This window comes from Brassica napus, chromosome C6, assembly GCF_020379485.1.
Source record: "Brassica napus cultivar Da-Ae chromosome C6, Da-Ae, whole genome shotgun sequence".
Lineage (NCBI taxonomy): Eukaryota > Viridiplantae > Streptophyta > Magnoliopsida > Brassicales > Brassicaceae > Brassica > Brassica napus.
The window spans coordinates 30,637,026-30,701,682 of NC_063449.1; the positions used below are offsets into that span (position 1 = coordinate 30,637,026).

The 64,657-nt window shown below is 35.6% G+C and overlaps 5 protein-coding genes, 1 non-coding gene and 1 pseudogene across 7 annotated transcripts; 4 read left to right on the top strand and 3 right to left on the bottom strand.

Annotated features, from left to right (window-relative positions):
- The first annotated feature begins 612 nt into the window (after nt 1-612).
- Nucleotides 613-2,679, top strand: LOC106347022 (pentatricopeptide repeat-containing protein At1g80150, mitochondrial-like). The gene has a single exon (XM_013786509.3). It carries the CDS (start codon nt 1,043-1,045, stop codon nt 2,216-2,218), a length of 1,176 nt encoding a protein of 391 aa, XP_013641963.1. The 5' UTR covers nt 613-1,042; the 3' UTR covers nt 2,219-2,679.
- A 1,243-nt stretch (nt 2,680-3,922) lies between these two features.
- LOC106351472 (probable polygalacturonase At1g80170) lies at nt 3,923-6,210 on the bottom strand. Its single transcript, XM_013791268.3, has 9 exons — nt 5,886-6,210; nt 5,617-5,748; nt 5,352-5,522; nt 5,254-5,274; nt 4,963-5,170; nt 4,810-4,891; nt 4,620-4,728; nt 4,427-4,543; nt 3,923-4,360 (listed from the first exon to the last, which is right to left on the bottom strand). Exons 1-9 carry the CDS (start codon nt 6,090-6,092, stop codon nt 4,073-4,075), a joined length of 1,335 nt encoding a protein of 444 aa, XP_013646722.1. The 5' UTR covers nt 6,093-6,210; the 3' UTR covers nt 3,923-4,072.
- Nucleotides 6,211-12,412: 6,202 nt separating this feature from the next.
- LOC106347024 lies at nt 12,413-14,436 on the top strand (annotated as a pseudogene).
- A 24-nt stretch (nt 14,437-14,460) lies between these two features.
- Nucleotides 14,461-17,193, bottom strand: LOC106347023 (26S proteasome non-ATPase regulatory subunit 14). The gene is made up of 10 exons (XM_013786510.3): nt 16,563-17,193; nt 16,345-16,470; nt 16,149-16,236; nt 15,986-16,071; nt 15,678-15,893; nt 15,441-15,601; nt 15,200-15,358; nt 15,032-15,112; nt 14,897-14,951; nt 14,461-14,807 (listed from the first exon to the last, which is right to left on the bottom strand). The coding sequence occupies exons 1-10, from the start codon at nt 16,671-16,673 to the stop codon at nt 14,685-14,687; spliced, it is 1,206 nt and encodes a 401-aa protein (XP_013641964.1). The 5' UTR covers nt 16,674-17,193; the 3' UTR covers nt 14,461-14,684.
- A 1,888-nt stretch (nt 17,194-19,081) lies between these two features.
- On the top strand, nt 19,082-20,558 carry BNAC06G43130D. 2 transcript variants are annotated; one of them, XM_013791270.3, is made up of 2 exons: nt 19,082-19,247; nt 19,622-20,558. In XM_013791270.3, the coding sequence occupies exons 1-2, from the start codon at nt 19,097-19,099 to the stop codon at nt 20,398-20,400; spliced, it is 930 nt and encodes a 309-aa protein (XP_013646724.2). In that variant the 5' UTR covers nt 19,082-19,096; the 3' UTR covers nt 20,401-20,558. The 2 variants fall into 2 exon arrangements, with proteins under 2 accessions (XP_013646724.2, XP_013646725.2); XM_013791271.3 differs by having other exon boundaries at nt 19,625-20,558.
- Nucleotides 20,559-23,778: 3,220 nt separating this feature from the next.
- Nucleotides 23,779-25,233, bottom strand: LOC106351476. The gene is made up of 3 exons (XM_013791273.3): nt 25,092-25,233; nt 24,500-24,997; nt 23,779-24,339 (listed from the first exon to the last, which is right to left on the bottom strand). The coding sequence occupies exons 1-3, from the start codon at nt 25,168-25,170 to the stop codon at nt 23,807-23,809; spliced, it is 1,110 nt and encodes a 369-aa protein (XP_013646727.1). The 5' UTR covers nt 25,171-25,233; the 3' UTR covers nt 23,779-23,806.
- A 13,165-nt stretch (nt 25,234-38,398) lies between these two features.
- LOC125589338 lies at nt 38,399-38,505 on the top strand. The gene has a single exon (XR_007325526.1). It is a non-coding gene; the product is annotated as a small nucleolar RNA R71 (small nucleolar RNA).
- Nucleotides 38,506-64,657: the final 26,152 nt, after the last annotated feature.

Here is a 64,657-nt window from a genome sequence, read left to right on the forward strand (position 1 = left end):
TAAAAAAAGGTATTTACAGTTATAAATGTTTTGTGCCAGTGAAGTAATGGTTGAAAAATCTCTATACATATGTCATTTTAAAATAACACTCAATTTCTATATATAGTCAATACATATGTCCATGTTATATTCTAGACTAAATATTTTCTCTTTTAAAAATATAGAAAACAATTTTTTTAGTCTACAAGGAAATGTTGTAGAGCAAGTATGCTTTATACAAAATAATATATATTTAAAATCAATACACAAAAACATAAAAATTGTTATATGTCTCTTTCTGACACATGCACACTCCACTATGAATAAGAATTAAAAAAAGACAGTATTGTCATCAAACTTTATCACAAATCCACATTTATACATCTATAATTATGAGTTGGACAATTAGTTAATTTGATACAATACCAAAGCAAGAATAATCGAAAACAACTATACCACCGTATACTAATAAGTAAGACATAACAGATAACCAAATTCTTGAATCTTAAAACAAATTTCAACTCGAGCATTTAGTGAATATCAAATTAACTAATATGCCGCGGTCCGACCCTAGTTCTGTATTTAATAACACCCTAGCGAGACATGTGTGACTTCATGGCCCAATAAAAGAAGAGTATTAAGTTAACAGGCCCAATTAAAGAATCAAAACCCAAAAACCTTAAACCTCCGTCCTCTCTCGAACCAGTTCCGTCGATAGCCTCCTGCTAATCTCCGGTCTCAGGGATCCTCCTCAGATCGAAATATTTCTCCTTTTTCCGATCACCTCTCCGTCTTACGATCATATCCAGCTGGGTTGAAGCTCGTCTCTGTTAGTTTATCATTTCATCTGTCGGCGCGATTTTCTTGGAGATGGTTGTTGCCGTTGAATCGCATTGCGTTTTAGATAATTTCGATTGAAGTAGATAGATGTCTAGGCTTTGATCAAATCTTCGCTCCTCTCCCTTAAGCGAGATTTCCATTTGAATCTGAGGGAATAATTGGTTTGTAGATCTTGTCTGGTTCACTATAAGGGCATGTTTAGCCTCGAGGAAGGCCCTGGAACATGCTATCTCTGCCACCCACTCGCAGATTCTTCTTCCGTTCTTGTTCCTCTATAGCCACTACTGTTGCATCCATCCCAGCTAGACCGAATCAAAAGGAGCCTGCCCCTGCCCTTGTCAAGCTTAAATCTGAGCGAGACCCTGAGAAGCTATTCAACCTCTTCAAATCCAACGCCACTAACCCCTTGGTCATCGAAAACCGTTTTGCTTTCCAAGACACTGTCTCTAGATTAGCCGGAGCGCGTCGGTTTGATTACATCGAGGCACTTCTCGAGCATCAGAAGACGCTTCCGCAAGGTCGCCGCGAGGGCTTCGTCGTCAGGATTATAATGTTATACGGAAAGGCTGGAATGACCAAGCACGCGCTGGATACTTTCCACAATATGGATTCGTCCAAGAGGACTGTTAAATCCTTCAACGCCGCGCTTAAAGTCTTGTCTTTGAAACCTGAACTCCACACCATCCAGGACTTCCTTGGCCATGTCCCCTTCAAGTATGGGGTTGAAATGGATGCGGTTTCTTTCAACATTGCCATTAAATCTCTCTGCGAGATGGGGTTTCTTGACAAGGCTTCTCTGGCGATGAAGGGGATGGAGAAGTTTGGGTTGAAACCAGACGTAGTTACGTATACTACGCTTATATCGGCTTTTTACAAGCAGGACAGGTATGTGGTTGGCAATGGACTGTGGAACCATATGGTCCTCAAGGGATGTAGGCCTAATCTCACTACCTTTAATGTTAGGATTCAGTTTTTAGTTAATAGGGGACGAGCTTGGGACGCCAATGATCTGTTGCTGCTGATGCCAAAGCTCCAGATGGAACCGGACAGCTTGACGTATAACATGGTTATCAAAGGTTTTTTCGTAGCGGGGTTCCCTGAAATGGCTGAAAGAGTTTATACAGCGATGCATGGTAAAGGTTGCAAACCCAACGTGAAGATCTACCAGACGATGATCCATTATTTGTGTAAGGCGGGGAAGTTTGATTTGGGTTATACGATGTGTAAGGATTGTATGAGAAAGAAGTGGTATCCGAACTTGGACACGGTTGGTGTTTTGCTGGATGGGCTTGTGAAAAAGGGGCAGCTTGATCAGGCTAAGTTGATTATGGGGTTAGTTCGGAAACGAGTCCCTCCTTATAGCTCAAAACAGTTGCACTCTCTGGAGTCCATTTTTTAATGTGTTTACATGAAGTTGGTTTCGTTTTACACGACTATGGGGGGGGGGGGGACAAAAGGGTTATCTTTCTTTCTCCAAAGTCCAGAGCTTCTCTTTTGTATAGTTGTGGTGGAACTGGAAAATTGATCTGGTCCTATATTAGGAGGCACACTAGCGTGACCAATGTTTCGCACATGTGCTGGAGGAAGACATGGATATGAAATTTGTTTGGTGATGCACAATTGCACTCAAACAATGAAAAAGCCATGGAAAAAGGTAAGAATCTTTAAACAAGTGAAAAAAAGAAGAACTGAGAAGGCAAGAAGAAGTTTTAGTTTGTTAATTTAGAAGATGATCCACAATCTGAGTGTACTGTTGGATCAACAATATTCTTTTGATTACCAAAATATAAATGCATACTATTATGTCAAATTTTTTATCCCATTAATGAGAAAGCAAACAAAATTTTATATGGTGTAACCTTTTAGATTTGTTTTGAAACTCCAGAGAATTGTTGCTTTCATTGGATATGATAACAGGGACATGACTTTGAAACGTTAAGGACACTACTTTTGACTCGTGGTAACATTATGATATTAAGAGATGTTACAGTATAATTAAAAGCGCATAAGCAAGCAAATCTAGGTCAAATATAGATAGTGTTATGGTGGAATCACACATGGGATCCTTTGCAAGTACATGTTTATATCAAAGACCTCCTCTATAGGGAGAGGATGTTATCACACTGAAGACGAAGCTGTCGACGGAAGTTTTGAATGAAAGCTTCTGCGCATTTGTCCACGTCATGATAAATCGTTGGTTTGCTGCTCTCAAGCGTATTGCCGTTTGAAGGTGTTGTCACCAATCTTCTCTTCTCTGTAATAACCTTGGCTGAGTTGGTACCATTAGGAGGACACTGCACAGCATATGAACTCATCTTCCTCGTCTTTTGTGTGTGTTGTGGGGCTAATCTGATAATTGGATAGTGTGGTGTGATGAGTGTTTTTTTTTCATTATGAGGATGTATTTATACTATAGGATTATTTGTTATCCTATCGATCCCCTTAGTCTTTTTGGTCATTACGGAAGGAATAAACTTGAACAAGAGTTGGAATCTTGAATTTGACGCTTGCCGCTAATGGATAACTGAAAATCATAAAATCACTTATCCACTTCAGTGTATTGCCGTTTGAAGGTAAAAATATCTTATAGTATATTCGTTAGATCATATATTAGTATACGTTTCTATATTAAACAGGAAGTTAACACATCTAAGAAAAAAGGAAATTAGGCATGCAATAAAATCTAATCGAACAACTGGATTAGATTATTCAGATATGCTATAAGAGATAAGCCACCGAAAGGCTTCGCCCATGACGGTCGTTTTCACCGCCCCGATAGGCTTTTACAAAACGTTTCCTCAAACTTTGTTTTATTGCAGATATTCCTCCCTATCGTCTGTTTTACTACATAAATGTCTAGCAGTTATAGTTATTACATACGTTACCCTGTATACTATTTTGGACCTTTGGTTCATTACATATGAGATACTCATTGTTTTGCTTATTACATCTTGCATTTTTTTTTTTTTTTTTTTTTTTTTTAACATCTTGCATTTTATTGTTCGGTTATTTGCAAATTTCGTCTATAGTTTTTGGTTACCCTACTGATCCCGAAGATTTGACCTTGTTTTTCATGTGAAAGGTCTCTCTTATCAATAAACTATGATCTCCCCAACAACTGTGAGCTATATTATAATTTGCTTACAACTCGATGATAATGGGATAGAATTGATGAACTGAATTTTCTAAAACGTGAATATTCAAAACGTTTGGGCGTATGCGTGGCAAGTTTTACAATCTAAAAAACATGTTTTCAAAGGTATGATACAGATGTAATCCCAGACTGAACCGACTGTTCCAAGAAGCTTTCGTCACCTGAAAGGCATGAAGGAGGGTATACTTGACCCGAACTCGAACCATAAGCTTCCCAACAGAAGGACTCTGTGTAACCATCACCCTTTGATGGTTCAAGATCAATGTCTTGTAGAACTATGTTGCGACACGGTGAAGCATCGCTGCAAGAGATCTTGATCGCTTGTTTTGTTGCTGAAGTTCCATGCACATTAACAAATGATATTTTCTCGATGCTAACAGCTGATGTCTGCACGTTTTTGGTTGAGTTCAATATCTGAGCTACTGAATAAAGAAAATGGCACAAGTTCTTTACCTGATTCGCACAGGGTTTCTTTGAATCGCAGTAATACTGGTCGATGATGATGGGGTTAGACACATTGTTCATATTGATGTTCCTAAAGATGATTTTTGAGACCAAACCACTTCCTCCCTGGTAAAAAAGACAACAAAGGTTTAAGTAAGTTGTTTCATTAAAATCTCAGAAGGTGAAGTGAAACTTTGATCACCTGCCATGTTTTGATCCGAACACCATTCGCAGTGTCAGAGATGAAGGCCGTATCAACCGTCACGTCTTTCACTTCTTCCCAGGATTTCGATTTTCCTATGCTTCCAATGCTACAAAAAAACAAGTCTAACAAACTTAGATTATGCTCTTTGTGTGCAACCACTGTTTTGTTGTCTAGCTTTAGTCAGTACCTTATGCCATGGCCAGGACCACATATAATGTTGCTGATGGAGATCTGTGATGAGTTTTTCACTATGGAAACACAATCATCTCCTGCACACACACACACAAAAACAGATCTCAATAATCTAAAATTGAGAGGATACTAGAGAGAGGACACGGACCTGTACTGACTGTTGAGTTGTCTACAACTATACCACGAGAGGCGCTTATGTGGATTCCATCTGTGTTGGGACTACTGCCAGGAGCTATGACCTTAAGAGCAGAGATGGTGACACGGCGACAGCTGGTGAAGGCAATGTGCATTTGCTGACTATCGATCACACTGAGGTTTTCAACTCTCATGTTCTTGCATTTGTGGAATGTTAAGGCCTACGAAGGAACAGAGTTTTCACTTGTACCAATGCTAACCACACCCACCAAATATGAAAGAAACTAATAGGATGATTGCTTACCGTTGGAGCACCTCGACAAGGCTGCAAAAAAGAACAAGATGGTGAGAATCACTTTAGATATCTGAAGACAAGAAAGAAAAAAGAGAGGCAAACTTTACATTGGAATGATTGTGTTTGCAAGATCTTCTCCACCATTCTTGGCCCATTCCATTGACAGTGCCGCCTCCTTCAACCGTAAAGCGGCTCACGCTGTGGAAGTATAGCCATTTCCGAGGGTTTAGACCTTCCCAAGCATCAGGGTCATCAGGAGCAATGATTGTACCAGAGATCTATATTTGGGCAAAACAGAACACACAAAATGATCAATATGAAGGAACAACGTACAGAGAGGTATTGCTTTAAAAAAAAAAGAAGCTGGAAGACCTGGAGAGTGAGTCTAGCTTTACAAGGACCAGAGAGATCAATGGGACGAACAAGAGAAGTGTAGTTTTCTGGGACCAAGACTCTGGTTTTGCCTTTAGACGAACACGCTGTCTTCCAGGCATCTTCGAACGCCTGCATACATATCATGTAATATTTTCACAATTTAATTATCCGACAAAAGCTTGTCTGAGTTCCTACTTGTCTAAATATCATCATGTAAGGATTCAAATTCAAATTCAAGAGTGCGTTTTCAGCGATTCGTGACTTACTTTAGTGTCGTCGGTGAAGCCATTGCCTTTTGCTCCGAAATGACCGACGTGAAGGAGCCGTTCGGATCTGGGTCGGGTTCGGGTTGAACGCGGCGGTCTTCTCGGGAGCTGGAGGAACGATTCGAAAGAATTGGCGTTTGAGGCGGTCAGAGAGAGTGAGAATAGGACTAGTATAAACAAAACAACAATATTGCATAAATAACTCATTGATTTCGCGTGATCTTTGGAACTCGAGTGTAGTTTTATAAACTCTTTTTTTTTTCTTTAACCCAACAAGATTTTACATAGGACGATGAGGTGTGCACGTTGTAGTTGGAACATACCCAAAGTAAACATATATACATTCTATTTATAATCGAATTGAAATGAGAATTAAGGATCTATCTAATCTAGATACCTTCAAAGTTAATTTTTCGCGATTGTAGTGATGGTGAAATGACTTTCATGTTTAGCCACAAAGAAAAGAAAACCATGCAAGAAACCTTCTCATTTTTCAAGGTTTTTAGTAATGATGCCCTTTTGAATTTCCCCACATCTATTATTTTCTCTTGATTAATGTTAGGTAATCAATCATAAAATTCGAAATCTGCAATCTTTTTGTGACCAAGAAGAAGACTTATCTTTATAGTTCGCTATTAATTATGGGCTAAAGCCCAAACGAATAATCTATAAGTAATGATTCATTTCAAGAAAACGAACCAAATACTCTTATCATCATATGAAATCTTACAAATTATTACGTATCACGCAATAAAAGATAAGTTTTGTTGAGTATGACGTTTAGATTAATTCCGTGTGCTACTATTATCCTTTGTGTTATCACTCATGTTCAACTTACTCCCGCATAATTTACGTTATTGTAATATAACACTAGATTTTGATTTTAGCGTGGGATAATATTTTGGTAAAAACTTTATATAATCGTATTTTTTTATTGAAAATAGGTCTAAGCATAATATCCGTAACCCAAAGTCCGTACCGAACTTAAACCAAAAAACCCGATCCATACCCAATACGAAATGTAAGAGATCTCAGAATTGGTCTTGTGGGATGGTACATCATATATCTGAACCCGAAGTGTTATTAGCCGAACCCGAACGGGTAACCCGAAAAAACAAAAAAAAACCATAAAAAATCCAAAAAACGATATGAAAGTCCAAATTAATCACAAATATAAATACTTAAAACATAAATATATACTTCAAATATTCAGTTCTATATTTATTACGAAATTATATAAAAAAATAAGTATTTAAATTTTCAATAAGTACCTTAAATATCCAATTCTATATAAATAAGTTTATTTCTTATGTTTTGCTTTAAAATTTTGGAATTAATTTCGGATATATCTGAACCGAACTAATATAAACTGAATTGGAACAATATCTGATTACTTTATGAATTTTATGATGTGATACAAATTAGAAGCAAAACCAGTGTGTTATATCCAAACCCGATCCGTACTTATAAATTTACCAGAATGAGACATAGGATGTGATATAAGTTTGAACCGAAATTTCAAATACCCAACCCGTACCCAACGGGTACATGAAGACCCAAGCCTAACATAAAGTATGCTTTATGTTTTGTTCAGTTAGTTTTATATTTGATAAATATTGTTTATGTTTGTTGGAACAACCCGTAAAACTATGCTCATAAAAAATATCAATAATAACATCTTCCACCATATCATTAAATATTAATAAATATTATTATTTATTTTATCATATATATATCTAATTTTAATACTCTATCTATAAGAATTATATTATTATGTATTTGGTCTGAGTTTTAAATAATTTGTTTCTTACATTTGAATTAAAGTACAGTTGTATATATGAATTAGTAGGCATATATAATTCTTTTTATATTAATAAATAAAATATAATTGATTATTTACTTAAAAGTAGTGTTAATATAAATTGAGTTCGTTATTTAAAAACAATAGATTAGTTATTTCGTTCCTTAATTTTAGGTTAGGGTATACATATATTCAATAATAATTAAATTAGATATAAGTAAAAATAATAGTAAAGCTAGTTAAATGTAATTGTCCAACCTAGATTATTTGTAAGTAGATAAGAAAAATAAAACCCTAAATTAATAGATTAGATTTTAAAATAAATAGAACTTATAGTATTGTTTTGATTATGTAAATATTTCTTTTTTAAACTTTCATTATCGACACTTTTATATCTTGAAAAAGTGAAAGTATCTTACTAACATAGTATAGATAAATAATTTGTAAAGATGTTTCGTGATGTTATATTCCTTTATGATATAAATACAGTTTAGTGTATATAAATATTTTTAAACATATTAATCATTCTTCGTAAATATAAGATCATTAGTATATATAGTATATCAATAAAGTTTAGAAAATAGCTCTCGATCTTGCATATTCCTAGATACACAAGTGCAGTTTTGTTATAAATATCTTTTATACATATATCAATTGTAGTTACTATATTTAATTAGTATACTAATAAACTTCAGCAGATATAGGGTAGTTACGAACAAAAAAATTGGAAATAAAAATAGGTCCAAAAGTTAAGGGATGTTACATTTATTTTTAGTGAGATATGAATAGGTCTAAAAGTTAATGACAATATTTTTAAGTACATAAAAATTAGGACTTTATTTTAATAGATTAGATATTAAGATGTTGGTTATATGTATTGGACGCAAAGCTTAGTAATTTTTTCTTAGATTTCTGCCAACCATCTCCTTATTTCGTGTCATTAGCTATTTTATTGTGTTTTCTTTTCTTCTGATGGTTTTACGTATACGAGAGGAGCCAACAACTGTAAGGAAACTGGACACCATTTTTTGGGTGAAATTGTGTCAACCTTTTTTTTTTAGAACACATGTGAAATTGTGTCAACCTATACTCTTCTTGTTCCTGTTTTTTTTTACGTCGACAACAAAGAATAAAAGATACCTAAATAAGGTGTAATGTCAAGTTCACTATCGCTACAACCTTTTGTTTGACGATCGTTTGTTTAATCGATAACCAATTTTTATAATTATTTAACGGACTAAAACTTTATTAAAATATCAATACAGTCTATAACTATATGAATAATAAAACACTAGATGATAGTCCGCGCGCATGCGCGTAATGAATTTTTTATACTAACGTTTTTTATTAAATGATTTTAACATTTTGAAACATTACAATCTTTATCGATTGTACAATGACGAATACAAATATTGGTCTCTTAAATGTATCATCGTTGTTGAAGAGTTAAGTTAACGTATTATAACTCATTTTAATTAATACTTCATAGCACAAAAGAAAATTAAGTTATGCGGCTGACACAAATCACAAAAATCAGATAGGCAACATCGATTGTAAAATGTCGAAAGGAGATTAGGTTTTCTGCTCTCGATTTGTTACTATTGACTCTGCATAAATGATTTGTTTCACTGATATGAGTTTTTTTTAAACTTCTTCAGTAAATTCAGTGAATTACATGAGTGTCAAATTAAAAGATAGACATCTATAAAAATTAGTTTCACTCCATATACATATCTAGGAATCAAAATTTTGAAGAAAATCACCGGCAAATTCTATTTACAGGTTAGTGTTCAAATCTAAATATCAATATGTTATAGAATATAAGTATAAACTCGAAATATAAATGTATGTCTAGTATATATTCACCAATTCATTTTAAAAAATCATCTAATTCTAGAACAACAAAACAAATTACTTATTTTATTAACCTACGCTTTTGAGGTTTAGTTACTTAAGAGTATACCGATAAAAACATATATATATATATATATATATATATATATAATATTTTACCATTCTAGTATATATGTAAACTATGTATAAAGTAAGAATTGTTTGATTTATTAAATGATAAACCCGAAAACTTATAATAAAAATTTCAAATCTCTCTTTCTTACAATTATAATAGCTAGATAAAGTATTCGAAAGAAGAAAATATTAGACGAATGATCAAATTTCTCATTCTTCGAACAAACTTAAAAGGAGGAGATTGTAATCTTGTCATGATATTTCATTAAAAGATTTTTAAGAATAAAAATCAAGACTAAATATTTAATCTGAATGAAATAATATATATATAGTGCTTCTAATATTAAAAATCACTTCGATTTGAAGAAATATATTTCTAGCATTGTCAGGATCAAATAACATATTAGAAACCACATATTTAAAAAATAATTTATATAGATAAAAGTATATATATTAGAGTAAGCACATAAATCAAAACAATATATTTTGTTTATTTACAATCATGTTTTTGGTAAATAAATCAAAACAATTGTTTTATTTACTTATGTGAGATTTATCAATAAAATTTTCAAAAGTAAAATATTAAGATCTTAACAATTTTTCAATACATATTTTGAAATTAACATATTTTTATATTTTTATATAGTATATAATTTAATTTAAATGATATGTATATATTTTATGAATATCTATTAATGAGACTTCATAGTTATATGATTTATGATCATTTGTATCTTGTTTAAACAAAAAAATTGATCATAAAATTTTCAATGTGGAATTTTTACTATTTTTAATAATTTATAGTTGTTTTAAAAAAATTCAAAATATAACATATAAGAAAAAAATGTAATTTTGTTTATTATTCGCTTAAAGTGATTGTTTAATTTATTTTAACAATATAAAATTAAACAAAAATGAGAGAGGATACAAAATTGTTTTTATCAAATATATATTATTCATAATCATTAATTGTCATATATATGTTAATCATATTAGATAATTTGTAGCTTTTATTTAAGTAAAGAATTGGAAATATTATTTTTTACCCTGCTAATCAATTGGATAGTTAGTTTAATAAAAAAAATATAATATATATTTGTATGCGCCAACTTATTTTTTTTTAAATTCTAAGAATCATTATAGCGATGACACGTGGTTACGAAAACATGTCGTAATGCTTCATGATTAATATATAGGGGATTTAACAAAAACAATTTTAAGAATTTGAAAGCGGGAAAGTAATAATACGATGTTAATTGCTAACTAAAAGCACATCACCCTCAATAGGGGGTTCTAGATATTTTTGGTTGAGTTTTTCGTAGTTTTTAGAAATTCGCAATTAAAATTATATATATATATACCAAGAATCTTTTGATGAGAACTATTGTAGATGATCTAACGTAATCAGAGGTCCGTCTCATTTTTTATATGGACCATGTACAATAACTACTTTTGTAACCTATATTTTTTAAAAAAATTACAAAAAATATATTAAAAACTAAGAGAGGGGACTATATTAATTTTATTTTCACAAATTAATAGTTAGGTTAATTAAAAAATTAGTACAGTAGAATTAAAACAATGTTTAATTTTTTAAAATTATATGAGGATACATTTAGAACTTTGTAAATATTTTTCAATAACTAAAGTGTAAATATTTGTAGCTTTTATTTAAGTAAAGAATTGGAAATATTATTTTTTACCCTGCTAATCAATTGGATAGTTAGTTTAATAAAAAAAATATAATATATATTTGTATGCGCCAACTTATTTTTTTTTAAATTCTAAGAATCATTATAGCGATGACACGTGGTTACGAAAACATGTCGTAATGCTTCATGATTAATATATAGAGGATTTAACAAAAACAATTTTAAGAATTTGAAAGCGGAAAAGTAATAATACGATGCTAATTGCTAACTAAAAGCACATCACCCTCAATAGGGGGTTCTAGATATTTTTGGTTGAGTTTTTCGTAGTTTTTAGAAATTCGCAATTAAAATTATATATATATATACCAAGAATCTTTTGATGAGAACTATTGTAGATGATCTAACGTAATCAGAGGTCCGTCTCATTTTTTATATGGACCATGTACAATAACTACTTTTGTAACCTATATTTTTAAAAAAAATTACAAAAAATATATTAAAAACTAAGAGAGGGGACTATATGAATTTTATTTTCACAAATTAATAGTTAGGTTAATTAAAAAATTAGTACAGTAGAATTAAAACAATGTTTAATTTTTTAAAATTATATGAGGATACATTTAGAACTTTGTAAATATTTTTCAACATCTAATTATATTTTTAAAACATAAACAATCAACAAAACTATAACCATATTAGATAATCAAATATTAAAATACATACTCTTATAACTAAAAAAATTGTAATTTTAAAATAATATTTTTTAGTTAATTATTCCCTCTGTATCACTTTAAGTGATGTTTAAAGTTTTTGTACAAATATTAAGAAAATACAAAATCTTATGTAATTTATCTTGATCACATAAAATAACATTAAATACAACTAACCAATATGTAGTACTCCCTCCGTATCAGTTTAATTAGTGTTTAAAGATTTTGATTTTATTTAAAAAAATGAGTGATGTTCTCATAATTTTAGGTGAAATTTAATGTTATTTGAAATTTTTGACCAATTATAAAATACTGCATTTTTTTCTTATTGGTTGAATTAATTTTATTTAATGTTATTTTATGTAATAAAAGTCAATTACATAAAAATTTATATTTTTTTAATATTTGTACAAAAACTTTAAACATCTATTATCTTAAAATGATACAGAATGACTAGTTTTCTATAACCGGTCATAAGTTTCAAATAACATTAAATTTTATTTAGAATTACTAGAAGAACACTCGGCTTATCAGGAAACAAAATAAAATTTTTTTAAACATCACCTGATAAGGATGGAGTATTAAATAAGGAGAATCAATAAATAGTTTCCCTTTCCGTCTCTTTTCTGGCGCTACATCTTGGATCCCGCCAAAAAAATCCGACCAGTTAGAAATAATTAAATTATTCGAGAAATTGATCGCCGCCGCGAGGGCTGTTCCGGTGAATCGGTGATATGAGTAACGATTCCAACTTCGTCAAGATTCGACATGTTTGAGGAATTGCTCGAATTGATGATTATGTACGGTCTCAGAGAGTGAACAAAAAGAGAAGAGATAGAATCGGGCATGTACGGGAGAAAAAGGTATCAGCTGGTTAAAGATTTTGCGAGCGGGGAGAAGGGCCACCCCAAACCTTTCAATGTAAGGGAGCAGATAAGAAAATGGTAGGTGTTTGTTTAGTCACTAACTAATTGTTTTTCAATCAAAGCAGAGCAAGCTCTTTGACGAGACTATCAAAGAATGCGACCAGAATCACCATCTCATCCAGTCTCTCATAAGGCATCTCTCTCTCTATATATATACTTTACAAACAAAGTCTTCTGATCAGCTGAGGTTGATGATGTACAGGAAAATGGAACAAGAAGGGTTGGATGTACAGCAACAGAAACGCTGATCACTATGGAGCACTTGTTCATCACCTTTCTTTGATCCGCAATAAGCGCTGCCTCATGGCCTATGTGTATATCACTTTTTGCTTTCAAAGACAGCACAATTCCAGATACTCTTTAACGGTTTGTAAAGTATTGATGTCGGTGTGTGCAGGCACAATAGAGCAGACATTGTTCGTGATCTGGCATGGAGAGTTGGCCTTGAACTTCTCGACCTTCCACCTGAAATCCAAGATAAGCTCACCACACTCGAGAAAGAGTACTTCAAGAACCATTCTGTAGCTATCAAATCCTACATGGGAAAAGTAGGAATCGAGTTGAATGTCGTAAGCAATTTGGATTTAATTTTGCTTGGTGGGGGCTATACTACAACACAAGAGTAATTAATTCATTCTTTTTTTTTTGGGATTAATTTGATTCTTTTTTGAAGGATATGGTGCCGCCAAAAGATCCTTACATCAAGATCAGAGTTGTGGGAGAAATCGACCAAGGAATAGTGATAAGTGACAAGACAACAAATTTCACCCGTCACTCTATGCATTTCCTCAAACGAACCGATGCTGAACCCTACATTGCTCGAGTCACTTCGTTTACTTGTTGTCCCTCCCCCAAAACCAATAAACTTATCCGCCCCTTATGAGAAGATTAAAAAAATACTGTAAGCAAGCAATAGCTTATTCAAACTGGTAGAAACAATGTGGATTATGGCCTCCAAAAGATGAAAATCATATCTAACGAAATGGGGGTACTAGAGTTTTCTGATGCAAGTAGGAAGTCTAGAGTAGGGTTTAGAATCGATATAAAGATGAGTTTAATGTGACGAATTGACCCTTGTCGCATTTCCTCAAGATCAAGAATACATATATCCCACTAGCTTCGATGCGTTTTTTATAATATGCAACTAGTCGTTAGATTAAATGCACCTATGCGAAATTCTTAGATACATCATGCATTCCTTTGGATGAAGTGGAGTTTTTTTTGTGATGATTGACAATGTTGTCTAACACTTGGATTTGTGAATATATTTTTTTCGGATAACAGGGGCAAATGGAGGAACTGGCTGGTTGATTCATCTAACAGAAGCTCTGGTGATCTCAGATTAATTACACGCTCTTGCTGGTCTGTGATCAAAAAAGTTTTAAGATTATTTGTATAATTGTAAGATATCATGTGACCAATGAAAAAAACCTCATACCATCAAATCATGTACAATGTATCATGATGAATCAAGACTCGTCCCCCTTCCCCCTATCTCATCTTCAGTAAGAAAGCATATATCCAATAATAATACTAACATCTGTTAATCGGCATATCTTGGAATAAAAGTTAAATCTTCCAGGGCACAAAAAAAAAAAACTAATAATGTTACAGATGGGTAAACTAAGAAGAGATAGATGCGTTAATATGATACAAATGAAAGAAAACACAATGTCCAAATAACACAATACACAAAGAGAAAATAAGGCAGTTTGATAGTCTATTGCCTTCCCTCCTAGTAGCTAGGATCCTCTTCTGCTTCGGCTGCCAGAACCATGAACCAAACGAGATGTCCCTCCACTCGTTTCCGGTCCTTTAAGTTTCTGTGCTTCCAGAGCCTCAGCTTCACTCACCAGCATTGCTAACTGCTCAACACACAACAGTTTTTTATCAAAATAAAAACACAATCAATATCCATGAGAGTTGGTTTACTTGTAAGGAGAATCATTCATACCCGGATCTTGTTTTCCCTCAGCCTATCTTGAAGTGCGTTAACCGCAGGACTCAAGCTGCAAACAAAAAAAATGAAGCATCTAAGTATGTTAATCCCAACAAATAACAAAACCCAATATCAAATGTTTTCACTAACCAGTATTCGATCAGCTTGCACATGGAAGCCTGATACGTCGACGTGTTGTGAATGAAAGCAAGGGGATGAACTTTCCCATTTCTATACAAGAATCAAGAAGGAGCTTTTGCAATTAATCTCCATGACTAAGTTAGGTATAAACAATAGATGATGAATCTTTAAAAAAACCTCATGCTTTGCAGGACTGATTGGTGGTACGCTGCTCGTTCCTCCTCGTAGAGCACTCGTTGCAGATCTTTATAAGAGGCTAAAGGTGAATTGAGCTGAAGAAGTGATGAAGTCGGCAAAACATGAAGCGGAACTTCTTTCTTAACGTACCCCACACCACTGCATGTAAAAAAAAAAAAGAGTCTTTAAGCATGACTCATTGCCTAGTATATGAATGGAGCGCATGTCAAAAAAAAAGTACCTAGTTTCCAAGTTGGAACGGAGCATGGCTTCTTGCATGCTTTCAGACATGTCCATTGAATCAATTTCCACAGCTGAGCTGTAGTTTCCACTCGTCCCGGTGGCTTTGGCCTCAGCATTGTTAACAAAGAAATCCCCAAAATCTGAAACTCGTCCCCCACCCTATTCAGGCATATAAATAAACATCAATAAGTATATTAACCAATGGTTCAGCCAGTCAGAGAGAGGGATTTGAGACCTTAGGTCCGGAAGATGAAGCTGTATCAGTTGCGTCTTGGTCAGGATTGCCTCCACGAGCAGAAGAGGAACTCTGGTATACTGAATCTGAAGAGCTTAAAGAGGACTCTAGGTCGATGACAGAGTCTTTATTAGAAAGAACCAGGCTCGTTGATTTAGGAGGAGTGTTGGGGTTCCCATCAGAGGACTGGAAAGCGATAACTTGAATTCTACCAATCTAATCAAAATATCCAAAAGCTGTATTTTTTTCTTCTGAAAAGATTCAACTTTACTAATCTGTTTATAGAGAGAGAGAGATCAAATACTAACCTTGTTAGCATCTTCACTAAAACAGGAGAAAATGAGACCAATAAAACCAGAATCAAGAAGCTGATACATTGCTTGTGTCCGAACATCTGCCAGCAATAATCATATATGCACACTATTTAATTAATCCTCATAAAGTAGCTGTCTTAAGATGGGGGGAACATACCGACATGGGAAGGAAGGACGGTGATATGAGGATGGGAGTGATACCATCCAATCACACGCGTTGTTCTGCCCGTTGATATGCTCATTCTGTGTCGATTTTGAGGTCAAGGAACTCTCTATCTATCTAAGCATCCACACACGAAATAGAGATGATAGAATATGGTAATAATAGCAAAAAAAAAAAAAAAAAAGGATATCTCAGCCTGAGCAGAAGCAGCAGCCAGCTGTTCAGGGTTGGTCTCGACTCGATCCTTCTGCCTATCAGACCTTGACTGCGGCGATGCTCCCCATATCATAGCCGTAGCGCTTCCGTTCTTCGAGTACTAATCAATTATCCCCCAAAAAATACACAGTGAATCATTACTGATCGAATTGAGAAAGACACAAGGCAGAAGAGATTCGAAATAAATTGAACCTGGATGTCGCCGAGGAGGAGCCCCATGATCTCTTCGGTCTCGGTGGACAATGCGTGAGTCAGGCAAGTTAACCACACATCCTCCGACATATTCACGCATGTCAGAGCCATTATTATTCCCACCGGACAGATCTCTTTCGATTATTTTTCCCAACTACTTCGATCTTCTCGGGGGCGGAACAAGAAGAAGTTGATGTGTTTGGAACTTGCAACTAAGGAATTTCGCAGTGTTCGCGAGTGTATCGTACGCGCGGTGGGTGCACGGTGTTCCTCCCATTCATCATCTGGAATTCTGGACTGTACAATATTTTCCGAGTGTTTTTCACTTTTCTAGGCTTGTCTTAATTGGGCCTAGCCCTACCATAATAGAACGCATGATAACAATATATATTAGGCCTCTTAATGGGCTGTTTAGTCATCTGATTATATTATTTCTTTCTACTTTACCACCCCTGATTACTCCCAAGTCCCAACTCGTAATGGCAATGTAGGAAATCGCTATACGGTCAAAATTTACTACATTTGGGAAGCTATACTTCCTTATAACTAGATTTCTCACAAATTATAACTATGTAAAAATTTTAAGTGGTCAACTTTCCAAAAGACGAAGATTTGTTACCTAGTTTGACTAATGTCCACCTCTTACTATGCCAGTTAAAATATATTATAGTTTTTCTTTACTAGTATCATTACTGTATTGCCCCAACTAAAAAGTAGGTAGAATGCGTCTATTATAAGTATATTTAATATTTTATCCGCTTTATATTAAGTGTCGTTGTTGTATAGTAAATTTTTTGTTACAAAATAAATGTTGGTTTAGAATTTATATACAAAATTTATTAACATTATTTGTTCTGTTTATTTTTCCATCGATTGAAATATAGTTAGAACTATATGTAATGATGTTTTTATTTAGAAAATATACAAAACTAAATGTTTTTTTAATCTATGCACAAATCTTAAACAACACTTAAAATAAAACAAAAAGGCATAATTTTAATTAGTCCTAGTGTTATATTCTCTAAATTAAGTATAAATAAAATATGTAAGTGATATATTTTACTTTCCAATTTTTACTAGTTTATGTAAATGTCGTGTCACTCAAATAATAATAAAGTAAAATATACTTTATCTGAACAAAAAAAATTGTTCTCTTATCTTATTTAGGATATGAGTAATGAGCATCAATATATTTTCAATGAATTTCTTAACTGTGGATCAAAATAAAATTATTGTTTACATATCTTATTTAGAGTATGAGCATTGAAAATTTTCAATGGTTTTTCTAAACGTTAATCAAAAGAAAATAGATAAAATAGAAAAAAATGGAAAATAGTCTCAAATGAAAACTATGAAATGTTTATGAGAAAATTGCATGTTATGTGTTCTTATATAAATGATCTAGACTTCTTATAGATATTAAAATTTAGTTAGATAATTCAATTCTGTTCAAATTATATTTTTCTGAAATTGGATACTTACATAAAAAAACTCTATAAATGTTGATGTTTTAGTGTAGAGCGTACTGTATCGTTATTGTTTAAAATTTGTTTATTTTATTAAATAACTAGTGTTGGTGATATATTATCTGAGCGAAATGCAAATAAAACATGATTATAAATAATAATTTTTTTTCTTAATTTTCTAATAATGCTGAGTAATTTTTCATTTATAAATTTTTGACTAGTGTCAATGCAATCATCTAAATAGAAAAATAAAACATATGTGTAAGTAACAAATTGTCTATGACCAAAAAGTAATAAATTGTCATTTAATAATATTAGGTATTATCGGTGCCGTATTAAAACAAATTAAAACCATTTAGAGTATATATATATATATATAATATTTTTAAATTTTAATTTTGAGATATTATGATTGGATATTTTTCTTCAAAATAATTATAAAAGTGAGATTTGCAAACTGTTGGATTTAATTATCCAGAACAATTATAAAAGTGAGATTTGCATACTTACTTTTTAGTCATTTGTTTTTACATAAAATTATGTGACTATTTTGGATGATTATTTATTTAAGTGATGAGTGAGTTAAATATAATATGTAAGTAATAATGTTTGTTTTCGAGATTTAACTAGTGTTGGTACATAATGATCTAATTTAAAAAGAAAGAAAAAAATATTGAGTAATGAATTGTTATTTAGCAGCTTTAACTTTGTGGGTGCTATATTAAAATAATTTAAACCAATTAAAGTATATGTTAAGTAGTTTAAAAGATCCAAACTTAAATTACAATAACTACAATTGGATTTATCTATCAAATTTATTAAAAATTAAAAACTGAGATTTGTATAGTTCCTGTTTCTTTATGAGTTGTTGTCAGATTGTGTTGTAAAATTTCTGGAACTATACTATTTTTTGTTAAAAAAAAAAAAAAACTTTTCAACTTGTTTGGAAACAAGAAAAAATGATTTCTTTGCCTTTTTATCTCACTGAATCCATAATTGTCAAGAAAATAAACTTTGGTTTCCTTAACAAAGGAAAGGCGAAACGGTTTAAAAAGAGAGAGGGATACAATGGTAAAAGTGACGGACGGGCACAAGAGAATAATAGCTTATAAAACGATCACACAAACAGGCACTCGCTTGATATCTCTCCCCATCCTCACCGCTTCAGACGAAACTCTCTTCTCTGAAAAAAAAAACATAAGAATTTATCCGACCAAAGGTAATCTTCCTTTCTCACTCTCGTCTCTGGGTTTATCCAATTTCTCTCATTATCAATAAAGCTTTTTTTCTGGGTCTCTGATCAAAATGGCCATGACGAAATCAGATTGAACAATAAATCCAATAGTATTATTCTGTATTGGTCTGATTCTGAATTAGAACGCAAGATTCACGTAACCTCGTTAATGAATAATGATCATCGAATCAATCTGTTTTATGCATCTCTCTGCACTTGTGAATGGTCTCTTTTGTACTTGTAGTGTCAGTTACATCCCCAAGTATCAATCAATGTCGTGTCTAAGATTGATTCTGAGCCTTTTTTTGAGATTTATTCAGTAATAAAACTTTTTTGAATTTTGATTTTCATCGTTTTAGCAGGAGAGATGGCTAAGCAGAGACGTGTATTGTCAGTTTCAAGCAACAGGACCAGAGTATCACCGTACCCACTTCGCTCTTCAAGGACCAAGAAAGAGAAAGAACCTGAGCTGCCTATCCAGACAGAAGGTCCAAGCCAATGGGAAGATGTCCGGTGCGTAATCTGCCAGGAACCGCCGCACAACGCCGTCCTCCTGCGCTGCTCTTCCTCCTCAACCGGATGCCGTGCCTACATGTGCGACACGAGCGCTCGCCACTCCAACTGTTTCAAGCAGTACCGCGCAAAAAACAGGAACCGCTTGACCAAGGCCTTCAACTGTCCTTACTGCAGAGGAGAGGTCCAGGAGACGATGAAGGTGTCTGGCGCGATGAGATATCTGAACGCTAAACCGAGAGGCTGCGCTTTCGAGGGCTGTGTCTTCTCAGGGAGCTATTCGCAGCTTAAGAACCACTTGAAAGCTGAGCACCCTGGCTTCACCGGACCCGTGGTGGACCAGAGGAGACATTTGGCGTGGGAGCAGATGCAGAGAGCTGCGGAGTACACTGAAGTGATGACTGCAGCTGGTATGCCCCGTAATACTCTTGCTGCTTATCCGTTGATTGAGGTGAATGGAGTAGCGCATGACCGTATGCCATTTAATCTTCCTCCAAATCCGGTGATTCGTCTCAACATCAATGGAGTGGAGCATGATCAGTTTCCGCACAATCTTCCTCCTAATCCGATGATTCGTATTAGTATCAGTGGAGTGGTGCGTAACCTTTCTTTGGGGGTCAGGTAAAAAGGAGCAGCAAACTGGCTATGACCATAGTTCACAATTGAAGAATCCTAATTTGTTTAGGGAACCTAAAGATTTTGATTATTGTTCAAAGTTTTTGATGTCTCATAGCTTTTTTCTTCATGTTTCAATAGCATCAGTAATGTTTTAAATCGTCATTATCATTCGTTAGGTTATATACATATATATGCAGCGGTTTCAACCCAAAAACAAAGTTGTGTATACAGAAATATTTTATAGCTGCTAAGCTCATTTCCTCCCTGAGCTTTGATCTTTGAACAGCACATCAAATGGATGTGATTCGGTCTCTGTGACTGGAATAAGTAAAACACCAGTTGAATTAACTGAAATGAATTTAGAATGGAGAGTCCCTGGAGAGATTACGTCGCCACTAGACAGTGCCATCCAGAGATGGGCTTAAGAGGGAGTGGTTATCAGCCACAAAATACAAAGGTGGTGGTAAAACATAACCCTGAAATGTTCCAAACCTAATAATAAGTAAAGTACAAACTCAAGATGGTTAACCAGACAGGGAACCAAAGAACGCCTAAGCATGATATATATAACACAGTTCTTTAAGACTTTGCTGCGTGCCTTGACTTTGTTATCATCAGCCAGACCCAGTTGTCAAATACTGCGAATAACATAACAGTTGTGTAGGCCACAGAGTTGACATGGAAAAAGTGTCCTTGTTGCTTCAGTTATAGCTTTCTGATCACCATTCCCAGACTAATAGCTGCCCCAACCAAAGTTCAACAACCAGGTACCATGATCGCTTAAAGACAGTTATAGCTTCAGATCACCATTCCCTGACTACTAGCTTCCCCAACCAAAGTTCAACAACCAGGTACCATGATCGTTTAAAGACAGTTATAGCTTCAGATCACCATTCCCTGACTACTAGCTTCCCCAACCAAAGTTCAACAACCAGGTACCATGATCGCTAGAGACAGTTACTGTCATCTTATCCTTAGAAATAGACATGATCGTTTATTCTATTAAAACCAAATTACAAAACAATTTTTACTTATTTTTAAGTGATTTATTATATCTTTTCTTTCCTTTTTAACTAATTTAAACCACTTTGACTATTAATGAAAGTATTTTCCGTGAAAAAATCACTTTATTTATCGTCTTTCCCAAATAATCCGACTTCATTTATTACAGAGTACAAAATAGAACTTACCAATTTTTAATAGTTTTTTTTTACATTTTTCACTCTTTCTAGTTACTTCTTTTAATTTACTAATTATATTTACCATAATATTTGACAACATTTATTTACGTGTTTACCAAAATAATTTCACAAATTTGAATGAAATTGATTCATTCATGACAAGAATTCAACTGGTTAATGATTTTTTTATTTGTTTATAGAATCAGTTAGACATGGACATCCATGTACTCGTTCGAGTTTGAATCGTGTTTTTGGGTATCAGATTTTTGGGTTTACAATTAAATTTGTTAGGATATTATAAATTTTCAGACAGGTTCGGACTCGGAACCTTCCGATATGGATAGATTCTTAAAAACCTAAAAATATCCAAATAACTTATGTGTTTATAAATTTCATTAAATAATTTATAAAAAAATGAAAATTAACACCTGCACGGGCGTGTGGGTCAAACTCTAGTGTTTATTATGTTCATTGTATATCCAGTTGGTAACTTGTTCATCTCCTACATATTAAAGGAGAAGCACTTTTAAAACTTACCTTAGAAGTTTATTGGCAAGGAATGTGACATGGTGACGTGGCTTGACGAGAAACTTTTATTTAGTAAACCGCTTAGGTGTCACGTAGAGAACGTTTCTCACCAAAACTGTGAATTTAATGCATTCACACTAACATTTCTTTAAAAGAACTTCATACCATCTATATTTTTCTCGACGAACACGTTTCTTCAGCTTCAAGTTCGATTAGTTGATTTATCAATCCTCTCGATATAATCATAACATCAATAAAGATTCCTTATTCCTCTATACATTTTTGTTAAAAATGGTAACCCATCTGATCTATCGCCATTAAGTCGACAGATCCGTAGAGACGACAAAGCGATGAAACTTTAGTACGATGCCAAGTGTTAATGAAAGAACATTTTTCTCCATATATGCTTTTATGCATTTAGCAGAGCACTCACGTTCTTGAGAACCGCCTCTCATTGCTGAAAGAGGACGTTGAAAATCTATTTCTAGATATATGTGTCATACTCGGTTTTGTTACTGCTCGATGAGGTGATCTCTGTTTCGAGGAGACCGAATCACTGTAAATCGTCTCGGCTTAGTGTATTAGTCTTCTCGAGCAAGCAATATAAGCATGCGAGTGTCACCACCTTCGCCGCCATGAGAGCTCTGCATTATACGACTTTGAAGATGAGAAGAAACTTCCAGGAACAAACGACCAGCAAGTCTTACGTGCTGGTCGCATCTGGAACAACCTTTACAATTTAGAGGATCAAATAACCTTCAATTTATTTTATTATGCAACTATGTTTTCTGAATTTAAATGAGCTATACTTTTTTTATTTCACATAGTTATTGTTTTTCTTATAATATGTTATTGATCCACCTTTTTCGATTTTATTTGTTAAACCCTTAAATCCATAACTACTACAACGTGATAGACGAAATATAAAAAAAAATCATTTTCCAAAGTTACTTCTCAAACTTGCAAACATCATATATTAAATTTTAATATTAGTGAACCCATTATAAATAGTGTCTGGCTTCGCCTCTGATAACAATCATACCTTTCGTTCTATCTAACTATCACTTGTATATCTTATGTTATACATAATCATAATATATAATTCCAACATAATATAAACATCTTACCCTGGGCAAAGGGCAGGTTACTACCTTGTAAACTTTGTAAAGATAGATAGAAAGTAACATTACATTTATTATATAAATCTTGAAACATAAATTACAATCAACCATTAATTGTACTATAAATATATTGTAAAAGGTGGCCACTTTGACTTTAATTTAAAGCAAAAGCTAAGACCATGATTAACCCGGGTTCTTTGGCTGTGGTTCTTAGCTTTGGTCAAGAACCTTTTCTTAACTTTTAACTAAGAAAAGCTAAGAACCGGCTCTTGAATAAGAGATATAAAAGCCGGTTCTTAGTCGAAAAGTGTAAAAAAAAAATAACAAAAAGCGTCAAATCATGAGTTAAGAACCCCACCCTAAGAGCATCATTAACGCAGGGTTCTTAGCACAAGGTTCTTACCAGAATATAAGAACCCGACTCTTAACTTTTAACTGAAAAAGTTAAGAACCCGACTCTTAACTTTTAACTGAAAAAGTTAAGAGTCGGGTTCTTATATTCTGCTAAGAACCTTGTACTAAGAACCCTGCGTTAATGATGCTCTAAGAACTCGGGTTAATCATGCTATAAGAAACTCCGGTCTCAACCTCGGAGTGTCTTAACCGCCACCAGCCTTACGTCGTCGACGACCGGACCACATAGCGAGCCAGAGTGATCATTCTTCATATGGTAAAACGTGCTGAGGAAAGTGACTCGAGTCCTGGCCGACACCGCCTTGAACACAAGCCTTCCCTGTTTAAACCCGCCTTTCCCCTTAGACATGTAGTCCACCAGGGTCTTTCCCCGTCCAGCGAACGCCTCCACTGCCATGGGTCCCTCGCAAGCGTCCCTGGCGTCTCCAACGTTGAAAGTGAGGGCGTAGAATTTGTTGGGTGACGTCCTCACGATCTGAGAAACGGCACTCTCTTTGCCTCCAACAAGCTCGATGGCTCTGTGTCCCTCAGGGACGAAAAAGTGTGCCTTGTCCACGTACTTAACGGCCTTGAGAGACTCGATAATCCATCCAGGCAAAGGGCTGTTATCGTCCTCGATGAAAGGTGGTATCAGTACTCCCCACTTTGCCGTGGGAAACACGTAAGGTCCTTCCTCGAAGTTCCCGTTCTTTATCAGATTATCTAAAATAACAAAATAAACATAAATCAAGATGTATCGGTTAGAGAAATTTAAGAAATTTGTAATCAAAAACCTTATTCCCGTTTAGAGTTGTTATTTATAAAATTTTAATTAAAAAAATATGTTTTGACGCAAAACATGATGTGTTTCCGGTTTACTTACATCCGGAGAATCTGGGAGGGAACAAAGCCTTGATAGCAACGGCATCGATCAACGGACCACAAGCCGGGTGCTCCTCATGACCCGGTTTATGGATCCGGATCACGATTTGGGGTCCACCAGCTTTAAAAGCCCAAGAGTACGAGTCCCAGCCATCGCTACCGTACATAGTCTGGATAGGGATGACACCGGACTCGTGCGTGACGGAGATGTTTAGCCGCTCGTCCTGAGCGCAAGTTCTAGCGGCGCTGAATGTAATCGAGTATAGACGGCCTGATCGGACGGATATTTTCTGGGAGATTGAGGCATCGTTGCCTAACCTGACCGCGGAGGAGCCTTCCGGTACGACCAAAACCATGTCGTCTTGTTTCTGACCAGCTTTGATGTATTCCACGAAGCCGGTCATGTCCCAGTGAGCCACGGCGTTTCGTTCCTTAACAACAGATCCTTTCAGTTGGGACGGTTTAGGACCTATCTCGAAATTACCGTTTGGTAATAAACCTGAAACCACCAAAGCATTAAGACATTTGTAAGTCAAGATTTTTTTAATTTACTAAAAGAGTTGTGTTCAATGATGAGCATTAGAGTTTACTACCGTCGCGAATTGGAGCCGACACAGCGACATTAGAAGAAACGCAGAGTAGCGCTAAGAGAAGTGCGGCTTCTTGGTACATTGTCACTTCCTAATTGGGTGGGAGATGGATATTGAAGATAGAGCAAAACTGTGAAGATGTAAGTGTGGAGAATGATGGGGTTTATATGGGTTTGAGTTGCAAGATCGAACACATGGTTTGGACGAAAAATCACGAGAATGCCACAGGAAGCATCCTCTTGTGAAAAAAAAGAAAGAAAAAAAAGCATCCTCTTGCATGGGATCTGTTTGTCAGATGCTACGTAGACACATGCAGCTCACGAAACATTGACTTCATAATTACGAATTTGGTTTCTTATTTGCATTTTTAGTTATTTGTTTATCAAATATTATACTGTTATAAAAGTGAACCGTTTTTGTTGAAAATATAAAAAATGTAGGGCCCGTTGCACTATTTGCACAGTAAATTTATTTACTATATACGAACGTTTTCGTTTGCACCACACACTTCTCTTCTCCCTCAATAATAAACTTTTTCTATATCAGTGTTATTTCTTTCTACGGGTATAAAATTTCGTCCTTATTTAAATTCTTGCGATATAATAAAATTCTGATTCTTTTCGTAACATATATTATTATTAAGATACCAATTGTTTTAAACAGTGGTTGACAAACAAAACCCTTTGTTTTATCAGTTTTAAACTATAAATGCCATGATTTACAAAATGATTGAAATTTTTTATCCTTGAGTTGTCTTGACAATTGATCATTAGCATACCAAATTTATTTTAGACTACATATTGATATTTGTTTTCGTATATAACACAACAACTATAAGTTATATCGCCATGAATATGTATGTGCTGTTTCTGAAAATATATAAAATAATAAAAAGATGAAGTCAAAATAGATTAAAATAATGATCACATATGGATCAACACGTGAAGGGGTAGGTTGTTTTCTGGTGCAGGTACTACTGCCGACTTACCGCATTAGAAGCTGCCATCAATATTTCAAATGTCCCGAAACATGGAGTCCATCGCAGGGTAATTCTCTCCGATAGTTTTTTTTTTAAAATTTTTGTCATAAAAATAGATCTTAAAAAAAAGAAAATGATCAAAGTAATTATTTTTATTTTGAAAATTTTAATTTTAATTTTTAATTTTTTAAAATTTGAAACTCTATCCCCAAAATTTCACTCCTTGACTCTAAATTCTAAGTCTAGATTAGTTAACTCAAATGTAAAAATACATTTTCACCCTTTAATAAAACTTATTTTGGTCATTTTCTTTATTGAGAGATATTTTTGTGACAAAAACTTAAAAAATGCTATCTTAGAAAATTTCTCTTTATCATATTCCAAATTCATATTTGATCCTTTAGGTACAATCCATGTTCGGAAACTCGCTAGGCGCTATCCGTGCGGTCGACACGGGCCTAGCAAGTTATCAAAAAATCGGAGATTAATCTGATTAGTTTTTAACTCTTTTTTTTTTATATATATATATATATATATATTTCCACAACTAACAAAATGAAATCTGTTGGTTCAAATGGCTAGGGAGAGTTTATAGGTCGAGTAGACCCGGGGTTCAAACCCTGGATCCATATTTTTGGCTTTATTTTTATTTTGTTCTTTAATGAAGGGCAAAACGGTAATTCATCAAGTCACCCCTTACCTTTTCCCCTGCGAGTTTAACCTGCAAATTCGTGAGCCTCCATTTTTGTTCTCAGTTTTTCACAGTTTTTCGTCATTTTCTCACATAATCATGCTTAATATACATAGATCTAACTAAAGTACATCGATTTACTACAAAAAAACGAAACAAAAACAAGATTTCTTCAAGGCTCCGATTTTATGGCTGATAATGGTTGATTCGCCACGGTAGTGTGCCGCTTCACGTATACTCGCCGATTAAGCGGCCGAGTTGACCGAGTTTTTGAACATGAGCTACAATACACATTATTTTAATATTCTATACCAACTAATAGCATACTTATTTTAGCAAAAAAAAACTAATATTGTTATAAATCATGGAGTGGATTGCCATTAACCAGGTCCGGCCCAAGACCGGCCCAATACCTAGAAGATAGAGATATGGCCGAAGCCCTAGAGAGAGGAGAGAGAGAGCCGACTTCAGGAGAGAGAGAGAGGCGGCCACAAAGCTTGGAGAAAAGGAAACCCTTTCCTTTTCCTAGTAGATGTAATCTTTCCATTATTATGTATTAGTAGTTTTCCTAATCCTAATGAGTTTAGGTTTTGGATACTTGGCGTTAAGAGTTTTCAAGGCTCCTAAGACAAATGTTGTAGTATAAATGATTGTCGAACCAGTTCTGAGAGATGAGAAAGCACAGAGAATGCAAGTAATCACTTAATCTAAGTGCAACCAATGGTTTTAAAAAGGGTTTTTAAACTACAAATAACTAAAATGAATAACTAAATGATACTTTCTTAACTATGGGAAAAGAGAACTCATGGGTATAGGGATTAGACCTCGGGTGATCAAGTTTCGAACTAAGGATGACAAACGATCAACCAAACTATCAACCTTAAGCTTAGACACAATCCTAAACAAACTCTATGTCTAGATGAATGTTCATTTACTAACACAATCCAAGCATCAAATGTCTTTGGTTGAATAATATGAAAGTAATCATAACTAGCAAGTCCAATGGCTATCTTAGCACCTCTAACAACAAATGTCTTTGGCAAAGTATGCTAAAATCTAGGAAGAGTTGTCTCGGGCATTTCCTCGAACACCTTTCGGGTGAGAAATGCCTAAGGATCAACAACTGAGTGGCCAACTCAGAAGATGCATTAGGTTCACTCTGCTAGCAAGGAAATATGAATGATCTACACTAAAACATCCTAGCTCTAACCTAATCACCCTTAATCTCCCTAACCCATGAATTCAAAGGGGAATTACTCACTAATCTCCATGATTCCTCTTAAACCCATGTTAGATTTCAGATTAATCATGTAGAGAAACACAAATAAAATAGATATAAGAACACAAAATTTCAATAACAAAAACTGATCAATCCATTCAAAAGATGACTTTCCAAAGGTTTTTGGTGGTTTTTCCTCCGAACAAAGATAGATCCCCTTCTCCTGGCTTACAGAGTATTAAAACATAGGTGTAGAAAATAAAAACGTGCATCATGAAATGACCAAAAGGCCCTTGAGAAATCATAAGTTCGAGCAGAAACAAGACGCGGAGCGACCTCCGCTCGTCGCTCCGAGTAGTCGCTCCGTGCTTCGGGAGCGACCTCTCATCAAAACGCGAGCGACCTCCGCTCGTCGCTCCGAGTAGTCGCTCCGTGCTTCGGGAGCGACCTCGCTGTGTCGCTGCGAGAGGTCGCTCCGAACTCGTTCTCGCGTTTTCTAGTGATCAAAACGCGAGCGACCTCCGCTCGTCGCTCCGAGTAGTCGCTCCGTGCTTCGGGAGCGACCTCGCTGTGTCGCTGCGAGAGGTCGCTCCGGACTCGTTCTCGCGTCTCCGGGTGATCAAAACGCGAGCGACTCTTCCCTGTCGCTCTGGTAAGGTCGCTCTGATAGGGAGATCAGAGTGACTTGACGGAATCGCTCCGGACTGGTCGCTCCGGTAAGGTGCTCGCCCAATAATCACTTTAAACACTTCTTTGGGACTCCAATTGCACCCAAATGTCTCCAAGAACTCCATGTGGCACTCCAATACCTGATAAGGACTCATGCATGCAAAATGCAACCTAAACATGGCTAAATCCTAATCTATATGATCAAAATGCACATGGGTGAATGGATAAAACATTAGAAATATGCAAGATATCAACTCCCCCAAACTTGTTCTTTACTTGTCCACAAGTGAACTTTCTAGAACTCATAGGGAGAGAGGTTTGAAGGTGGGAGCTCATAGCCAAAAGAAACACAACTAGCAAACACGATTAGCACACTCTCTTATTACACTCTAGCTTCTCTAGGCCTATCTCAACTCCTTTTGTCCCTACACTCATCATCAAGCATCCACATATTCAAATCAACCAACTCTCACATTCATTAAGCACAAAACATCTAGTGAATTCTTGCAAATGGTCAGTCGGTCCAAGTCATTTGGGTAAGGGAAGGCTTTTATTCAAGTGATTCAAAAGGTTCGAAACATAAAATCTTTACGGTGGTTTACTCTCGAAACAAGTAGCCTTGACATTGCACATAATATATCTAAGAAGGAGACCAACTCATGCATACAATGCTCAATCTCCATTGTTCTACCCTTTTCCCAAACGTACAATTACACAATTTTTCCCAAATGTCAAGCCCAACTCACATCTCTCACCAAAAGATCTCAAGAACACCTTGCACAACAAAACTCTTTTCTTTGAAATCTCATAAGGATTTTTTCTCAACTTCAAAACAAAACTTAGCTCTAAACAGTTTTGCTAGCCCCCTTTCTTTCTAATTTTTTTTTTTTTTTTTTTTTCGGGGGCCAAGACTTTTCATAAACTGAGCTAGAAGTTTCCCTACTTATCCCATGAAGACTAGCCAATTAAGCACAAGAGTTCACTCTTTTCTTTCCATTTTCTCAAACTCCCAAATCAAACTTTACAACACTCACCCCCATCTATGGCTAGACAATGATGTGCCTAATCTAGCAAGAATGAAGATCAAGCATTGTCGTTCCCGATACTCTCAACATTATGCACATGTAAGACTTTCCTAAGAAGGCCTCACTCATCAAACAATGAAAGTTTAAAAGGAGGGAAAGGTTTTTGGGAGTGGTCTACCACTAGAGTTTGTCAAAAGATTGGCATAAAAGATGTGACAACTCAAGTGTGTATAGCCATGACTCGGTACACAAGGGACCCTAAGCAAGAAGCATTAAGTTCGTTTAGTTCAAATAGGGTTGTAGTTGGCTTCAAAGAGTAGGTTTCAGCAATCAACAAGTTTCAAGAAGAGTTTTCAAGGCACGAAACATACAAGTCTTTTCGAGAGGTGCATAGCTTTTCAGGTGAAACATAGTGTTCTTTAAAAGGCATTTAAAATCATTGCTCCCAGTGCAAGTGAATGCAACCTGTATGCCCTAGACTCTCCTAGAAATGCAAAATGATGCAAACTAAATGAAATTTTTTTTTTTTATATGTAAATAGGTGTGCAATGCATGACTCATGAAACAACATCGAAGCAAACATGATCAAATGCTTGGTACCTCCCCCAAACTTGAGTTACACAGTCTCTGTGTTGTCAAGTAAAGAGAGAGATACCGAAATGAAAACTAATATGCAAAAAGGGAATGGTATATACAAGGGAGAGAAAGAAGTACCTCCTATGGATAGTAGGTGGGGGCTGATGCCCCAGCATCGTCTTCGTCAGGCGGGAAGGTGGTATAGTAACCACCGGATGCTGAACCGGAGCCTCCATACCATGGCTGGCTCTCAACCTCGTCAATCTCGTCCTTACTATCAGAAGAAGCGAGGGATGGGGACTTGTTACCGGAAGCGGAAGGTTGAGTGGGTGGGTTCCTCCTCTTACGCTGAAGCTGCGCAGCAGTGAGGGGGAAGCCAAGAGCATCAGGCGGAGGTGGAGGCTGGGGGTTCGAGGTGTTCGCGAAAGCGAAGTCTGCTGAGATACATCCAGCTACCCCCCCCTGGTTAAGACATCAGCTACTTTCTTCATGAATTTGGCTGAAGTCTTTGCCTGCTTCTTTACCGTCTTTCTTAGCGCCTTGCACTTATCCTTCAGCTTTTCTATCGTTCTGTCCTGAGCCTTGTTCCACCTCTGAAGGCGACTAATGTGGTCATGAGCATCACGAAGATCTCCAGGGGGAAGAACTCCGTCATGTGGCTTGAAGTAGTAGCGCGGAGGTCCATAGATATGCTCAGAGGGGTCTGAAACAGGCGAGTCATGTCGCGTAGGAACACTTCTTCTCCTTGATGGAGCAGCATTAACTGGATCGAGAGGCCCATGTTCTCCAAGAAAGTACTCCTGGGATATGTTGAAGCTAATAGCTCCAGGTATCTCTAAACTCGTCAGGTTCCGGTTTGGAAGAACCACTTCGACTGGCTTGCCCTGCAAATAGTAGTGGTAGACGTAGTCCTCCCATACATCCCACTAAAATAGGTAGCAATCCTCAAGTAGGTGCTATCAATGAACTTCGGTCCCACTGCGTCCTTTCCCAAGGAAACATTCAGAAATTGGAGCAGTGGTGTGATCATTCCACCTATCCCCATCTTTGGGCGCGAGTCAGTGGTGGACCACGCCCAGTCTCTGTAGTGCTGGAGACGACCCACAAAGAAACTGACCATCCCGAAGGTAGCATAGATGTCGGTGCTGGGAAGGGGTAAAACTCCAGGTTGGGCGTAGGGACGGATAGCCGGACAGAGCAGTCGCATGTCCTCCTCAGTAACCGTACCAGCTTGCTTCCGTGGGTAGAATGCATGGACTAGCATCCTGTGGAGGTAACGTACGGAGGGGTGTCGGATGTGTGAATTCTTGTCAGCCCCGGTAGTGTGTTTGTTTCCAGTGATCAACTTCCAAAGCTCCGTGGGAAGGTTCTCACACTTGGGTAGGGAGTGGTCTTCTAGGTCTTGGAACCCCATGACTCTCCCAATGTCCTTGAAGTTCATGGTGTATGCTCGTCCATTGACCTTGAAACTGATTTTGCCCCACCCTTGCCTCACATGCTCGGTGTCGTGGTAAGTGACCGCAAGAGAAGATAAGAACTGACAAGTGACATCCTTGTAGAAAGGATATGCCATGGTGAGGAGTTTTGGCATCTTCAAATGTCCTAGCATCTCTTCAATGTCAGAGTCAAGACCCAACTTTTCAGCAGATCAACGTCGGCGAACCTGGTTGGAGTCCAAGTGACCTCATTCTTCAAATGATCATACAGCTCCTCCACAGACGGAGTTTTCGCCCTATCTCGATCAACCGCAACCCCTTTGCCTTTGGACAGCTTGGCTTTCTTCGTAGGTGCCTGCTCATCAGCACTCTCAGTTTCACTTTCCTCATGGATGGGAACTGCTACACTCTTCCCTGCCCTCTTCTCCTGTTCTTTCGATTTTCTTGCAGCCAAAGTCTGCTGTCGAACAGTCTTCTGCGTCCCTGAGTCAGTTGGCTCGCAGGGCAAAGTTTTTCCTCTTAGTGCAAACTCTTGTCTTTCAGCTTCCTGTCTCTCAGCTTCCAACTTTCCCTTTGTCTTCTTAACCATTTTCACCTGAAAAATTAAAAACTTGAAAAGGGATAAGTAGATGGAAGTAAAGAAGGGCAAGATTTTGCAAATGAGAATTTGTAAAAGTGAACTTAACAAATGAATTATCAATTTAAACTCAAGTTCAACACAATGCAACGATTTTCACTCTTGTACACCTTAACGCATCTAGTTCACTCACAGATACACCCAAGTAAGGTCAAATTCGAAAACCCCCAAATCCATGAACCCTAATTTTGCCAAAGTGCAAATTAAACTCAATTTCACCGTTTATTCGACAACCCAACTTGATAGATAAGCTTTCCCTAGTCTATTTCACCACAATCTAGCAAGAAAATGACCAAATTTCGATTTTTAAATCCTAGGGTTCATGGACCTACGAATTTAAATTTTAAAACTCAATACCTTGCTTTGGATGAAAAGAAATGGTGAATGGGTGGTGAGGAATAGGCTACAGGGGCGAAAGCTTGGATTAGAAACAAGAACTAGTCGATTTGGGTGAGAATTGAGAAAGTTTTGGGATTTTTGGTGTGGGTGAGTTTGAGAGAGTTTGAGAGTTTGTGAGATGAGGGGAGAGTGATAGAGATGGATTCGCGGGGGCTGGGGGTAGGCTTAGGGTCGTCCGGTTCGGTCTAGGGTGGTTAGGGTCGGTTTACTTGAAGTAAACCGGGGTTTAGAGTCAGAAAACTTACCTGGACCGACTCGGGAGCGACGTGAGGGTGTCACTGCGAGAGGTCGCTCCCGAGTCCTTCTCTCGCGTCGTGATTCGACAAAAACGCGAGCGACTCTGGAGTGTCGCTCTCAAACCTCGCTCTGGAGCTGGAGCGACTTCGAGGTGTCGCTCTAGGACGTCGCTCCGAGCCAGTTTTTGAGCTCCGTGACGACGAAAACGCGAGCGACTCTGGAGTGTCGCTCTCGAACCTCGCTCTGGAGCTGGAGCGACTTCATGTGCTCGCTCTGAGAGGTCGCTCCGAGAGCCTTTTTGGAGCACAAAACTTCTTTAAGCCGAGCGACTTCGAGCTGTCGCTCCCGTAACGTCGCTCCCAGCTGGAGCGACTTCGAAGTGTCGCTGTGAGAGGTCGCTCCCACGCACGATTTTTTTTTTTTTTTTTTTTTTTTTTTTTTTTTTTAAGATGAAAATGAAAATACCAATGCAATATATACAAGGATACGCATGGGACTTCCTCCCAAGTGAGCTTGTTTTAAGTCTCTAGCTTGACTTTGCCTCTTTTGGATTAGGCCGGGGTAGGGTCAGACAGTGGAGTTGAAACCCCATCTTCCTCTGGTGCAGTAGCCATGTAGAGCTTAACCCTTTGCCCATTGACTGTGAAGTCTCTTCCGTCAGTACTCCACAAAACTATTGCTCCATATGGCCTAACCTCTTTGACTTTGAAAGGACCTGACCACCTTGACTTAAGCTTTCCTGGAAATAGCTTCAGCCTAGAGTTGTAGAGAAGAACTTGATCTCCTTCTTTAAACTCTCTCTTCAGGATATTCTTGTCATGGAAAGCTTTAGTCTTCTCCTTGTAGATCTTTGAGTTCTCAAAAGCATCCATTCTTATCTCATCAAGCTCATGTAGCTGAAAAATCCTTTTCTCCTTGGCACTCTTGATGTCAAAGTTCAGCAACTTTATTGCCCATAGTGCCTTGTACTCAAGCTCCACTGGCAGATGGCAAGCTTTCCCATACACTAGGTTGAAAGGTGTGGTGCCCAGTGGTGTCTTGTACGCTGTCCTATAAGCCCAAAGTGCATCATCGAGCTTATTGGACCAATCCTTCCTTGTGATCCCCACAATCTTCTCCAAGATAGACTTGATCTCCCTGTTAGAAATCTCAACTTGACCACTTGTTTGGGGGTGATAAGGGGTTGCCACCTTGTGCTTCACACCATTCTTCTTGAGAAGTCCCTCAAGCAGTTTGTTAATGAAGTGGGAACCTCCGTCACTGATCACAACTCTTGGGACTCCAAACCTTGGAAAGATGTTACTCTTGAACATCTTGGTTACAACTCTAGCATCATTGGTGGGGCTCGCAATAGCTTCCACCCATTTGGAGACATAATCGACAGCCACAAGGATGTATTTGTTTCCAAAAGATGATGGAAATGGTCCCATGAAGTCAATACCCCACACATCAAACACTTCAACTTCAAGGATTGGATTCTGAGGCATCTCATTCCTCTTTGTGATGTTTCCTCTTCTTTGGCAAGAATCACACTTTGAGACAAAGTCTTGTGTATCCTTGAACATATGTGGCCACCAGAATCCAGCTTGTAATACTTTCGCAACTGTCTTGAAGGTGGCAAAGTGGCCTCCATAAGATGATCCATGACACTGTGTAAGGATCCCATCAACCTCCTCGTTTGCAACCATCACATCCTTGTAGAACTTCTTCTTGGCATAGCCCACAAGATTCAAAGGTTCTCTTCCTGTGGCTAGGTAATTCACCAAATCAGCATACCAAGGTTCCTTCTCTTCTGTTGCTTTGACTTCTTCCAGCTTCCTACCAGTCTCACAAACTGCTATCACTGCTTCAATAGCCATGATCTGCTCCTCAGGAAGTCCTTCGTCAATAGGAATACCAGACTCTACCCTCAACCTGGACAAATGATCAGCTACACCATTCTCAACTCCGGGCTTGTCTTTAATCTCCATGTCAAACTCTTGAAGCAAAAGGATCCACCTCAAAAGCCTGGGTTTTGCATCCTTCTTGGCCAAAAGGTGTCTCAAGGCAGCATGATCTGTGTAGACAATGACTTTAGACCCAACCAAGTAGCTCCTGAATTTCTCAAAGGCAAAAACAATTGCCAGCATCTCCTTCTCTGTTGTGGCATACCGTATCTGAGCATCATTGAGGGTTTGGCTGGCATAGTAGATCACATGGGTTTTGCCATCTTTCTTCTGCCCCAAAACAGCTCCCACAGCATAGTCACTAGCGTCACACATGATCTCAAAAGGGAGATCCCAATCAGGTGGCTGGACAATTGGAGCACTAATGAGTTCACCTTTCAGCTTCTTGAAAGCTTGTAGACATTCCACATCAAAACTGAAGGTGGCTTCCTTGCACAGCAGCCTGGTCAAAGGTCTAGTGATCATGGAGAAATCCTTGATGAACCTCCTGTAGAACCCAGCATGACCAAGAAAACTCCAGATGTCTTTCACTGTCTTTGGTGGGGGCAAACCAACCATAACATCGATCTTGGCTTTATCCACTTCAATCCTTTTCTCTGAAATCTTGTGTCCCAGCACAATGCCTTCCTTGACCATGAAGTGACACTTCTCCCAATTCAGCACAAGGTTGGTGTCTTCACATCTCTGTAGGACCCTGCACAAGTTTGACAAACAAGCAGAAAACGAAGATCCGTAGACAGAGAAATCATCCATAAATACCTCCACAACATCCTCAATCAGATCAGAGAAAATTGACATCATGCACCTTTGAAAGGTGGCTGGAGCATTACATAGACCAAATGGCATCCTTCGATATGCAAAGGTACCATAGGGACATGTGAATGTCGTTTTCTCTTGATCATTGGGGTGTATGGGGATTTGGAAAAATCCTGAGTACCCATCAAGAAAGCAGTAGAATGGGTGATTCGCAAGTCTCTCAAGCATCTGATCAATAAATGGCAATGGGAAATGATCCTTTCTAGATGCGGAGTTTAGTTTTCGGTAATCAATGCACATTCTATGACCTGTGATGGTTCTTGTTGGTATCAATTCATCCTTGTCATTTTTAATCACAGTGATACCACCTTTCTTTGGTACAACATGCACAGGTGATACCCATTTAGAATCTGAGATAGGGTAAATAACACCAGCATCTAAAAGTTTAAGAATCTCTTTCTTTACAACATCCTTCAGGTTAGGGTTTAACCTTCTTTGATGCTCGATAGAAGTCATTGATTCATCCTCAAGATGTATCCTATGCATGCACAAAGAGGGTGATATTCCCTTGATGTCATCCAGTGAGTAACCTATTGCCTTTCTAAATCTTTTAAGCGTTTTCAAAAGTTCAGATAGCTCAGTTTCAGTAAGTTCACTACTCACAATGACAGGATAAGTTTCATTAGGACCAAGGAATGCATACCTTACACCATGGGGTAGAGGTTTAAGCTCCACTTTAGGTGCCTTAAGCTCACTCCAGTCATTCTGCTGGGTGTCATCTTGCTGAGTGGCTGAGACTTCTTGGTGAACCATCTGTGGAAACTCCTCGTACTGATCCTTACTGACAAACCCCTGGTGTGAATCCAGCATCATCCCGTAGGCAGTACTCTCCAGGTTCTCAATCACTACAGCCTCTCTCTCTACAGTCAAAGCGTGCTGTAGAGGGTCCTCTAGTGACAACTCTTCAAGGAGTTCATCGGCAAGGGCGTCCATCTCTTCGATGTAGAACACTTGCCCTTGAACCGTTGGCCTCCTCATTACCTCTTTGATGTTAAAATGGAGAATGTGCTCTTTACCCAGATGGAGATCAATCTTGTCTTCTTTCACATTAACAATAGCTCCTGCTGTTGCTAAGAAAGGCCTTCCAAGGATTAAAGGGTCTTGAGCTTCTTCACCCATTTCAAGCACTACAAAGTCTGTGGGGATCTCATAATTTCCAACCATCACTGGGAGGTCCTCTAAGATACCCACAGGGTACTTCACTGAACGATCAGCCAATACTAGAGAAAGTCTACACTTCTTGTACTGAGTGAAGCCAAGCTTCTTAGCAACAGATAGAGGCATCAAGCTGACACTAGCTCCCAAATCGCAGAGACATCTATCAAATACCATAGGTCCAAGAGCACAAGGTAATGTGAAGCATCCTGGATCTTCTAGCTTCTTTGGAATGACAAGCCTCTGAATGATAGCACTGCACTCATGAGTGAGAATCACCATGCCCTCCATCTCTTTCTTCTTTGCAGCTACAGCATCTTTCAGGAACTTGCTGTATTGAGGAATCAGCATGAAAGCATCAATAATGGGCATTGTGATCTGGACTTCACTCATTTGCTTTTCAAATAGAGCTTGGTACTTCTCTAGCAGCTGCCTCTTGAATCGACCTGGGAATGGGAGCTTGGGCTCATAGGCAGGAGGAACAAAAGAACTTTCACTGGCAGGAGTGACAACTTCACCATCCTTAATTGTTTTCTTCTCTTCTCCAACCTTTCCTTTTCCTTTTGCTTCCACTATCTTCTCTAAGATCTCGTCATTGATCTTCTCATCAACAATCACCACTTCATCATCTATGTTGATGGCAACCCCCTCACTTTGTTTCTCAGCATCCTTGGTGAGAGTTCTCTGAGGTAACTCCTTACCACTCCTGAGAGTGATAGCTTTCATGGTTTCCTTTGGGTTTTGCTCAGATTTTCCAGGTAGAGAACCTTGTTGGCGATTTTGTTGAGTGTTCATGGCAGCAAACTGGTTCTCCAAAGCTCTGAACTTGTTGTTGAGCTCATTGTAACTCCCATCAATCTTTGAGTGAAGGTTCTTCAACTCATAGCCAACATGCTTCTCACTTCTTGTTTGAGACTCCAGGATTTGTTTAAGTAGAGCTTCAGTGGTGTTGACCTGAGGAGTTGAGGTAGAGGGATTAGATTGCTGTTGGGAAGAATGGTTGCCCTTGTTGTTGAAACCAGGAGGAGGGTTTTGCTGAGGTTGATAGCTGCCTTGCTGATTATTCCGAGGCTGATAACCACTCTGTTGGTTGTTGGAATAGGATTTCTGTTGGTAGTTGTTGTACTGAAAGTTGGGCTCTTTCTTGTACCAGCTACCATTGTTGTTGATGAAACACAGCTCTTCCTGACCTTCCAAACCCTCAACCTCATGGACAACAACTGGTGTCTCTTGGCTTGGGTTGCCAACAAAGTGCAGCTGCTCTTGGGTAGCTTTGTCAGCAATGAGGATGTCTATTTTATCTTGTAGAGCCTTCAATTCCTTCCTCGTCTGCTTATCATCTGTTCTACTACCTCTGTCGTGGTCTCCACTGTAGACTGCATCACTTTTAACCATGTTGTCAACCAGCTCCTCTGCATCCTCCTCAGTTCTCCCCAAGAAGAACCCATTGCTAGCTGTATCCAATCTGGCCCTGTACTTAGGAAGAGCACCACGGTAGAATGTGCTCAGCAAACTCTCCTTAGAGAAACCATGGTGTGGGCATTGAGCTTGGTAGCCCTTGAACCTCTCCCAAGCTTCACTGAATCCTTCCAAGCCCTTCTGTTGAAAGCTGGAAATCTCATTTCTCAGCTTAGCAGTTCTTGAAGTAGAGAAGAACTTCTCCAAGAATGCTCTCTTGCAATCATCCCAAGTGGTGATAGAGTCGCTGGGTAGAGACTTCTCCCACTGACGTGCCTTATCTCCCAAAGAGAAAGGGAATAGCTTGAGCTTTAAGGCGTCTTCGGACACACCATTGGTTTTTGACAACCCACAGTAGCTGTCGAACCTGTCCAAGTGGTCAAATGGATCCTCTAGAGCCAAGCCATGATACTTGTTGTTCTCGATCACGTTGAGGAGTCCTGATTTGATCTCAAAGTTATTGGCTGCTACAGCGGGTGCTCGGATTCCCAATCTATGGCAATGAATGTTGGGGCGATCGTAAGTGCCAATGGGTCGAGCTGCTCGCTGTTGGTTAGCTGGAGCATTGTTATTAGCGCCATTGACGCCTGCATCATGCTGATGAACGTCTCCCATATCAGTGTTCAGTCTTTGCAGTTGAGCCTGTTGCTCTTCTTCTCTTTTCTTTCTAGCACACTCTCTCTCTAAAGCTCTGATGTCTGCAGCTCGTGGAACTAGGTTTGATGGACCGTTGCTCCGCAAGTTCATACACCTGTAGAATAAGAGGAGGTGAAAAAGAGTCAGTAACAAAAGAAAATAAAAATGACTTAGTCTCAAGCAATTGACTAAATCTCAATGTTTAAATCTACTCAGAATTTGGCAACGGCGCCAATTTGATGTTAAGAGTTTTCAAGGCTCCTAAGACAAATGTTGTAGTATAAATGATTGTCGAACCAGTTCTGAGAGATGAGAAAGCACCGAGAATGCAAGTAATCACTTAATCTAAGTGCAACCAATGGTTTTAAAAAGGGTTTTTAAACTACAAATAACTAAAATGAATAACTAAATGATACTTTCTTAACTATGGGAAAAGAGAACTCATGGGTATAGGGATTAGACCTCGGGTGATCAAGTTTCGAACTAAGGATGACAAACGATCAACCAAACTATCAACCTTAAGCTTAGACACAATCCTAAACAAACTCTATGTCTAGATGAATGTTCATTTACTAACACAATCCAAGCATCAAATGTCTTTGGTTGAATAATATGAAAGTAATCATAACTAGCAAGTCCAATGGCTATCTTAGCACCTCTAACAACAAATGTCTTTGGCAAAGTATGCTAAAATCTAGGAAGAGTTGTCTCGGGCATTTCCTCGAACACCTTTCGGGTGAGAAATGCCTAAGGATCAACAACTGAGTGGCCAACTCAGAAGATGCATTAGGTTCACTCTGCTAGCAAGGAAATATGAATGATCTACACTAAAACATCCTAGCTCTAACCTAATCACCCTTAATCTCCCTAACCCATGAATTCAAAGGGGAATTACTCACTAATCTCAATGATTCCTCTTAAACCCATGTTAGATTTCAGATTAATCATGTAGAGAAACACAAAGAAAATAGATATAAGAACACAAAATTTCAATAACAAAAACTGATCAATCCATTCAAAAGATGACTTTCCAAAGGTTTTTGGTGGTTTTTCCTCCGAACAAAGATAGATCCCCTTCTCCTGGCTTACAGAGTATTAAAACATAGGTGTAGAAAATAAAAACGTGCATCATGAAATGACCAAAAGGCCCTTGAGAAATCATAAGTTCGAGCAGAAACAAGACGCGGAGCGACCTCCGCTCGTCGCTCCGAGTAGTCGCTCCGTGCTTCGGGAGCGACCTCGCTGTGTCGCTGCGAGAGGTCGCTCCGGACTCGTTCTCGCGTTTCCGAGTGATCAAAACGCGAGCGACCTCCGCTCGTCGCTCCGAGTAGTCGCTCCGTGCTTCGGGAGCGACCTCGCTGTGTCGCTGCGAGAGGTCGCTCCGGACTCGTTCTCGCGTTTCCGAGTGATCAAAACGCGAGCGACCTCCGCTCGTCGCTCCGAGTAGTCGCTCCGTGCTTCGGGAGCGACCTCGCTGTGTCGCTGCGAGAGGTCGCTCCGGACTCGTTCTCGCGTCTTCGGGTGATCAAAACGCGAGCGACTCTTCCCTGTCGCTCTGGTAAGGTCGCTCTGATAGGGAGATCAGAGTGACTTGACGGAATCGCTCCGGACTGGTCGCTCCGGTAAGGTGCTGGCCCAATAATCACTTTAAACACTTCTTTGGGACTCCAATTGCACCCAAATGTCTCCAAGAACTCCATGTGGCACTCCAATACCTGATAAGGACTCATGCATGCAAAATGCAACCTAAACATGGCTAAATCCTAATCTATATGATCAAAATGCACATGGGTGAATGGATAAAACATTAGAAATATGCAAGATATCAATACTTTCCATTTATCTTCATCTTGTAATCCTTATATAAAGGCATCTCCTTGATCATTAATGAAATACAGAAATATTCAGTCTGTAAACTCTCTAATTACAACACGTTATCAGCACGATAGACTCCAAAATCCTGAGACAAAACCTAACCTAAAATCCGTCACACATAAACCCTAAACCAGGCGCAACTTAAAATCTATCTATCTCTCAAACCCTGAGGAACCAGACGACGAGTCACATATCATCTTGAAGCTCTTGACGAGACAAATCCATCAGCGCAAACCGTTCGTCGATCCGATCTAAGACGCACCCTCACTCGCAGAAACAATACACGGCGCCGTCTTGGTCTTTTGGAACCCTAATCCGAACCAACAAGATTTTCTAGCCAAATTCAAATCCTGTGAAAGGAGCTAAGAGGAGTTGATGCAAAGATCTAATCCCGAAGAACCCTAGATTGTTCTTACTTGCGTTCCAGCTTGCAAATACCCGATCAGCTAAAGCCCTTAAGCGTTCCTGATCCTGGACATTCGCAGCTTCCTGTTCACAACAGAGCTAGTCCAGTTCGCATCACAGCCAGCTTGAGTTCCCAATCAACCAGCTCGCGAACTAGATAAGAAGAAGATGCGTCCCGATCGCGTCCGACGACCTCAGCACACATCCGTGACCAGACGTAAGACCGTTCCAGACAGCTCGCGTCTCGTCCCATCTTGCGACCCGATAAAGGAGCCAGCTCGCGTCCGTGTGCAACTAGAGGTTCATCTGACTTTGGTGGTCCGGTTCAACCCTACAAAATAAAGGTAATTCGAAATCTGAAAACAAGAATCGAACATGGTTGTTTTGTAAAGATTGAAACCATAAAAGATAATCTCTAAAACTAAAAGCCATAGGTTAAATAGATCAATCCCCTATGAGTAAATCGAAGCTCTATAAGTTTGATCTAAAACCTAAAAACGAGATTGATCCATTGATCAATTAAAATCAGAACCTTAAAGGTTTTTGAATCTCAAATCAAATCCCCTTGATCAAAGATCAAAGTTTTCGAAATCCCCTAAAACCCTAATTTTGGAAAATCGGTTTTAATTTTGATTTGAAACTTGAGTGTTTGATTGATAGCCTAGAGCTATGATTAGGATTGTTTTAAAACTTGAATCTGAATCTTGTTTAAACTAAAACCCTAATCTCGAATTTAAAATCCTAAAGGCTTTGAAACCTTAAACTTTAAAGATTGAAAGTTTAATATAATTTTGAATGAGAGTTAGGTTGCTAGAGTGCTTGATTCTAAAATCTAATATTACCAACCTTGAAATTGGTAAAACTTAATAGATATGCAACTAAGAAATAGGATTGAATGCATCTAGATCCCGTTTTGTATATGGCCGTGTAGCCTAATGCATTGCTCACACTTGCGGCCTTGTGCCCTTGATTGATTAAAAGCCGTGTGGCTTAGTGCATATCAAAGTGACCGTGTGGCCTAGTATCCGGATGGTTATATAAACCGGATTGCATCATGATCCGATCCTTAAGATCGTTGTATCTTATAATGGCCGAGAGGTATAAGCATCACAATGCAAAGCCGTATGGCCTAAGCATCAAAGATAGACTTATGAAATCATATGCACTGATTATTTAAATTGGTTGCAAGAATTCTAAATCAATGAATTGATTGATAATATGATTTCAGATGCCGAGATTTGAACCCATGGATTATGCCATTCTAAATCTCTCCGGAGATAATTATCTAGAATGGGAAATGAACACTTCAATTGCCCTAAGTCTAGAGGACTCGGGAAATGTATCATTGAAAGAAATGATGAAATTGAAAGTGAAAAGTTAAGAGCCATAATTATTATGAGCCATCATCATCTAAGGAACTGAGAAATCAGTATCTACATATTGAGAATCCTCGTGACCTTTAGACAGAATTAAACTCCAGATACACTATTGTGTTATTACCAAAGGTCAGACATGATTGGATGAGTCTTAGATTCCAAGACTTTGAGACAGTGGCCAAGTTTCACTTTGCCTTGTCCAGGGTCGTGTACCAACTGAGATTATGTGGAGAAGAGGTAACAGATAATGGTTGTCTATTCAAGACATACTCCACATTCCATCCAGAAGATTTGTTGTCAAAACATATCTACATAGAAAGAGGTTCTACCACTTACAATGACCTGATCTCTTGCCTAACGGTGATTGAGAATGACAAGGTACTAAAGAAAAGCAGTGAGATGAAATATCATGAGGAAATGGATCAAGATGAATCCAAGGCAGCCGTGTCCAATGCAATAGATGGACAGGCCGGCTTATCTATTTAACTAAAGAAAGATCTCGACATGATAATTTTTATTAAGTCTTTGATTTGTGTTTTGTTTTAACCTAATTAGGCATTCACGTTTTTATATATAAATAAAAGTTTGTTTTGATTTCATTATGTCTTGCCTGATCTTACTTGAACATATAAATGATTTTAAAGAGTTGCCTAAAGGGCATAAAACCAAGTAAGAAATCATGAAAGGGGTATAGTTAGCCTAGTAAAGAAACTATGGCTAAGGCATTGCCTATAAGGCATTATACACACCCAATAATATGTGACCCATTGAGTTATAATAATATGGTTTCTAAATAGAAACAATGGGCAAACAAAAGGAAACAAGTTCCTTCAGATTTTGAAAGAAAAATCGCCTAAGACCTTATAAGAAAATGGTCAAAACTATACCTTATGATCTCTACTGATTTTAAACTATGCTACAAGATCAGTATGATAAGAGGCAAGAGACGTGGTGACTATATTGATACATCCCACAAAATTTTACACTATATAGCATGATAGGATTAGCCATCCTAAAGTCTAAACTTGATGCAAAGATTGGAAAGGCACAAAGTTATCCCGTAAAAGATCTCACGTTGTGAAACATGTACACAAAGGGAAACTCGTTAGGCTTAATTGTCCCAAGCACCACGACCTTATAGTATCGTCATGAGGGGGAGAGAGGATAAACCCATGATCAATACTACAAGTTCGTGTACCACTATAGTCTAAGACCATGTTATATGGCTCGATCATTACTCGACCATAAAGGACCATTCCTCCGCCGTAGAGGCCATGATACAAACGGCCAAACCAAAGAGGCCATTACCCGGCTGAAGAGACCATGAGAATAAATGGCTCGGTCGTGACTTGGCCGTAACTTGGCCGCATAGTGCAGGCTTGGCCGCACACAATCCATTACCTATAAAGGTTCGGCCAAGTAAGCCATCACCTATAAATGATCGGCCATGGAAGCTATTGTCTATAAGGATAAGACTATAAAGTCTATAAGATTGGGGATATTATAAATTTACATGTATAGAATGATAATATGCATCAGGTCATATAAGTGAGCATATATATATATTCCGATCTCAGATTGAATACGGGTCATAAAACCAGACATACACCATCTTAAGAGATTTTGAATAAACCACCACATACATATATGTGCCGTCTAAAGATGGAACCTCAGAAGAGGATTGGGAATATATGTTGGATAGGAGTATTACTTTCTCCCACGATTTATAAAGAAAACTTGAGCCAAACATGGGTGATCAGATTGTGGCCAAGTACACTGATTGCATCCGTCTATCCAAACATTAAAGGAGAAAGATTATAAGCTGGATAAAGAATGATAAGAATGGTTTTAAACCATCATTGTCTTGGCAAAGATCCTCGGACTAGAGATTATAATTTAAGACGTCCAAAGAAAGATTATATAAAGCTAACTAATTGAGAAGCTAATCGAAATGCCAGACACTGACCCGAGAAATAACTAACCAGCTTAGCACCAAATGAATGTCCTAGAAGAGACATAATCAAGTTGCTATAGAGTCTATACAAGATAGACCAAGTGTTCCATAAGATAAAGGAATCTCGGATAGAAAAGAATGGTGCATAGAATACAGATCCGAGATTATAAGAGAAACCATACCAGACATTGAGAAAAGGCTGCGCAACTACACATCTAAGGTACCAAACCATGTGGCTTGGGACGCCAAGCTACTAGGTAACAAAGGTCCTGGATAATGAAATCTCAAAGTGATCAGATCATGTCTGGAACATAATGGAACCACATGAAAGTGTCGACACACACACACATTTGTATAAAGATACATAAAGTTATAGCACTTGAACATAAAGTGATGAACGAGGATCATGAACCCACGAAAGAGTACTCATACAATCATAAAAGATCATAGAGATCAGAAAGATAAAACGTGGAGGTTCAAAGTATCTAAAAGAGAGATGGGTGTATTGGCCATATACATATACAGAAACACCATCTGATAAACCAGTGAAATAGATGGATCTTCTGAGATAAAGAAACCGTGAGAGAAGGCACTTGATCACGAGGTCTAAGAGTGTTCATGTCTTCCTACTTAACAGCATTAGATTATAGCTTGTTACACAAGGTACTCACATAGATCAAAGGAACAGATTATAAAGGAGATAAACTCCTATGTGGTGGATGCTGCTACAGATTTTCGAAATTGAAAATGGTCTGGTCATAAGAAATATATTAGATACAAATGATGTAGTAAGCAGCATATGGATCACTGGATAAGATGAAAGAACAGCTCCGTTCCTAAGCTGATTCATGGACTGAAACATAAAGCAGCTGCATATAGTATGTAAAAGAAATTGATCACGCATGATCATTGATCTTGGAGTTGTATAAAAGACAATCCAATACAGTCTATATATTTGAAATTCCTTGTGATTATACTAAACCTTAAAGAGGTTAGTAGGCATAGAATAAATCTATGTGGGTGTCCGACCAAAAGCGTCCGGCCCCGCCCCTTCAAACTAAAGATGTCCGACTTTGTCCGTCTAAGGGCGTCCGGTTTTTCAGCAAAGAACGTCTGGCTCTTCTACTAGACGCGTCCGGCTTTTAAGACTAAAAGGCGTCTAGCCCTTCTTCTTGATCACGGGCTAGTAGAGACAAAAGATCAACCGGATACAAATGTATTGTAGTCCATAAGCTTGTGAGAGCCAAGATCTATGACCTAATAATATATATTTCAGTGTGTGATATAATCCACAGCAACAGAGGTCATGAGACACCATCAAGAGATGGATAAAGGACTACAATGTCCGAGATAGATATGGTACTGCTTAAAGCAAGAAAGATCGATGTCCACATGTGAGATACATGAGAGTGTTTTCGGCCGCATAGCCATAATAAGAGATTATAAACTCACATCAATGATCATTAATCTTGAACACTCATGAGACAAGTAGTGGACATGTATAGACGAGGTCTATGACCCAGACATGGATCGGCCAGATCGAGACATAGGTTCACGATAACTATGTCTAGTACATTGTCCATAAGTACTTATTTTGTCCGACCAAAGTAAAGAGTTAACAGTAGACGATCACGTCTAGACTATGGACACATACAAACACGATTTGCAAAGACCCAATAGTGATCCCCGAGAACAATATGGTTCACATTATTTAGCACACATGCTTTACCGGGACACTCGATGTCAAGAGACATGAGAAACAACCTAAGAGGTCGAAGTGGTCTAGATACGGCTTAGTAATGAACTTGGCCGATTACTCCCTTCCTACATATACAGGAAAGATCACGCACCAGATGCGTAGAATGTAGAAACCTACACTGAGGTTCACATCAGGGGGAGTAGTGCGTGTTGTACTCTTTTTCCTTCATCATGGTTTTGTCCCACTGGGTTTTCCTGATAAGGTTTTAATGAGGCAACATGAAGCGTACTACAAATCCTGTATGGTTATGGCATCCAAGGGGGAGTGTTATAAATCATGGAGTGGATTGCCATTAACCAGGCCCGGCCCAAGACCGGCCCAATACCTAGAAGATAGAGATATGGCCGAAGCCCTAGAGAGAGGAGAGAGAGAGCCGACTTCAGGAGAGAGAGAGAGAGAGGCGGCCACAAAACTTGGAGAAAAGTAAACCCTTTCCTTTTCCTATTAGATGTAATCTTTCCATTATTATGTATTAGTAGTTTTCTTAATCCTAATGAGTTTAGGTTTTGGATACTTTCCATTTATCTTCATCTTGTAATCCTTATATAAAGGCACCTCCTTGATCATTAATAAAATACAGAAATATTCAGTCTCTAAACTCTCTAATTACAACAAATATCATAATTATGCTGAAGTTGTAACTTTGTTAATGGGGAATGCATCTGCAAATTAAAAAGATGTGCAAACCTTCTGTTTTTATGTTGCTTTTGAGCTCTGTTTCTAGCATTTCACTTTTCTTTGTAAGTGAAATGTATATCTAGTAAGTTGAATCGAGTCAAACATCAAAATGGTGGTCTTGTTATCTGCTACCTAAGTTTTGTTTCTTACTTGCATATTTGGTTTGATTGACTGAATTATGTTCGGATGTATAAGGGATTAATTACACTATATAACAGCAAAATATGTGAATTATATTGCTGTGTAGAAAGTTTGAGTAGATAGGGAACATTATATAAGATCTTTAATTATACGCCGCATGAACATATTAAGACAATAGTTGAGGCCTTGAAGGAGAGAAGCACATGCAAGCAAGGAGGCTAGAAACTAGAAAGTTTGACTTGTGGTAAACTCGTATTTCAAAGCGAAACTTTTAGCGATGATTGTTTAAATGTCTACATACCATAAAATATAGAAGTATTAGACCAACTTCATCTCTTGTATGAGATAAAAACTCTTAATTTTGAAAAACTATTGCATAGGTGTTTCATAATTTGCAAATTTCCATCAATATGTATATTAATATTTAAATTTTGATTGTTTTTAAAATTTCTTTCCTCATACTAAGGATGGAGTTGGTCTTAGAAATATTTCATTGAATTGTACAGAAAGTTAGGCTATTATCGCGGGAAAATTGAACATGATTTGAGTCATTGAGTGGAACATACAACCTCCTGAGTCAGATACGCTACCATTTGCGTTAGATTTGGGAGTTTATAATCGAACCAAATAATCTGAATCGAATTCAAAAAAAAAAAAAATCTGAATCGAATACAACCAGAAAAAATTCAAACCCGATAAATCATTTAAAAATATTCAAATGGAACCTAGAAATCAAGTACTTTGAATATCGGTTACAATCCGAACTAATATCCCAACTTCCCAATATAACCAAAATTAATTATTTGATACAATTAAAGATAATTTAGATATTTTGAGCTATGTATAATTTTGTTGTTGTTGTGAATAACATTATTGATCTGAATATATTTTTGCATTGTTGAAGATAGGGCTATGAAAATAATCCGAATCCGAAAGTCCAAATCACACCGACCCGATAAAATGAATCTGAACGGTAGGTGGATCCTGTTTTACGGCATTTTGGATTATGGATTTTATCTGAACCCAAATGAATATAAAAAAAACCTGAAAATTCAAAATTCCAAAAAAACAACTTGTACTAAATCCGATTTCAATCAATTACTACATCTTGACCCGCAATCATATACTAAAATATTCTAATTTATATAACATTATTATGTAACAATAATATTTACATTTTATATTTTTTAAGAGAAAATATTTGGTAAACATTATTATGTAACAATACTATTTTACCAAATTTTATGTTTCATTTTTAAAATTTGGAATTTATATGGAAATTGAATTAAACTGAACCTATATAATAGAGAAATTTTTTTTGGGATACTATTAAAAACAACAAAAAATATCTTTAAAAAAGAAACTATAATATTTTGTACTTGCAAAATAATTTTGTAGTAAAGATCATATTTGAGAAATTGTTTGAAATACACCAATTTGGATTGCATTTATAAAAAAAAAAAATCAATTAAAGATATCCTAATATTTGAGCTTAGGATTTAACGATTATTGTTTAGGATTTATTATTTAGGTGGTGAAGTTGAGTTTATAAACTTTTGTAAATAATTCTTATATAGTTATAAATGTTTTGGGAGGGTTAATTTTGTCTTTTAATAATAAATTTAAGATATTTATGAAAATGATAATAATTTAATAGTAAATCTGTAAAATAGTATTAAATATGAAGTAAAATTAAAATTCGTTGGAATTATGTTATGTACTGTAACGTTAAACCAATTTGATAAATGTGTGTTCTCTTCATATAGAATAGTGTTGGAATATTAGTCTTTTTGATACATATATGTCATTCATGCTATGCCATTAGTAAGCATATATATGATAAAAATGTGTTTATGTTTAGTGTATTCGTTCATGTATATATTCATTTCGTATATATATTGTTCGTCCATTTATGGTTGGAGTAGGAGATATAAAACTTTATATATAGTGATCAATAAACCAATTTGGTATAGTTTTAAAATAAAATAGTTTTTAATTCGATAGAATATATAAAAGCTAAAATAGTTGACTAAAGCTTTATATATCTGATATGTAAAGAGGTTAAATGTTTCATTTGTGAAGGGGGTGTAAATTAAAATTAACCATTAACCATGATAAAAACATTTAAAGTTGTGACCTCTAAGAGATAGTTTAAATTAAAAAATCATAATGTCATCATTTATGTGTTTAATAAATAAAATATTTTTATTTTAAATTTTAAATAGAAATGGATATTGCTTTCCAACAATTTTTTTTAAATCTTTGTAAAATGTAATTTTGAAAAGTAATAATTTTAAGTTGTTATTTATCATTAAAATATTTATATAATTTTAAATTTTCGTTTATAAATACAAACTAAATTAAATTTAAATTTCTGATTATATTTTATGATAACTAAAATTGAAATTTAAATTCAATTTTCGGAAATTAATTTTAAAATGATTCTGAAAAGATTTGTAAAAGGTTTTGTTATAATTTTTCTAAATAAATATTTCTTTTATATTTTTTAGAAAAATAAAGATATTTAAAAATATTATAATGAAGTTATGTATATTTGAAAAATTTCTAAATAATGGTCCAAATTAAAATATCACACATGAAATAAAATTATGACTTCTATTTTAATAGAATAAATTTGTATCCAAAACATACTAAGATATTACTGAATGTCTATAATCCCCTATATATTAATTTAAAAATCACTTTATTGATTTCTGCTGACTTGTCGCTCATATGTGAAGTTTCAATAATTTTTTATAATTTAATTGGTTGATAACTTTTATTAAATATTTATTTTAATCAAATCTAAAAATAAAAAGAAACTCTACAACCAATTAATACAAAAAACAAGTAATATTACAAATGATAATTTATGGTAACTAATTGCATAATTATAGAAAGAATATATAATGTTTCATCAATTTTTTTTTAATAAATTATTTATTTAAAATTATTTAAAATATTTTTAAATGGTTGAATATTCTATATAAAGAATTAGATTTGTATATAAGGCATTATCAAAAATTTAATGTTTTTTTAAAAACCACACGAGATCTATAAATCATTTATAAAAATTTTGAAATTATTTAAATATTTTTAAATTCTGGCATACAAAATCATTTTGTTAGAGTTTCTAAATCATTTATGAGACTTTTATCAAATCTATTTATATAAATCTTAAGGACATCTTCTATAGATGCAAATTGGTATATGCTTCTAAATCTAAGTATAATTGTATAAATGTATATTTCTAATGATTTATAAATCATATAGAATTATTATAGACTTATTATTTTATCTATTAAAATAGAAGTAATTTGAATGACTTATGGTTATTATGCTTAAAAATAAATCATTTAAAGTATATAAAATTATATCACACTATTTATTTACATATTAAAATATAAATTATTTAAGTGAATTTTTGTTACATATACGTTCATAGGTGAAATCTTAGAATTTCAATAGTTGTTATTTTAGATTTTTATTTATTTTTTACAGTGCTAAAATAAAAATTTGTTTTGCAATCAATTATCTGCGAACTTTAGATTTAAATACTGTTTAATATCTAATTCATATATAAAAATAAAATTGAGCTTTTAGTCATATCCGAAACTTTTTTTTTCGACAAATCTTTTGAAAAAAACACATAAAACAATTAATTTAAAAAAAATAAAATAAATTGAATACAATCATACAAATGAAAGTAACATAAATAAAATAAATCATTAACGAAGATGCCAAAGCTATATAAGCCTCTAGACATCTTCTTGGAACTACACAAAATACATTTTTTATGGTTAAAGTATTTTCGTTTTTCACGTGTTAAAATAAACTAGAAGGTAATTTACAAACAATTACTTGAACAAATTGTAATATACTTGCATTTAAGAAAAATATTTTTAGTGACTTATATTTATGTTGTTGAACTATCTTAAATATCACAGCTCTTTTAAAAATAGATACTAAAATTTTTGATTATCAAACTATTAAATGCTAAAATTTTAATATTTCTAATTATTTAACAATTATAACATTATAAATATAATAAATACTTTTTGTATAATATTATTATCCATGAAATCGTGGACAAACACCTAGTTAATTATTAAACCGCTATCACATTTCATAATTAATCAGTTATAAATATTCACAAATACATAAATTTTAAATGTTGGACCAATCCTACAAATTGATTAAAAGTGCTTGACACCGCAGCTTCCCAGCTCTGCATACCATACCCACAACAGTTGTATTTCAATTAGTTGAGTTTTTTTTTTGCTCTGTCGAATTATTATTTTGTTGACTCGAATATGTTTAGCATAAATGTATGGATTATTAACAAAACTAACCAAACTAAAGTTCAAATACAAACTATGTAAGATTTTATAAAATAGTCATTTAATTGATGTTTTAATAATGTAAAAGCAAAGCTTATATATGAAATATTATTAACTAATTCATTTTCCTTATATATAAAATTTGAAACATGCTAAATTTGAAACGAAAATTGTGTACAAAAGTATAGATAAAATGATATGAATTTGTGTGTTTATAAGAAAAAGTAATGTTTCAGTTACATTTAAAAATGAAAAAAATTAACCCTTTATCAAATAAATCTTATAATTTATCTATAATATGTAAATTAAGTCTTCGAAAATCTGTAAATAATCTATTGCATATACTCTTTCATCTAACTAACACAACGTTTGACGTCAAAAAAAAAAATCTAACTAACACAACGAAAATCCAAAATCTAATCTATAAAAAGTAGTGAGTAACCCAATATATGGCTAGCCGAAATAAATTAAACCTTTGTATGCAAACCATTAAATTCTAAGTTCTGAGGATGTTCATCTATTTGATAACTTCAAATTCATAGTTTTTTCCCTCTAAATGTTACAAAAATGGATTGTGTTATTCATTAACAAACAGTCATGTGACACAGTGCATTACGCCATTACGTTTAACAATATAAAACGTTATGTCATAATAATAGTGTCGAACATTTACAACAATGTTGTAAATTTACATAATATGTAATAACAAATTTTAAATAGGATAGTTGGTAATCTAATACAATAAAGTTAAGTTTTTTTCTCTCCATAGAGGGAAAATAAACATGTGGCAGCTTATGTCATTATTTCTTTTATTTTTGTTTTTCATCTTTAATAAAGTCATTTATGTTCCAAAGGATCAAGTTATCATATGAAGAGACTTCCAGAGATTATCTCAAATTGATATTTTTGCGATAGATCTGAATCAAAATCAAAAGTCAGCTATATAAGACCTTCTTCCGCGGGATCTAAATCATCCCTTTGTTTTTCTCTCATTCCTCATCAAACCTTTCTCAAAAACCCTAAATCCCTCATCTATATGTCTCTTTCACGGTATATTCTTAAACGATTGGTTTTGATTTGTTTTTGCTCTTTATAGTTCGTCTCCTATTTTGTTTTCATAAAGGTTATTGAATCCAAACTGTTACCTGGTGTGGCTACAGCTGTTACTACTATTGCAGTAGCCGCTGCCACGTCTTCGAGCTTTGGGAAGGATGTAGCCACAGGTTTAGTAATTTCAAATATATGTGCTTTTGGTATTTTAAGTTTTGATAAAGAAAAACAATCATTTGATCTTATGTGAGACATGCTTAATATTTCTTGACAACATAATCGTCATTGCTCAAGTTCTTTTTTTTTTTGGGCAAAGCTAAAGTTCTTATATTGAAAATGTAACAACATTGCTAATATTCAGAGATTAGCTCAAGATTGGTACTCTATGAAGAGAATAAAGTTATGTTTAGGTATTTGGTGCATAGTTGACAAAAAAGGTATTTGGTGCATAGGTTTCAGAGGAGCGACAACATTGAAAATGAGAGCTAATAAAGGAAGTTTGGAAAATTGCATCAGTGGTTCCACTGGATAAATGACTCACTACTTCTGAAAGATGCAGAAAAGTTAATATGGTATAGCAGTTGAGGCTCGGATAGCAGTCACAGTGGCAAGCTTATACAAGAGGAGATTTTCTTGGCAACTGGTAGCAGAATGACTTGCAAGAGACTGTAAACTTCTCAAACGTATTTGCCAAGGTAACAAAGATTATCATTTCTTTTTCGTTTTAGTTACGTTTTAGTTCTTGAATATTTTTATGTTGCTTTGTTACTTTTACAAGTGATTTCCACTGGAAAATAGTCATGTTTACATCAACAAGATGAATCAGTACAGATCGTTGATATGTATGATGAATAAGATAAAAGAGGCTAAATTATTTGTAAGCTGTGGCTAATCTTTAGCTAGCTTCACATGGATGTTAACTTTGTTATATCAAACACATATTGATATTTTAAATGGCGGGATAAGAAGAGAAATCAGAAGCAAAACTTAAGCTGATAAAAACATTCATTATGGCAACGATGATGATGATGAAGTTATGGGATCCACATTTGTTTCTTACTCAAGCTTCTTTTTAGAGAATCACCAAATGAAAGACTGTAAAATGTATATCTTGGCACTGTTATCTAGGCTTTTTAGTGTTAGTATATTTTGTGATAAAGACGGATTTTGTTTGGATCTTCTATATATATGTATTCACAGGTTTGTAACTAAGTTTTTAACGTCTCACGAAAAAAAGAAATTGCCAGCGAGGAGGTTTTTTATTGGGATATGAAAATGTGATTCTCACTTGATGTTTTCTTCCATTACTATAGATAAATAAGCGAGATGAAAGATCTCTCAAGTATCTCAAAGATTCCAATAGGGTTGAAGAATCGAAATAGTTCACGCTTGAACTTTTCTTTGTAGCCTATTGCAACGAAGACAATGAATTTGCCAGTTAGGAGGTTCGTTATTAGGATATGTGTTTTTTAATATATTATTCTATTTTCTGATGTTTTTTCCTATGATTTTTATAAATAAGCGAGAAGAAGGAGCTCTCAAGTATCTCAAAAATATCAAATGGAATAGAGTTGAAGAACCAAAAATATTCACACTTGAGCTTCTCTTCGTTCAGAACTCTTACTTCAGAACACTATCTTCACCAAGACATATGTATCACATAAAGCCAAGCTTATCCTCGAAAAGACCATTGGGTATGAATATGATCTTCTCCTCTTACCATGTATTTTTCTGTTTTTGTTTATTGAAGCATTCCCTAACTATTGTATCAATATGATATAAACATACATTTCTTGGTCATGGCATATATATATATATATATATATTTCTTTTAAATGCAAATAATCGATCAGGTACTGATAAACAGGTTTAATGTGAGAAAAAGAGAAGCTGGAGTCTAACAGATGAAGGGAAGCCAAAAGTGAGAAGAGAAAGAGTGAAGAGATTCATCACGAGTGTTGAATTTATAACTTTTTAATTATAGGTTTAACTAAAATCAATTTAACAAAACTAAAAAAACTTCTACTTAATAATCTAGCTAGAAATTTTTTTTAGTGGTCAAACTGATAAGAAAAAAGATGAATATTTATATCAAACCAAGATTGCATACCATAAGAATTTAACTAGCCCAATATATTTAATTTTTGAGATAAACCAAGTAGAAAATTGGTTTTTACAAGTTTTATACTCTCTTTTGAAACAGAGGATAAGTAAAATATATACTTAATGGTTCTACACTCATAACAAGATTTAAATCATACTCCCTTTCCTAAAAGATCTATATTCTAGTTTTTTCACATATTTTAATAAAACACATTAAATTTACATAATTTTTTGTGTTTATCTTCTTTCCACAATTTTAAGCCAATAAAAAATCAATCAGTGCAATTAAGATTTTTGAAGTTTGCAATTAGTTAATAAAACATGCATTAAAAATGTAAAAATGAATCTTTTAAAAACAAATTTTTTTTCTAGAATATGTATCTTTAAGGAACGGAGGGAGTAGTAAATATAACAACTATTTTACATAGAAATGTACATAATGAAAAATAAAAATATTTAAATAAAAAATAATGTATAATTAATTTCTAACTCATACAGCCGTCTCATAATTTTATATATTAAAATACAAAACAAACTAAAATTCTAACATTTCAATTGCATGGGGTAGATAACACTTAATAAATAGTTATAAATTTGTATGCAAACTTATTTTAAAAGCAGTTGGAATTGTGTTAGAAAAAAGCAATTCCAATATATATGTATATATTCAAGTAAAAATAAAAAAATAGAGTAAAACCTCGGGCGTAGCCCGGGCAAATCCCTAGTTTTATCATATAAATGTATTCTTAATTGTCCACATAGACTCGTAGTTTCCAAGTTGATTTAAAAAATCTAGGTAAATTATGTTATATTAGTTACCATTTTTTTTTTGCTTCATTGCGTATATAATTCTAAACCAATTTGGGTAGTACATAAATCGAAATAATACTTTTTGTGCATCAACGTCTAATTAATTATGCTATTACAATACTGAGAAATATTAAATAGACGATTCTACAGTCGGTAATTCTATCACCATATGAAAATACACGTCTGACTGCATCACTCCGAGCCGTCCTATGAGATCCATGTTCGATGATATGTCATGCACCATGCTGAAGATCTCTTGTAACTTTTTTTTTCCATGATCTGTATAATTTGCGTTTTCTGAGATTTGAACTTCATACCTCCTAGTATTATTGAAGCATTAATGAACTCTTGATTAAACCACTGGATCAAGGGGACTTCCACGTTGAAATAATACTTTGAAATAGCAATGTTTTATAAAATGATTTGATCGAGAATATCATGTCACTAGCCAAATCAGGAATCCAATCCTAATCATCAACAACACATTTTACTCATCAATACACGTCACATTATTTTGGCCCGAAATCAAATTAAATATAATTAACAATGTTCTCAATTGATAATATGATGTCTACATGTTCAATTCATATTTGATCATTCGTTCGGTTATTCGAAAATGAAATCCATATCTTTTGTTGTCTCTAACTCAACTTAGGGATTATTTTAAGCAGTTCATTATACCTTAGTCTTTCTCCTAAGCTTGTTTTAATTCATGAACATTTTGGGAAAAGCCACGACTTATAAGATAATACTCATTTTATATCAATCTATACATCTTTGTACTAGTACACTATGGGATTTTAAATCTTGTTATGACACGGAGATAAGTGATAACAGTTGTACAACCAACAGCTGCAAGTTTTAGTCTAATTTGTATTAGTATTTCAAGAAAATTAGCATATAATAACAATGATAAAATATGGTAACTTATCTCATTAAGCTTAATGGGAAAATATTGTTAATTAACTATATGTGGTGAATTGTTTTTTTCTTTATATATGCCTATATTAAGCTACTTTCATTCTTATCTTGGCAGAGATAAGGGTGCCAGACGTCCCAGAAACAAAAACAAAGGCAAAAGAATGCCATATCTACTCTATTAAAATAGAGTCCTAAATTTATTTACCATAAAAGTTGTCATTAAGTTTGGACTCTTTAAAGTTTGTTAGAAAGCTACTTTATTTATGGACCATTTCAAGTTTGTTACAATTTAATTATTATATAACACGCTGCTATTACAAATGAAACCTGATAACTAAAATTAAACCGCTATCTATTAAAAGTAAACCAATATATTGACACAAATTAATTTAAATCGAGACCGAGTGTTATATACAAATTTTTTATCTATACAATAACTCTCATTGGACCTCTTATCGTATAGATGATACTTGGCACATTTTATACTCTTTTCTTCTAAGTTGATTGATTCTGATATCTTACAAACATCATCATCATACGAAGACATAAATATGTTTTATTCTCTTTACTTCATAATTAGATTATCAATGCAATAACTCTTATTCGATCTCATTTTCATATAGATAATAGTTGGTTCCAAGTTGGCTGATTCTTTCTTAGACTTAGAGAAACCTGGCATTATGAACACAATATTGTCAGTATATAAACTTCAATCATCTCATGTTCACTATTTACGTTTTAACAAGTCTTTTTCTAATAAGATTAGAACTTAGATATCATATGTATTTTTGAATTTAAATAATATTCATATCTACCAATTCTGTAAATATAATCCTTACCTAAAAGAACATTTGAAAGATATCATTGAGAAAAGATTTAATCAAATCTACACTAACTTGACTTCCACACCAAATAATCGATAACAACTTGATAGGATTTGATTCAAAATGTATATTCAAAAAAAGTTGATATTAAATTTTCAACAAGATTTACCTCCTTATATTACGACCTCCCTATTAGTCATGGTCATATTATCCGAAACCCGAAAATCAAACCGAAAAAAACAAGACCGAAACCGGACCGAAAGTTACAAAAAACTGAATGGTTCCTATATTTCTAAATCCAAAAAACCGAAACCGAACCGAGACCAAACCGAGAACCAAACGGGCACCCGAATATTTTGAATATATTAAAAATATTAATTATTTTAAAATTTAATATATATAAAATTTAATTTATAAATAAAATATATAAAAAATCTAAACTACCCGAATAGCCCGAGTATTTTTCCGGGTTTAACTCGGGTTTTCTGGATTTTTGGGCTTTAAACCCAAACCAAACCCAAATTATTTGTAATGCGTCCCACTTCGGATTTTATAAAAAAATAGAAATCCGACCCGAACCCGACATTATGCGAACCGAACAAATCCAAAAATGACCGGCTTATAAACGTTTCCCAACCCGAATAACCCAAAAACCGAATAAACCGAACCGACCCGAACCGCCCGAATGCCCATGACTACTCCCTATTACTCAATTTTCCATCTACATTCATAATCTTGCATATCTTAACTCCGTATAACAACCCCAACAAAATATGAAAATCAGAGTATGCTATCCATTCTTTTAAAAATGGAAATTGTAATATACTCAGAACATTCATTATCCCTAATCGTTTGCACATCACTATAAATAAGCTTCCATCAATTTATTCTTTCTACACCCGCGATATTAAAAAACTTAGACTCATATGGCTATGGTTACCTCAGACACGATCACTTTGCTAAACGATGTCAAACCATACAAACCAACTTGGAAGGTTGAAGTAAAAGTCTTGCATTCATGGATACTCTTCTTAGCTGCAGTTCATACTCGCAAATAAGACCGTTCATAATCACAAATAAGACAGTAAGTTTTTCTATTTTATCATTTCGGTACTGGTTTAAATGAATATCTAAACTGAGATTTATATCCTCTGTGAATGTAGGGTGTTAAGATAATACATTGTACCTGCAAGAGACTTTTCTTAGCTCGTGTTCAGAAACTTCAGGTTGGACAATGGAGGTTCATTGAAAATTTCGCACTGACCGCAGCTGCTGGAAAGTTCCAACCGACGAGTCATAAGTATAAAATGGCCATCATAAGTAACTCCAACATCACCAATTCCTCTCTGAAAACTGATGATAATTTTTTTTATCACTAACCTCTTCCACAGAAATCATTAACGGAAATATTGATTCAAAATTTTTGATTGGTAACTCATAAATGTTTTCCTTATAACGTTTTATGCTTCGGGTTATATGAACTAATATTATTATTCTTTAATAATATGGTTGTAGATGTTATTGGTTAAGCTATTAATATTGGGGATATCCATGTTGTGTCTGTGCAAGGTAAAGAAACAAAGAAACTTGAACTAACTTTGACAGATACGGAATAAGTTATATATTACCTTTTGCAAATATATATTTGCGGAATAAGTTATATATTACCTTTTACAAATATATATTTCATATATTATATAGGCGTGTGTTTTAATATGTTGTGTTTTAATATGTTAATCTTTTTATACAGCTATCATCAATTAGCACGTTGTCTTTGGAATCGGTTCGTGAGACAAATGTTGTATGCATACAAAGTTGGTCAAGTTTACAAGGGCATGTTGTCTACTAATCGATTAGTATATATATATATATATTATAATGTAATTTTGAGTCACTTTATAATTTCTTTTTTTTTTTCCAGGACAAGTTCAGACTACAAATGCGTTTGATTCTTCCACAATTGAAATAAACATGTTGAGGATATATGAGATTGATTTTGCTTCTGGTATTTTTGAAATATGAGTTTTCCTTATCTAAAACTCATTTTCTCAATTCTCCCTCTGATCCAAACGTTTTAATATCCCATACTCGATCTATCAATTCTCCTTCTGATCTACACTGTTTGTATATCTTTTTTTTGTGTACCTCATGGTTTGTATATCTATATCCACAAAAAGATGAACAAACCCTATTCTTAAAACGTTTCATATCCAATTAAGTTTAAAAGTAAGGGTGAAGATTATAACCTTTGTTTTTTTGCCAATTGATAGATTAAACCTCATGCATGTCTTCATAAACAAATAAATTGTAGATGGGAAGATGGATTTATTCGTAGATTGTATCTGTCTAGATGAGAGAAATTTTAGATCAGACCATCGAAGCAGAGAGAGAGACACGAAGAAATTGAAGATTTGAAACTTTACATCGACAATAATTAGTTAAACAAAAGCTGTTCACTTTACACGTTTTTTCCCGAAATAAATTCCGTTACACTTTGGGCTTAAAACTATATGTTTATATGTTAAATTGTATTCTGTTAATAATTGGGCTTAATCCATAAACAAATTAGTTAGCCCAATCCTTTTTTATCTTCTAAGTAAATCCATAAAATATTGGGTCATATATATTTGATCTTTTTAACAACTAAAACAATTAGGAATATGTCATATGTATTTCTTTACATAGTTTAATTAAATACTATAAATAAATAATAATAATTTATATTAAAGAAAATAAAATTGAAATTTATCAAGTTTTAAAAATATAATTTATAAACAAAACATCTAAAACTAAAAGAAAAAAAAACACCATGTACCGCACTTTAACTTTTTGCATTAATAAAAAACCCACCATGTACAACATATTTATAACACCATCGCAATTCAATATATGTACGGACATATATTATATAGAAGTCAATAACATAAAAATATTATATACACATATTATATACACATATTATATACCACTAAATATATATAATAATCAGAAGAATAATATCCGCGCACAGCGCGGGTCTATCTCTAGTATTGTTTTATGTTTGTATTTTAATTTATTTTGTCATTAATCTCTGAATTGTTATAAATCATATTGGGTTATGGATCGGTTCATAACCGGCCCAATGCTAGAGAGAGAGAGACTCGGCCGTGAGGAGATAGAGAGAGAGAGAGAGAGAATCGACATCTTGCCTTTTCCATATTAGAATATGATTTGTACTCTTTCCATATTTGTATTTCCTCTCTTTAGTCTTTACATTATTCTATGACGGTGTAATTCCCTATATATAAAAGAGTCCTTATGTTTATGAATAATATAGGAACATAGATTCTATTCTCTAGTTTCACAACACGTTATCAGCACGATAGAATCTAAATCCCTAAGCTAAAACAAACCGCCTAAAACCCTAACCCTAATCGGCGAACATCCTTACCAGCGAACCATTCTAATCCCAATCGTGAAACCTTACATCCTGATCCTTGTTTGCAACCTGTTCCCGATCAGCTTCAGCTCAAGGCGTTCCTGATCCTAGCTTAGACGATCTCGGCTTGTTAAACCTCAGCTTGCAAACAAGACGATCTCAGACAGCTCGCGACCCGATCAGCACGTTGGACAGCTCGCGTTCCCGATCTCAGCAATCAGACAGCTCGCGACAACATCAGCTCGCGTTCCGATCAGTTCCAGCTTGTGGTTCATCTCTTTGGTGGTCCATTCAACCCTACTTGAGGTTAAGGTAATTCGAAACCTTAAAGAGAACCCATAATCGAATTTGATTGTTTGATAAGAATCGAAACCATAAAAACTACAAACCCTAATAGTATGATCTAATGTTGAAATCAAAACCATAGGGTAATAGATCAAAACCCCAATGAGTAAATCGAAGCTCATAATCATAAGTTCGATACCCCAAACCCTAATCGAGATTGATTGTTTGATCAATTAAAATCGAAACCTTAATGGTTTTGAATCTCAAAACCCCAATGATCTAAGATCAAAATCGAAACCCTAATATCCATGATCCTAGCCGCATACATGCTTATTGCATGAATGCATGAAATCGATTTTATTTAAAACCCTAATTCGAAATCAAATTGATTGATTGAATTAAAATCAAAACCCTAATCTAATGCTTTGAATCAAAATTGATTATTTGAATGATTGTATGTTTGGATATAGTATGCTAGCCTTGATTAATTAAAACCGCGTTGAATTTGATCACATAGAAATCGATTGCAAGGATTGATAATCTCATTCTTGAATTTGGTTGTTTGAATTGATAAAACCGATTGAATGATTTTCAAATTGAAGTCGTATTGATTGTTTGATCGAAACCCTAATGTCTTGAAATTAAAATCGAATACTATCTTGTTTGATTGATTAAAACCGAATGCTTGAATTGAAATAGAAATCACTTGCTAGGTTAAATGATTTATGCATTCTCGTCTTGATAATGATCCGGCTAGTATTGATAGTTTTCATACATTCTCGAATGAACCCTAATTGTTGCATTGCTCGACTGTTTGATTGCAATTACACATTGAACTCTTAGAAAACCGTTTGCTAAGATTGAAAACGAATAACCATTGTATTGATTGCATTGAAACCGTTTGTTAAGATTGTAGCCGTGCGGCTTGTTTGCATCATGCATGCATAATAGTACGAACTGATTGCATATAGAATCTGAATGCTAAGATTGAACATGTATGCATCATATACGAATGACCTATTTGCATCATACCTAGAATCCAGATTGCTTGAGCATAATGATTGCATTCGCTTGAACACTTTTAAATCTAAATTATGAAACATATGATTTCAGATGTCGAAAATCAACAACTTGGATTTTGCTGCCCGAAGTCTCTCTGGAGATAATTACTTGCAATGGGCACTTAATGCTAAGATCATCTCAAAATCCAAGGGACTCGGTGAATGTATCACCGAGGGCAATAATGCAAGTGAGAAAGATAGATACAGTGCGATATTAATTATACGCCATCGTCTTATTGAGAGTCTCAAAGATCAGTATTTGACTATTGAGAATCCTCTAGACCTTTGGACAGAGTTGAAAACGAGATATGATCACCAGAGAACGGTGTTATTACCAAAGACTATGTATGATTGGGGGAATCTCAGAATCCAGGACTTCAAGTCCGTGGACGAGTATAACTCGGCCCTGTTTAAGATAATTTCTAAATTGAAACTGTGTGGTGAGGATATAACGGATAAGGATATGCTTGAGAAAACCTTTTCCACCTTTCACACAAGCAATGTGTTGTTACAAAAACAGTACCGAGAGAAGGGCTTCACAACTTATGCTAATCTGATCTCTTGCTCGCTGAGCAAAACAATGAACTGTTGATGAGAAACAGTGAATTGAGACCTCCTGGAACAAACCCATTACCTGAGGCACATGCGGCCGTAGAGGATAAGAAAGAGTCGAACCATGTCCAGAGTGATAGCCAACACAGCCGTGGTCGTGGAAAATGGCATGGACGTGGTGGTCGAGGCCGAAACTCGTTTGGTCGAGGCCGAGGAAACTCATATGGCCGTGGCCAAGGAAACTCTTATGGAGGCCGTGGTCATGGCCGAGGCCGTGGTACATCATTTAAACCACAAAACTCGACCAAATCCATGTGCCATAGATGTGGTATGGATAATCATTGGGCTAAGACATGTAGGACTCCCAAACATCTCGTTGACCTCTACCAAGAGAGTTTGAAAGGGAACAATCTTGAAGCTCATATGACTTATCAAGATGGTGAAGATGATTTCAATCATGAACGGGACGATCTTATGGATTATGAAACTTCAGATTGTTTAAAAGAATGAAGTTGAATTCGACATCTATGTTTTGTGTTCTTTGCTTTGTGTTTTCCATGTTTTGATTGCTTTGAACTTATTTTATTAATGAATGAGAGTTTTTATATGAAGTCTCTAAAGTATCATTCCGGGTATAGCCAGTCTCATAGGGGGCTACGGCCAGTCTCATAGAGGGCTACGGCCAGGCTAATATCATGTTGCCTAAGGGTACGCATCTAGAGATATTTAATGCAATGTATTCACCCAGCTCTAAGAGAAGCCTATTGAGCTTTAAAGACATTCGAATGAATGGTTTTCATATTGAGACTAAGGGCAAAGGAAACAAAGAGTTCCTTCAGATCATAGAAATCGGCCAAGGACATAAGAAAGTCCTAGAGTCTATACCTACGCTCTCTACTGGCCTTTATTACGCCAAGGTCAGTATGATGGAGGCCAATGCCGCATTTAATAAAGTGGCCACCGAGAATTTTACTCTCTGGCACGACCGGTTTTTGAATACAAACGGCCATCCTTTTAAAGACTATACGTCTTGATAATGCTGGTGAGTTCACGTCCCAAGCGTTTAATGATTACTGTATGTCCATGGGGGTAAGTGTGGAACACTCCGTGGCACATGTACATACACAGAACGGCTTGGCCGAATCATTCATAAAACGAATTCAGCTGATAGCTAGACTATTGCTTATGAGGTCTAAGCTTCCGACCACAGCTTGGGGACACACGGTCTTGTATGCGGCCGAACTGATTTGTATCAGACCGTCTAGTGAACATAAATATTTCCCATCACAATTGCTTACGGTTCATGAGCCAGACATATCCCATCTTAAGACATTTGGTTGTGCCGTCTATGTGCCAATTGCACCACTACAGAGAACAAAGATGGGACCTCAAAGGAGGATGGAGATATATGTTGGATATGATTCTCCCACGATTATAAAATACCTCGAGCCAACTACGGATGATTTATTTAAGGCCAGGTATGCGGATTGTCACTTTGATGTATCCGAACATCCAACATTAGGGGGAGATAGCAGTAAACTGGTAAAAGAAATTACATGGAATCTAACATCCTTATCTTGGCAAGATCCTCGGACTCAAAAAGTGTTATTTAGAAGTCCAAAAGATTATACATTTACAAAAGCTAGCTAATCAATTGCCAGATTCCTTTGCTGACCCGAAAAGAGTGACTAAGTCATATATACCAGCTGCTAATGCACCAATAAGAATTGATGTTCAAGAGGGACACAATCAAGTTGCTACAGAGTCTAGACAACGTTTGAAACGTAGTAGACCAATAGGTTCCAAAGATAAGAACCCTCGAAAAACTAAGAAAGGTGCAGATAATGAAACCAAAGTTGTTAAAACCCTAGACATGACCGCGACCATTCCTAAATCCCGAGACTTAGCTGCGGCCTATCCCAAAACCCTAATAGTGATCGTGGCCGATCATGAATGCTTAGATGCGGCCGGCCCTGATGTATCTAATACTGATTCTTGGGACGCCAAGATTCAAGGTACTGAAGGTCCTGATAATAATGAGGTCTCAATAAACTATGTCTTGTCTGAGCTACAATATAACATAAAGAATGTCGACATTGATGATATATTTGCATGCAATGTAGCACTTGAAATCATGG

Coding starts and splice junctions, on each gene's coding strand:
- LOC106351472 (XM_013791268.3), bottom strand. CDS start 6,092: ATGAGTTATTTATGCAATATTGTTGTTTTGTTTATACTAGTCCTATTC. Junction 5,523..5,616: donor AAGCTAGACTCACTCTCCAG/GTCTTCCAGCTT, acceptor GCCCAAATATAG/ATCTCTGGTACAATCATTGC. Junction 4,361..4,426: donor AGAAACCCTGTGCGAATCAG/GTAAAGAACTTG, acceptor AAAAACGTGCAG/ACATCAGCTGTTAGCATCGA.
- LOC106347023 (XM_013786510.3), bottom strand. CDS start 16,673: ATGGCTCTGACATGCGTGAATATGTCGGAGGATGTGTGGTTAACTTGC. Junction 16,237..16,344: donor CTGCTTCTGCTCAGGCTGAG/ATATCCTTTTTT, acceptor CAAAATCGACAC/AGAATGAGCATATCAACGGG. Junction 14,952..15,031: donor TGCAAGCTGATCGAATACTG/GTTAGTGAAAAC, acceptor TTTTGTTTGCAG/CTTGAGTCCTGCGGTTAACG.
- LOC106347022 (XM_013786509.3), top strand. CDS start 1,043: ATGCTATCTCTGCCACCCACTCGCAGATTCTTCTTCCGTTCTTGTTCC.
- LOC106351476 (XM_013791273.3), bottom strand. CDS start 25,170: ATGTACCAAGAAGCCGCACTTCTCTTAGCGCTACTCTGCGTTTCTTCT. Junction 24,998..25,091: donor GTCGGCTCCAATTCGCGACG/GTAGTAAACTCT, acceptor TGGTGGTTTCAG/GTTTATTACCAAACGGTAAT. Junction 24,340..24,499: donor CCCTCCCAGATTCTCCGGAT/GTAAGTAAACCG, acceptor TTGTTATTTTAG/ATAATCTGATAAAGAACGGG.
- BNAC06G43130D (XM_013791270.3), top strand. CDS start 19,097: ATGGTAAAAGTGACGGACGGGCACAAGAGAATAATAGCTTATAAAACG. Junction 19,248..19,621: donor AAGAATTTATCCGACCAAAG/GTAATCTTCCTT, acceptor TCATCGTTTTAG/CAGGAGAGATGGCTAAGCAG.